General features: G+C 46.1%; 1 protein-coding gene across 1 annotated transcript; it reads left to right on the top strand.

The window, feature by feature from the left end:
* The first annotated feature begins 15,969 nt into the window (after positions 1-15,969).
* On the top strand, positions 15,970-44,719 carry LOC144180406 (uncharacterized). Its single transcript, XM_077708755.1, has 8 exons — positions 15,970-16,148; positions 19,766-19,925; positions 23,335-23,483; positions 26,030-26,212; positions 29,707-29,823; positions 30,872-30,967; positions 42,185-42,323; positions 44,318-44,719. Exons 1-8 carry the CDS (start codon positions 16,056-16,058, stop codon positions 44,440-44,442), a joined length of 1,062 nt encoding a protein of 353 aa, XP_077564881.1. The 5' UTR covers positions 15,970-16,055; the 3' UTR covers positions 44,443-44,719.
* Positions 44,720-61,342: the final 16,623 nt, after the last annotated feature.

The raw sequence follows: 61,342 nt of genomic DNA, 5'->3' as shown, positions 1-61,342 counted from the left end.
CACCATGACCAGGGGCATGGTTGGGGCATGGACCGGCTGCCGTGGAGCATGGTAGCCGGTGCCGTGGAGCCGGTGGGGCATGGACCGGCTGCCGTGGAAGGGCAGCCGGTCCTCCTGTTCCAGGTTGGCCAGCAGGGTCTTCTCGAGGCTCTCGCGGATGTACTCCAGCCCCGGCTGGCTGGTGTACACGCACAGGCAGCCGTGGGGCTGGGGCTCCGTGCGGAACGAGTTGTGCGGCAGGCCCACGTCGCCGTCGATCCTGAAATCCAGCGCGTACTGGGCCTTGTCGTCGAGCCGGAAGCCCTGTGGGTGCGCCTGACGCATAGCCTGCGCCACCTGTTGGGCGCTGGCCCTGGCACCCAGCACCACCAGGTGCAGCAGGCGGCCGTTGGTGCCCAGCACCCCGCCGCCGTTTGTGCCAGCCTCTCGCCGGTGCAGCAGCTGCTCGATGACGCCGTCCATGCAGTCGGGGTGGACGGGGCAGTGCTCCCTCTGGCACCTGAATGCTTGCCGCCGTGCCGGTGAATGTCCCCACCTCAGGCTGGAACAGGGCCTCGAACTTGGTCAGGAGGCCGGGGACGTCTGCCACTGCATGCACTGCTTCCTGGTACTCCGGCAGCCTCACGCCCAACGCCTGGATCCAGTTCCGGCCCAGCAGCGTCGGTGACGGCCCCTTGGTCAAGTAAAGGGGCAGGGTGGCCTCCCTGTCACCAAGGCGGACGCTGACCTGGGCTTGACCCTCGACTTGGGCGAGCTGACCGGAGTAGCTGCGCGCACGACGCCCGACGCCTCGACGGCCACGCCAGGGAAGGTGCGCTTGAAGGCTTTCCCGGCCATGACCGACACACTGGCCCCTGTGTCCAGCTCCATGGAGACGGGGCGCCCGCAGACTTCGACGGTCAGCCAGTATGGTGGCACCGGCAGCTGCACTGTGGCCGCGTGCAACATGTCGAAAATCTGCGGGTCTTCGGCCACGACGTGAAGCCTAGCCGCTGCACCCGAAGCTGCTGCCGCACGCCCCCGCCGCCTACCCTTGCGCCGACTCCCTCGGCCGTGGGCTGGCGCGGAATCTGTGCTCGACGCCGGCTGCTGCTTCCGTCCGTCCGCCGTCGTCCCCCCTCGGCACGCCCGAGCAATGTGCCCAGTTCTTCCGCACGCAAGGCACTCCGCTTGCGCGAACTGGCACTGTGAAGGGGGGTGGTCACCACCGCAGCGAACGCACCTGCCATGCCGTGCCGCCATCTTGTTCACCGCCGCCTCCGCCGACGGTGAGCCGGCCGCACGCGCTAGCTCGCCCGCGTCCTTGGCCGCAGCCTCCATCGCCAGCGCTGCCTTCACGGCGTCGTCCAGCGAGGGGTCGGGAAGCTCCAGGAGTCGCGTCTGCATGGCGGGGTCGTTGATGCCGCAGACGAAACGGTCCCGGAGCAGCGAGTCGAGCTGCTCCCCGAAGGCGCAGCCGCTCGCCAACCCTCGCAGCGCTGCGACGAACTGCCCGAGCGTCTCTCCGTCTCGGCGGCTCCGGTTATTGAAGCGAAAACGCTCCATTAGCGTCGACGGAGCCGGGCTGTATTGCGACCGGGCCAGGGGGACTTCAGGCGCGAGGAGGGCATCAACCGGGCCAAGAGCCTGCAGTGCCCCTTCGTGGACGACGGCGGCGGCCTGGACCCTGTGCGACTGGAGCAGGCGCTGTGCGCGCTGGTGGAGAGCATCGAGCGGCGGGCGGGCCGGCTTGAGCAGGTCGAGCAGGAGAGCGAAGACGCGGGTCCCGCAGCTGGCCAGGAAGATGTCGCGCTGTTTTGCCTCGGGTGTGTCGTTAGCCCGGAAAAACACGCCGACTTGCTCCTCGTAGACCGGCCAGGCGGACCCTTCACCCTCGAACGGCTCGAGCCTCCCGTACAGCGGCATGGCGTAATGGCGGCTGGCTTGAGGGGGCGGTGTCTCGGCGTTCTCGGTGGCGGCGTTCACGGTGGCTTCGGCCGCTCCGCGGGCTTCTTCCTTCGTCGCCAGTGTCACGATCTAGACCCGCGTTCGTGAACACAAGGTTGCCCACCGAGCCTGGTGGGGCCACTGAACTTAGCGGCCAACGAATATCAGGGATGGGTGGCGCCACACACTTGTCACATATGTCACGCAATAAAGACGTGATGGCAGTAAAAACACGAAAACCTGCTGTTGAAACTACAGTTATCTCCAGTGTGGTTTCTACCCTTATCAGCGCCTGAGAAAGTTGGACTTTCATCTCTATGGCATTATGAAAGAATTTGATACCGAAAAGGGACGCTTTAATGTGATCGGCAAACTTCCTAAAGACTTCAAGCGCTTTCCTAACACACTTGTTCAGCAACATTCACCCAAGACGCTTTTCGCCTTACCAAGCCTTATAAGAAAAAAACATTTTTGCCATATACTGAGAATAATGATTTCTAATTTGAAATGTTCCATTCTGAGCCGTGTCTTGTGTGTGAGATGTTATGGGTCCGTCCGTAGGTGCGTCTGAGTCTTGGCGGAGTCTGTCTTTTGTTTTTATCCTTGCCCTTGGAAGATGGCTTGTGTGGAACTACTTTAGCAGAAGCCGGATGATATGTCTCATTAAGTGCATAGAAGAAACTGTGAAGAAGCTGAGATGGCTGTTCTCCTGCGCCTCCTTAATTCCGCTGGACTGCCAACTCCAGGTACTCTCCTCATGCTCGGAACGGTCAGAGCAAGGATGCGCTAAGTACGCAGCCTGTGCGAGTTTCACACAAGGACTCTTCTTACAAAAACTAAAAGCTCTCGTTTATCTTTGTCGTCACAAAGCATCGAAGTAGTTACTCAAATCCAAGATTGCAAATTCCAAAATATTCAGGCAAGCAAAATTCGGAAATACGGGACGGAGAAGGAAATGTGGCTTTCGGCATGGGGAAGTTTAAGCAATAAAAGTTTGTGGCACTCTACACGGTGGTTGAGGGAAGATTTTAAGCGATTTTAAAAATGGGCTTACGGAGCTAAAATTTCGGAGTACTTGTTAATTAAGTTTTGAATTAACTCTTGCAGTTAAGCGCATGACTGTAATGCAGAAACTTCGGAGTATCATGAGTCAACCCGATATCCAGCGCTAGATTTTCGAAAATGTAATTGCCCGCAGAACTATGGGCTGAGCGCTTCAATACTCCGGGCGCGCGTATCTGTCGCTCGGTGGCTGCAGAGCACCTCAAAGGCATGCCCTCGTGTTGACGTTACTCAGAGCTGTACACGTCACACGCACGCCGCACTTTATCACGGCCGGGATAGACCATAGGCGCGCGAGCGCGCATCATGATGCGGGGGCGTACGTGTGACGTGTGACGTCTACACGGGGACATGTCTTTGCAGCGCATTTCATCCGCCGAGCACCAGATGCGCCCGCCCGGAGGACTGAAGCCTCAGCCCATAATTCTGCGGAAAATTACATTTTCGAAAATCAAACGCTCCATATTACTTAACGTCTTCCCTGAAACAGCCTGTACAAGTAGATTAGCACCTATTTAGAAAGACGCTGTTGTTACCATACATTTATTGCCTTCGTACAACATCGACTGCAGAGCAACTACGAGTTCAAGAGAGTTCACCCACTCGGAAGGGTCAGCTCTCGCCGCGCGTGATTGTCCACTATTGTCGGTAAATTTTGGAGCGCGAATGTTTTTTTTGTGTGTGTGTGTGCGTGAATTAACCGGAGTACTGCTTGTTTTGTAGCTCACTGGGGGGAATAAATGAAAGCACGTATTCCTGAAGTTGTTGATTAAAGTGTAAGAACAATACGCACGCCTAAGTTTTTTTTTTCTAATTTTACCTTGTAAAATTACCTTGTAAAATCTAATTTTACCTAACACTTCTGGTACTATCAACTCATTCCACCTCCCATGATAGACCAACCCAACTCTCGGCCCTCAGTCCCCAGCAGCTATTGAGCACCTGACTAGAGTGGTGGTCAGGCCAGCGACACAGCAGAGGGTTCTAAGAATCTCCAGGTCAGGACAGGCCGCCTCTGGAACTCGAGCTTAGCACTGTTCAACGCGCGAACTCTGTCTAGCGAGGGAAGCTTAGCTGTACTATTACAGCAGCTCTCAGACATTAAGTGGAATGTAATACGGCTACGTAAGGTAAGAAGAGCAGGAGAAGGCTTTATAAAATTAAGTATCCCGCATATATTTGAGCTTGTTAGGACCACAGGAAAAGAAATATCATGGAGTGCGATTTTTGATCCACATAGAGATGGCAGCCGACGTAGAGGAATTCTTCAGTATTAACAAAAGGGTCGGAGCTTTTGTGATAAAGCTAAACAACCAATACATGTCAACGGTACCACAAGCCTACGCACCAACAGCAAGCTACGGTGATGAGGCAGTAGAGAGTTTCCACGAAGATGACGACCAAGCAATGAACAAGGGAACCACACAGTTAACGATTGCTATGCGAAACTAACGAAACCGTGGGTGAAAAAAGAATAGTAGAAAGATCAGTGGGAAACTTTGGAATAGGAACTTGCAACAGTCGAGAAGATACACTGGTTCTATTTGAGGAGCCAAATTACCTGGTGCTAATGAACACATTCATCTACAAACTAAAAACTAGGAAGTGGACATGGAAACACTAGACGGTACAACACAAAATAAAATTGACTTCATTTTAGGTGACAACCCAGGTATGGCGCAGGACGTAGAGGCATTGGGCAAGATTCGGAGTAGTGACCATAGAATGGTTAGGTGCAAACTAAGGCTGAATCTCTGAAGGTAAAGAAGGAAACTTGTGAAAACCAAGAAACCTAGCACGAGTCAGTCACAGCCAGGTCGCAAGAATTTATGATAAACCTTGAAAACAAATTCCCGCATTTAAACAAGGAGAACTAAGTCAGGGTCGACCGGCTAAATGACAACCTAACTACGGCAACCACAGAATCGGCAGCAGCTGTGGGAGAAACAGTACGCGGCAAACAAGCTCGAAAACTAAGAAAACCGAGGAACTAATTGCCAAACGTAAAAACATAGAGGTGTCAGTTACGGTGGATCAGATTGAATGTGCCGAGCTTACGAAACTGATTAACAGAAGCAAAACAAACGATATTCGTTCATATAACATGGTAGTGATCGAGGGAACGCGGAAAATAAGGGGAGCTTGAAGCAAAGCTAGCCATCGCAAAGACAGTATTTACGCACTCAGAGGGAAGCAGGGAAGCATTACCCACAACGTGGGAAAGATAACAAAGGTAGCAGAACGATTCCACACAAGGCTGTATGCCAGCAACGTTAGACCAGGGGAAAGTGCTGAGCGCACAAGCTCAACTTGCGATGTCCGACTAGTAACCAATGAGGAAGTAGGAGAAGCTGTCAAAGGCATTAAAATAGGAAAAGCTGCAAGTGGCGAAGGCATAACCGTAGATATTTTGAAGCAGGGAGACGATATTGTACTGGAAAAGTTGGCTGTACTACTTTCAAAACGCTTGAAGACTCAATAAGTTCCCGTAGCCTCGAAAATGCCAACATAATTTTGATTCACAAGAGTGGAGGTACCCAAGAGATTAAGAACTACAGACTTATCCGCGTACTATCAGTTGTATACAAGCTGTTTACCCAAGTAACAGTTACTCGCATAGGTGACAGCCTATATTCCCGACAACCCAGAAGGCAGACTGGGTTCAGGAAAGGGTACTCAGAATCACGTCACATTAATGTAGTCAATTATTACCAGACAAACTCGCGGGCTTAACAAGGTATAGGTTTGGGCGAGTTGGTATATACTTGAATGTTTCATGCGCAAACTACACAAAGAAGAAGAGACAATGCGCAAACTTGCAACTTACTTTATTAGGAAGAAACGCGTTTATACATACACGAAATATTTACGTCACCTTACACAATCTTCCACACGACACTGCTGGGGAACGTGTTCAGGCTGTTCGCTCAAAACAAAGCCTCACTTTGGCTTAAAAATCATACTTCTTTCTCTGTGAGCGTAAGGGAGGGCACACTCACACAGTTATCACCGGCACGTGTGATCTCATGTGCTTAATAATCTCCCGAGATCATTGACTCCTGTGTTTGGCGATAACGCTGCTCTTATCAAACAAAGGGGTACAACCATGTTCACGAGAGTGGGCAGTCCACTTGAGCCGTTACGCACATTGTTGGCGTGCTCACGCAATCGTTCCTTCGTTACGGCAACGCCCATTCTGCCCAAGATACTCCTTGCCAGAATTCAATAGAATGCCATAGACTACGCTCTCACTGCAGTGAACGGACTTGGCCTTGTGCTTGACATCCCATGCACGTTTAACAGTGGTGCGATAGCTCTTCTTGTATAAAGTGACAAGTTTCTGTGGCGCTGAAAAGATAACGTTGACGTCTGCGTTTTCCCCAGTCTTTTTAAGACGGTTGGAAGCACCGTGGTTGTACGTAATGACGGCATATTTTTTTTGCTCTTTACTTCTGTTGCCGTACAACAAAGCCCTGCTTACATTATTTGAGCATGTTGATTTGATTGATTGTAGCGTTTAACGCGCCGACGCAACGGAGGCGATGAGGCGCGCCGTAGTGGAGGGCTCCGGATTAATTTTGACCACCTGGGGATCTTTAACGTGCGCCGAAATCTCGTACACACGGGCGTTTTTGCTTTTCGCCTCCATCAGAAAAGCGGCCGCCGCGGCCGGGAATCGAACCCGCGACCTCGTGCTCAGCACCACAACGCCTTAGCCACTGAGCCACCGCGGCCGGTATTATTTGAGCATGTCATGCACACGTGTTGTCTGCAGATGCTTAAGGAACACTGCTTGCCAAAGCCGGGTTACCTGCACTCCCGGGCTGTCATCCATTTTGAGTAAACAAGATTTTTTGAGGCTGTTAATAAAACATAACTTGGAGACAACTCCCTTTACAAACTTGGAGTGTCCCGACGAGAAACGAAGCAATGGCTTGCATGCCTGAGGCTCGTATTACCAACAGGTACGGCATTGCCTCGTCTTCTTTCTTCAGTCTTCATGTAGTTTGCGCATTGAACGTATAAGTACAAAAATCCACAGAGTACAGTAAACGCCTTTAGATGGAATTTATAGACTACGATAAAGCGTTTGATTAAATAGACACCGGAGCAGTTTTGAAGGCTTTCAAGTTCCAAGAAAGTGAATAGACCTACGTAAATCTCCTATACGACATATGCGATGAATATACGGGCAAAATATTCCTTCACGAGCAAAGCGAAAAGTTCCTTATCCAAACGGCAGTGCGGCAAGGCGATACCAGCTCTCCAAAATTGTTCACACCATGTCTTCAGGTGGTATTCAGGGAGCTTGGCTTGGAACGCATATGGTTGCGGATTTACGGAGTATAATTTAACCATTTGATGTTTGCAGACGACACAGTCTTGCGCAGTCAATCAGCAGAACTACAACAATGATTGAAGAATAACAATCATAAATCTTCACCTTGGAATAAAAATAAATATACATAAATCAAAGGCAACGATGAATAAACATGCTGAATACGCCATCTTCAGCATAGGTAATGAAACTCTCGAGCAAATGGAATAATATGACTGTCTTGGCCGGTAGGTCAGAGCTGATCCCGACCACTAAAATTCGGCACAGAATAGGAATGGGCTAGTATGCATTCGGAAAGCACTCTGAATTATTAAAAACTCTTTCCATCCCTAAAAAGAACGGTATAAAACCAACGCGTGCTGCAGGCGATGACGAGCGGAGCAGAAACTAGGCGCATTGCGAAAAAACTAGAAAGCAAACTAAGGTCGGCCCAGTGGGCCACAGAGCGCCTAATGAAAGGAGCAACACTTTACATGGTCTTCAATGGGGGTGGCAATGGAGAATTGAAAAACTTCGTTGAATCCAGTAATTCGTTACACATAGGTTCGTTACATCCAGGTTTAGCTGTACTTAGGTTTTTCTGCAAATATGGCAAATGTCTTCGTTTTTCTAAATGATCTTTACATGTATGATTCATGACACGAGTTTCAGTAGCCTCGAAAGATATTGCCTGTATATACTCCTTGTTAAAGCACTCTTCCGTGATTCAGGGGCACCACGTCACGATGCATATCTATGATGGATTTTGACCAATTTTAAATTCATGGATAGATACGCTCGATAATCATTCGGTTTGTAAATATTTGCTGCTAATTTTTTATTCCAATGATGTTTAAGTCCATTCGCTGGATTTATTCTTCTGACAATGGTTCCAACAGATGGCTGGGAATATCCTCATGCTTGATGAGCGGGAATGTGCTTGTAACCAGAAGTGCATCAACAATTACATTGTTGTGGGTGTAACAGACAGAATGGGTTTTTAAAGTAAAGGGGCGTGGCCGGACACACTGGTGGATAGCTTCTTTTCCGTTGAGCAAGGAGAATACACCTCAGCCTCTCCTTTCTCCCAGCGCGCGACTCCCCTTGTCATGCAGCTACCTCAGCCACTTCTTCTCCTAGTGGTCTGCACAAGCTGTGCCGTATAACAAGAAAAACTCTGTTTTAGTTCTGTTGCAACGTAACAACTTCCCAGTGGTTGGTGAAAATGGAGCTCGCCTTGGAGCATTGTTGGGCTTGACTGGAGGGGAAGCGTTTCAAGTGGGCAACGTGGCCAATCTGAGTGCAGCTCGAAAGGTCAACGTGGGAGGGTAACTACTTGAGCGATGACGTAGTTGACATCGCTAAAGCGTTTGAGGAACACGAAGAGGCCGGAGTACTTCTACAGAAACTTCTTGGGCTGTCCGCATTCTCGCACCGCCATCCACGGCCACACGAAGTCCCCTGGGGAGTAGGTGATGCCCGGGTGTCTTCGTCATAGCGAGCCTTCATTCCAGACTAGAAGACAGTAGCACGACGGCGAGCTAAGCGACATGCCTCTTCGGCAAGATAGAGAGTTTGGGCGACCGATGAATTGCCGTTGCCGAAGAAAGGGATTATGCGGTCGATAAAGCTGCGCGTAACTCGGGCGTAGACGAGGAAGCAAGGGGCGCACCCTGTAGTTTTGTGCTTCCCGATATTGTATGCGTATGTAATAAAGGACAGAACGGCATCACAGTTTTCATGCGGACATCACGTTTGTGAGGGCGCGGTTTGTGCGCTCTGTTAATGTGTTAGTCTGTGGTTGGTAGGGCGTTGAGTGGCGCAACTCGGTACCACCAAAACTGAGGAGTCTTCAACAACGTCAACGGTAAACTACCACCCACGGTAGCTCATTATAACACGCGGAGCTCCGTGGCGCAAGATAACGCTAAGCCACAGTAGCAGCTTTAGCAGAAACTGCAGCAGTTGTTTCAGAGTGCCTGGAGAGACAGTCAACGCACACAATCAGACACCGATTTCCACTTTCGCTGTTGGAAAATTCGTCGACTAAATCGATGCCGACTTTTTGAAATGGAACTGTAGGCGGACTGAAGTGTTGCAATGCGCCTGAGGAGGATGTCGTACGGTGTTTATGCCGCTGACACTCTGTGCAATTGGCGACGTACTGCTGTGTGTGCTTTCGCAATCTGGGCTATTAAAAACGGCTTTAAAGTCGGTGAAAAGTGCGTGCAAAACCAAGACGAGCAGAAGTTGCATCGTCATGCATGGAACGAAAGATTGCTGGCGGGGGCTCCCAGGAACCACGATAAAAAAGCCTGCTGCATCGGCGCAGTATTTTTTAGATGCGGAGCATCTTATAGTCTGGGCATGTCCGGCGTCGGCGTCCGCACTCACACTGCGCATGCGCAACTCTCCTCCTTTCCTCTCCCCCACAGCTGCGCGATACTCCCACCACTTCTTCTCTCGTACCAGGTGCGTGCACTTCGCTTTCGCTTCTCCCGTGTTCTCGCTTCTGCTTTCGCGGCGCATGCTCGGCGCTTGCGCATCTCTCCTTCTCTCGTCTCTTCCCCTTCAACCTTGAATGTAAATCGGGTAGCGCGCTGCGCGCGTTCAGTTCAGCGCTTGCTGCGGTTGACTCCACTTCACTCCATTCGATTTCAACCTTTTCACCTTCGTCTACGCAGTTAATAAAGAAAATGAAACATCTTCCCGAATGAAAACGCTGAGTAGATGCGGGGCATCGCGGGGTTCACCTACATTTCCCCCAAATTCGACTACGAACACAGCGGAAACACAACGGAACCCCGAGATGCTCCGAATCTACTCAGCGTTCTCTTCGGGAAGATGGCGCTAACTTTTTGTTTGAGACGTCATCGTGTACAACAAACGAGGTGCGCGCAGTAGGCACTTAGGTCGATTTGGAGAAAGGAGTCAGCGAAGGGTTGTTCCGCTGTTCTTGAACGAGGGTAAGAGGGTCGGGTACAGCAGCCGAAACGGTAGCCAAGCAGTCGTCGGAATGATCGTTTACACCAGGAGCTGTCTCTACGGTTATGAATGCATTTTTCATGGCAGCGAGGAAAACGTCACCGCCTTAGTACCTGTTTCATCTGACACTGTTGTAGTGAGCAGTGCATCCAATGTAGCGCAGTAAAGAGAGTTTAGGGTACGTTGCCCACTTACTATCTACTGAACCAGTCGCACTCGACGGGCGGCTTTCCCACGCTGCTTTGGATGCTCGGTGGTCGAGACGACAGACCTATGCGCAACTCTGCTCAAGTAGGGACCATATACAGTAGCTCTAACGCCCACTCCCACGGTTAACGGCTTCTTCCCTTCTCCTTTCAACTGATCGTCATACTTGAATCATCGCTTCCTATATATTTTCAATGCGAAACGTATCGCCCGCTTCCCAATGGGAGTGAGTGGGACGCCTTTTTCGCCCACCTGTCCTAAGGTGGGGCCCGAGCTTAGCCGGAATCACCTGACCGTAACTAAAGTCGACAGCGGCTTGTGCCTGGTTGCCAAGTCAACCGATGTTTGAGATAGCCGAAGTAGCTGCGCTCTGGCCAGCGATAGAAAACGCAGCGTCGCGGCAGAGCAAGTTTCGCCAACGTTGCCGCTTTACACCAGGCGTCGCGTAACCTGACTAAAGCGCTAGGAACGGTAGCAATTGGGGGAGAGCGGCCGCAGTAGCAGGGAAGGCTTGGTTGGCCGCACGGGGCTAATGCGTTTGGCATCGCAAAAATACAGGAAGCGGCGCTTCGATGTAGCATTGATTGTCCTGGCTTCGTGGTAGGGCAACTCACCGTTTCAAATACTGATGTAGTTCCGTCCGGGGGTAAAAATGACCGTGTATCTGCTCGTTTCGCTGCAAACGTCGTCGAAAGAGGACAGTCTTCTGCCGCCTCTGTCGTGTAACACCCTCTTCTTTCTTTCTTCCTATACTTGTCGCACTGTTCCCTTCCCTTCTCGCTACTCTCATAATAAAACAATGGTGGTGTGCTTAATTTAAGCAAATTTTCCCGCGTTCGCACAGCTCCCGCGCCACCTCTCTGTACCTTTTGTTTCTTTTGGGGTGGGACCTCCACGATCTAGAGCTCGAGTTCTTTATTTCTCTTTTAATGCGTAGCATCCTTTGCTGAGAACCCCCCCCCCCCCCCCGCCAGCCAAGACCGTGTAACGCCCTGCATTTTCACAAAAATGCAGATATCGTGGAAGTTACAACTGTAATCGCTATAATAGCGTAAATGGAGATAACTGGTTCCACGAAATTTTGAAAAATCACAAATAAAATAATAATAAAAAGCGAAAAATTGCGTAACGTGTAACGCCCTGCATTTCCGCAATAATGCAGATTTCCCAAAAGTTCCACCTGTAATCGCTATAAAAACACAAATAGAGATAATTGGTTCAACAAAATTTCCAAAAAGTAAAAAATAAGAAAAACATTAAAATTCTATCACGCTTTAACATTTTTCTTCTATTTGATACTGCAAAAACCAGTCCACGTCCTTTTTCAATAAAGGAACGCGGCAAATGTCACTTATGCTATTGTATTTTGGCTGAAACATGACTGTTATATTACTGCTGAAAATTGTTGACATGTATTAAGCACTCCACCAGTTTATAGTTTGGGAAGGTTTTGCCTACATATATTTCTTGTGCAAGCCTTCTATCAACTTTTGCCTGCGTGGCGTATTTGAATGACAGACAGACTGAGTAAAATCTCGGTGTTTGGGTAGCCAAGGACTAAAGTCTTTGATAAACACGTAAGAAGTACTATATTTCACAGATTGCGTCCAGTAGGGCCGGAATTTGCTGCGAGGCCTACTGAAACAATTCCACATGCATCCTGGTTGGCAGAAAATTTTCGTCCAGGCCTAACGACAATTATCGCTTTTTGTTGGAGCGGCTTCTTGGAATGCCACGGTAAGTAAAAGGCGCTCGTTGGCCCCATCGTTTAATGCCGTGTGGCATCGAAAGTGGGTGACACTTGCTTAATATAGAGTCATCTTCTTACTTGTTACAGAGAATCTCCCAGGGGGACTGTCTAAGCGATTGAGCAAATCAGCGCCTGGCATCGCCCAGGCAACCGTCGGAGGCATTCAGTGATAAATGTTCTACTGACCCCGAAATTCGTTAAAGTACTTGATATCAGGTGCTTCTTTGTCAGACAATGAACAGAAACTTTCCACTCTTGCGCGACACTTCGCCGTGACTTGCTTCAGGGTTAATCATCTTCATGGTCAAGTCAATGTCGCTAAAGAGAGCCCGATGCGTGTGTTATCTGCAAGCGGAACGCGGACCGCTAAATGGCTTCTTTTGGCGGCACAGGCAGTGTGCGAACTGCGTAGGTTTCAGCCAGTATTAATTTGTGTGATAAATACGACAAACTTAGTTTTTCTCGTCTTGGGGATAAGAGACTCACTGCGTTTGCCGGCTTGCAACCGCCAACAAAGCACAGCCTTTGCAACTGCTAAAGCTGCTTTTTCTTACCGTCTGCTATTTGCACCTACTGATGCAAGTACCAGACGATAAAATTACATTCTGCACTAGGCTATGTTCAGACTACCGACGCAAAAGCCATATCGTAATCTGTGGACGTAAAAAAAAAACGGCATGTCACGCGGTTCGGTTGGCTGAGACATGAAATGACGTCATTCTGCAAAGTTATTACGACAGTTGCGGCAACAGTCTGAACCCGGCCTTAAAAGCAGTCATTCGGCGAAATGTTACGCTAGCGCAAGCAATCAACGCTGTTGTAGTAGTGCTATTCGTCGGCGCAGACGATATTTCAAACAGCTATATCTAAGTACCACAATCGCGCTGCCAACGCATAAAGAGTGCGTTGGATTGCATAGGCCAAGACATAAGACAATTTTTGTCAGGGAAACAATTACGTTAAAAGCAGGCGAAAATTTATTTTCGTCATGTCATCACTCAAAGCCACAAAATACTCCGCTATGTCATTTTACTTTTGTTTTGTTTTTTCGCCTAAAAGATGCAGGACTGGTCATTGCCGTTCATTAAATTGAACATACAGCAGAACGCCTCACGTAGATCCTAACTTCTCGAGATCAAGCGTCCTAAAGAAACACGGCAGCGTTTCGCAGTTAAAGGTGAAATTTATCAGCTGCCCAACATACCGCTCTAGTCTAAGATTAAGAAACTGTACTGCCGTTCTTCTGAGGTCTTTGCCTCCCATGCTAATGCTGAATTATACCGGTGATTCGCTCCGAGTAACACAGCTCTTTCACAGAATCGCGTAGACACCAGCGACCGATTCGCTAAATATAACTTACTCTACGCCACGCGCCACTGAACTGGAGCACGGCGGCCGCGATAGAGAAAAACTGACGTGCATTGATAAGCGAAAAAACACGCATTATATATCCGGAAAGCAGGCGCTAATCTTGTAGGTGGGGCGCCGATATCTTACGCGCAGAGCTCGCCTAGTCTATATTTTAAGCGACTTTGTTTACGTATTATGAAAATTTCAGTGCATGTTTGCTTGCTTTTTGTTGCGGTCGAGCGTTTTGAGATTGGGAAGCTGCGTGATTAAAGGAGAATATCTTCACACTGCAGCGTGGGCACCTTCAATTCTAAATTACTGAAGCACAACAAAAATGTAGTGCTGATTCTTTAGCCTAATTTATTGTACCAAATCACTTCAATACGGCTTATTACACGTGCAATTTAACATAGGCGAACGTGATTCTAAAATACAAGCAAGCTAATTTACGTGACCCATACAAACGGCGACCAATGTCACCCACCCATATATTTGTATAGTGACAGAGCAGGTATTTAACAATGAAATTTTATACTTTCTAGAACCAACTCTCATTTTTCGCCAGCTCAACATTATTTTGGCGATGATTATTTTGAGAAACCCGATCCCTTTTCACGCTTTCTTTGAGCAACATAGACGATAAAGGTTCAAAAAAAGATTGCCTTCTTTTATTTTTCAAAGGCATTTGAGAAGCTTCATCTCACATTACCATTGTTAGAACTCCCTTGCGTGAAAGAAGACTAAAAAATTGACTCGGCTTGAACTACGCACAGTACATGTCTGATCTCCTAATGGCCATGAGACACTGCTAATGAATCTAATTTGTGATTTGCGGCAAGGTTCTCTCCATAGTCAAGTTAAAATACATCTTATATATCTAAAATATAATAATGACTTACACATCGGTGTTTTTTTTTTTTTTGGCGGACTTTAATGTAGACGACGGGCGCATTCCTCGCAAATTTTAAAGCAGCCACTTAAAATATATACTCAGCGAGACTTCGATAACATTCTTTATGCAAAAATTTAAAAAGGACCTTACTGAGTTGAAATAAATGCAAACTCATACGCGTTTCTCCTCGTACTAAGAACCACCCTGTATAGAAACTAAACGATAATAACTAACCGAGTGCATTATTTGAACTGTTAGTACACCTGTAAAAAATGTTTTTTTTTAACACGAAAGTGTTTTATTCCTGGATACAACAAGATTTGACCGGCGTCATGTCCGTCACGGAAATGACGCCAATACACGAAGAAAGCGGCCTCTAAGGCCGCACCCTTGCACACAGCGTCTTCTTCCGGGGAAACTACCTTCAGCGCTAAAGAGCACGTTACACTTAGGGTTGTTCCTTTTCGGGTTTTATATCTTAACACGAAATTGTTGTATGCCAGGATACGCCAAGATTTCATTGACGTCACATTCGTCACAGAAATGACGCCAATGCACCTTTGTCGAAGCGACCCACCAGCACGACGTCGCTCGCCAAGCACACCCACAAGACCGCCGCCGACCCGCAAATCATGCTCAGCTGCAGATTTCGCTGCACATTTCATTTTCGTGTTTTACCGATTCATATGACAGAGGAATCAACGACCGTTTTTTTTTTTTTTTTCGTTGGTTTGTTTTTTTTTTTAGGGGGGGGGGGGCATTCTTGCCGCTTTTCTCTTCCTAGTCATCAATGCAAAGTTGTTCTAGCCCCTTGCCGCACGATTAGCTTGATTCTGTATATAGCCTTAGAGTATTATAGGCAGTAACATTGCGAGTAAATATGCGTAATTCTTACCCAGATTTTCAGGTCTGTTCGAAAAATATTTTTTATGTCGGGCACAATCAAAATTACGACAGGCGAAAACATTTTTACACGGAAAGGAACCGATGCCTTCAATCTCAGCTGTAAGCTCAACCTAATCCTAGCTCACCCCTGAGCTTCCGTAAAGAGCACCACATGCCCACACCCTTGCCTAAAGTCTCTCCTTATTTACTGAGGTTGACGCCATTCAAGGTCGTACACTAATTAGACTGCGCGCGTATGCAGAGTCCAAGGATTCGACGCGGGAAAATATTACGGAGAATTGTCCCTTCAGTAGAATGACCCAGTAGAACGGGAGCTTTGCGCAAACGTCATATGCGCAATGTTGTACAACCACCTCTAAAAAAAAAGTAAGTGCGAGGTAGAAACAATGCCCTCAATTGCGCCCGTCTCGTAAGTCGCCGTCACCCGTAGCCCGACCCGCTGCCCAGCAACCCAACTTACCTCTGCGTCACTCTCGCACAGTAATCGCGCACGGACTCGAACGTGCCCTCACCCTCCTTCCAATCTGAGCTTCGCCGCACCGCTCCGCATCGAGATAGTTGCGCTTGAAACACCAAGTCGTACAGACTTTCCAGGCTCCTGAGCGCGTATCGAGCTATCGGTAGTGTCAACCGGTGGGTACTTCGACAATTAAGCAAGCATGGCTGAAGGGGACCGAACTCCGCTAATCCCTAAAAAGAATAACTGGCGAGAAACGAGTATAGACCTTCGGGACAACTTCATCTTCGGAAAGGTAACGTTGCTTCTGTTTCTAAACGTGCGGTAGCATCTCCTGCTGGAGAGGTAGCAAAGTATGGCTTTCGTTTGCACCTCTATAACGTCAAATGTCTGACAACTCTTAGCAAACGCCTGTGCATCTGGGCCGCCCTAATAGTTAAGGAACTGTTCATAATTCTCCTTAACAAATTGCGTAGAGCCGACAGTATTCCTACCGCCTGGCTTCGTATTTCTCTTGCATCCTTTTTATAAATTCCCCAGACTTCTGTTAACATAATTCATTCAGACAAGTGCTTCGCGGGTGGCATAAATGATTATAAAAATTTTTATTCCTCTTTTTTCGCCATCGGACGCAGCCACAAAAGATAACGCTACTTAAAACGCTCGAAGAGGCGTACAAATCGGACAGAAACAAGAGGACGAACCTTTTGTGCGGTTACGTAGCTGCCTGCGGTGATTAAGACGCCGCGATTATCTCCCGTGTCAGCGTGCCGGTTTTCAAAAGGTAGCGCTGGAAGAGAGTCGCTGGTTGCATTGCGCTCGCAGGCGACAGCGGCGACCGAATCTGCCGCTGTTGAGGTGGACGAAGCTGCGCGCGCGGAAGCGTGCCTTGTTGCGCGCTGTAATTGGCAGCATAAATTTGTAGGTCGCTGCGGTTTTCCATAGCATGTCACTGCGATATAATTTACTGTAATCCGACAACAAAATTGCCTTGGACAATGTAGAAAGGATAATCACAGGAATTTTGGTTATTCGAAAAAAAAGATCTCCCTTCCAACATTGTTTTTTTTTTAATTTTGGGTTTCTGTTAAGTTACTGCTGCCATTCAGTTCAGCACTGTTCTGAAAAAAAGGAAAATACAAAATACCCGTGTGGTGGAAATTTTATGTATAAAGAACGCCGTAAAAATATAGATACAATCGTTGTCATCTAGTACAGCGGGCCTCATAGGCCGCATATCCTGCTGTCGCTATAAAACCGACGCTGTTATTTTTAACGAGCACCTTATACTAGTTAAGAAAATGTGGCAGCATTGAATTAAACCCGCATTGAATTAAAAAATGGCTTCACCTCATCACCTTAATGTCTTGCAAAAAAGCGCCTACAGGGCTCCAAAATTATCAATGGCTAGCGTAGTCGTCATGACCGATGACCATACTCGTTATCGGTCATTTTGGTACAAAATCTTATGACGGCTGTACTCGCAACGGGAGCGAAAGGGTTAATGCGACCGCAGAATATGCCCCCTATGAGGACCGCTGTAATAGCAGACAACCATTCTATCTATTTTTTTTGGCGTTCTCTAATACAGAATTTCCCTTTCTTCAAGACAGACCAGGTCTGAGTGGCAGCAATAACTTGGAAATAATACAAAATTACAAACAATGTCCGAAGAGAGTTTTTTTTTTTTTTTTTTTGAACAACAAAAAAGTCTGTCAATGTGCTTTCTATATTGTCCAGGGCAATTTTGTTGCCGGCTTACAATGAATTCTATCGCAAGGACATGCTGTCCCAGACCACAGTGGTCTATAATTCCATGCCACATTTTACAGCGCGCAACAAGGCACGTTTTCAAGCGCACGTAGCTTCGTCCAGCTCAACAGCGGGAGATTCGGTCGCCCCTCATTCCGGCGAGCGGCAACGCAGCCAGCGCCCCTCTATTATACCGCATCGCTGCCTTTAGAAAACCGTCGCGTCCAGCATGACACGCCAGAAGAGCTGCGATTAAACATATCAATTAGGGTGGCGGGGGCAGTGCGAACACACTCTTAGACCGGCCCTCCTTGGTTCCCGTCGGCGCCCATACGCGGCACAGCGATGCAGTTCGGCCACCGCTTCCGTGCTTCGTTCGCTTCTGCGCGGACCTGTCCATGATATTACTGTCAGATTCTTGAATCCTCCAAGCAACACTCGTGGTGCAGGGACTGTAGTGCAACGACTGGAATCAAACTCTGTCGTCTGATATTTCCCAACTAACCTATGTGTCATGTATATCACATTCGGGGTTCTTGCATTACGCCTTCATCGAAGACGTCGCTGCCGCAATCCCGATGAGTTGATGGCCAGGAGCACAACGCCCAAAGCATTTAGCTATGGGGGAGACAAGATCTCTCGTCCGCTCCACAAGGATCTAATCGTAAGCAAGGATTTGCTTTTAAGGCACGACGGCCACAAGTGCCCTATTGTGCGAGAAAGTGGCATTGTTGTCTGTAAAGAAAATGGCTACCGCTCCGTCTGGTAAAAAGGAATTGGAAAATAAAACTGGACACATTGGAATGCGTATGGGAACTGAACTCGAGTCACCCGAGTAGGAGCCGAGTCTCTTACCAACGCTCTACATCAGCACGCAGCAGAACAATACTCAGCGTAGTGCGTTTAGCGCTGACGGAATATCGTGTGAACGGTGAACGACAATGCACGCGATCGGAGCAGGTGCACCCCAGACCCGCAGAACTTTGATTCTGAGGAAGCTGATGCATCAAGTGTCGCCAGTACTGTTCAAACTGCATATAACGAAGTGAACGAAATTTTTTTTTTGTCGTTACATGCATGTTTTCGTTACACGCAGGTTTCAAGTTAAATATCCCGTGAATGAATCAGAAACGAAACCAAAAGGCTACACATCACTGACACTGAGCTCACTTGTCAAGGATTTATTTCACACTACAAAACTGCGTGATCTGCACCGGCTGCTACTACACGGCCCCCGTATTCTCGAATGTAGCTTAAGTATCACTTTTGCAATTTGACACTTTTTGCTGCCTTATCGCAGGGCGCCATTTGGCTAACTCGACGCTCTTTTCCGCACTCTAAACTGTTGCGGAGATGCTAGCTAGGGCACTTCACCGATAGGTGGCGTTCTCGACGGCTGACACAACATCTAAAATAGCGAGCTTGCTTTGAAATAACAGAACTTCCCGTTTTCTACAGCAAACTCATCACCGACGAACTCACACCAGAGGTAGCAGGGAAGACGCGCGACTATACGCCGACAAGCTGGACAAGCACCGAACCGGCACCACACACACTCGTGGAAACGCAGGGCAGTTAGCGGCGCGGGCTAAATTCACTAAATTAGTGCATTTCTCCAGACGATTTTTTTAGAAAAAAGTGCAAGAAACATTAACTCATCAGCGTAGCGAATTCGTTACGTCAAGGTTAACCGTTGCAACGCCTTCGTTACGTAGAGCTCGGAAATACATGGGCTTCAATGGACATGGCAAAAGGGAATTCAGAAACATCGTTCAATCCAGGAATTCGTTACATACAGGTTCGTTGCATCCATGTTTGACTGTATAGCAGTTGAAGTAACCCGCGTCAAACGACGAAGATCCGCAAGGGAATAAAGATATGTAAAAAAGATGTTTTTATAACCACAGCGCTAGATATGCCACTTGCGCAGTGCTAGCGCTGAAACACGGCAAATACCCGCGACCCCGCAGTCGCATCCAAGAGAAAGGCCCCAGCGCATGTCATATATTAGGAAACGGGAGTGTTTCCGAGGGCTATAGCGCTTTTGCCTCGCACATCACCTGCCATTTTGTGTTCGCAGTTCATGACTTTGGTGTGCTTTGCATGAACCCTAGTTCACGAGTGCTCGTTGTGTCATCGAGATTTACCCTGATCTTGCAGTATAAACACCCGTGTTCCCTGCTGGACGAAGAAATGGTGTTCCTCTCTTTTTCATTGGTGAACCTGCTTGTCTCCATGGCCTTCACCATTCACCGGCTGGCTACCCTGCGAAAGGACACGGACGATTACACGTTTACTATCATGCTGTTCTTCAACACACGTGAGTGCATTGCAATAAAAAACTGTGGTTGGTTCCTCTGTCATAGGAATCGGTAAAACACGAAAGTAAAATGTGCAGCGAAATCTGCAGCTGAGCATGATTTGCGGGTCGGCGGCTGTCTTGTGGGTGTGCTTGGCGAGCGACGTCCTGCTGGCGAGTCGCTTGGGCAAAGGTGTACTGGCGTAATTTCCGTGACGGATATGACTTCAGGGAAATTTTGGTGTATAGCGGCATAAAACACTTCCGTGTTAAAATCTAAAATTCGAAAACGACAACCCTAAGAAATACGTACTCTTTAGTACTAAAGGTTGCTTCCCCGCCAGAAGACCCTCTGTGGAGGGGTGCCCCTTTACAGGCCGCTTCCTTCGTTGTACTGGCGTCACTTCCGTGACAGATATGCCGTCAGGAAAATCTTCGTGTATCCAGGAACAAAACACTCTCGTGTTCCTATTTCTAAAAAGGCGTGGGTGGGGCCATGGTATGTTCAGCAGCTGATTATGGCAACGCAAATTGACGCACGTCACCCCAAAAAATATTTTGTTTTCCCTTACACCTCGTCAACTTTTATAACTATTCATCCATGTAAAGGGCATTTGAAGCAGTCGCGGCAACCCTGAAATGACATCGCCCGGGGGGATGATATTTTACTAGCTCGTTCAATCGTGACGCGTACCTTCTACGGCTTCTTATTTCACCTAACGGTTTTTACATCAGCCTCTATGGGCGAAGGAAAAAACATTTAAGATACGTTTAAGGCCTTTCTTTTCGCTCAACCACATTCCTACTCGGCAATACACTCCTGCTGCTTTGGTAGTCTTGGAGCACAAAATTATGACTTTGTAGAGTAACTAAGGATGAACCAGTGCACAGGTTTTTCCTGGAATAAGTCCACGGGTCTCTAAAGATTTTTTTCAGAATATATGTAAAAGATTCCGGGTGTTGTCAAAGAAGCAGGCGACTTACACATGCGAACATTCCTGCTGTAATGCTCCCAGCAGATGTTTTAGCAGGTTTTAAATGGTTAGCATTAGTTACATACTCCATATATATTTATGCACATAGTGCGTGAAGCTGCTAACGCACCAGATTGGCTGCTGCGCGAAGTTTGCTCCACTTAATATGCTTGTCCTTCAAGACATTTATTGATTGATTGTGGGGTTTAGCGCGCCGACGCTGCGAAAAATTTTTGAAAAACTAAAACAACAAGAAAAAATATAAAAAATTACGGAAAATGGCGAACCGTGTAATGCTCTAAATTTACAGACTGCATTTTTGGTGCTTGTAACAACTCTAATCGTTATAATAGCGTAAATAAAGATAACTGATCGTACAGGAATAAAAAAATTAGGCGGTAAAGAACTCACACTCCAGGCAACTGGCATACGAATGCTACGCATTATTAGAGAATTCTATGAGTTTCTGCACATTTTTCTCCTACAAAGCGTCAATACTGATCACGGGTCCCATGAAAGAACATTTTGCTTAGTGGTCCGGAGCTAGGAAAAGCACGAGTTCGGAAAATTTCGGAAAAGTTTGGAAAAGTTCGAAGACTTCGGAAAAGCAAGACTGATTTGACCGAAACAAATCACCCTGCTCGGTACCTGGTAGCGCTGTATTCGATTGCTCCTATACACCCGCTGCCTCACTTGCTTCTGGCTTATCGTTACGCAAACAGCGGTGCAGCTGATGTTTGCGTAACGATAACGTAACGTAACGCCTAATCGTAATTTCACTATCCATTTCTCAGCACTTGAGGCCTCTTTCAGAGTCAAATCGATGCTGAAATGGCTATGAAAAGCTCAGGCTTTCGTTTGAAACCAACTCGCTGATTGCCTTAAAAGTGTCCCTTCAAAGAAAGAATGTCTGACCGTTCTTCGTGAAGGTCACACCCGCGTTCATTTAGTTAGGAACGCTCGTTGGGTTGTTTTTTACGATAGTAAGCAAAAAAGCGGCCGCGCAAAAAAAAATGGCGCGTTCGAAATGACGCAGAAAGGCTCCAGCCGCGCAAGAAAAAAAATTACCTGTTCGAAATGAAGCAAAACAGCTCTAGCGTACGAAATTAAAGCAAGCACAAAAAGCGCACAAAAACTGGCGCAGTTTCAGGCATGGGGCGCGCGAGCACTGCGATGGCGGGAAATTTGAATTGTCTGCAGTTTTACCTGCCTGCAATGTACCTGCAGTTTTATTTGCTCTAAACAACGGGGATTGTATGAGAAGTGCCAGTGCTTCAGCAGTTTCTAACGGTTATGACTATATAAACCGCTGGTTTTTCGAAGCGTCTGTTTGGGCCCGTTACACCGCTATGGCGTTGGGCTATGTTTGGGTCCGTTACGCCGCTACGCCACCTGATTGCGGCGGTGGTTCGACAGCGTGACAGCGAACGAGCTGCGACGACAAAGCGTGGCCGAAAAGTGTTCTGCACTTAAAAGCCGCGATAACGGTAGTCCATAAATTAGGAGGAGGGAACTTTCCCCTTTCTCTGCGGTCAATGAATTTTGCTCATCAGAGTGACTCAAAAATGCAACAAAAGAAGACAACACTTTTGTAGCTCATTCCTTCTTTAATAACGGTCCGGTGGAGTCCCCGCAGCACTGTGGCCGCAGCGGACCGAGTTCCTTTGGACGTTGTTGTCGTCAGCAGTTCAAAACATCAGCCACGAAAATTTTGCCGGAGCAACGCCTTCAAGGTGAAGTGCAAGGCAACACACATCTCACCGAGGCACTGAGACCGGGAGGGCTTGTGTACCTCCTCTCGCCTACCACGAAATCACCCAGTACTATCCAACATACTTTCCCCAGCAGACAGTCTTTCTTAAGTCCTCACTCCTCTTTCACCGAAAGCCAAGAAATCACACTCAGGCAGATTCGAGGAGGCACTTTTGCCCACACAGTCGGTATGCAGTTACTCGATCCCACACAATTCTCAACGATATATAAATTTTAAGAGAAAACTATATCTCCGAAAGACAGAATATTCGACTGCGCAGAAAAATCGGACATGCCCCCCCCCCCCCCCCCCCCTCAACCCGTCCCCTTCATCTGAGCGGTGGGAGATACCGCTTACCGCTGTCCAGCTGTCGACCTGAGGACCAGCCCTTGCTTGCGAAGAGGGCTACAGCAGCCCGGAAAGAACAGAGGCTCCTGGACAAAGGAACCACTCTCACATTGCTGTTTATTAATTAAAGTTCTCCCTTCCCCTCTCTCTCTCTCTCTCTCTCTCTCTCTCTCTATCTATCTCTCTTTCTCTCTATCTCTCTGATCGGTGCGTGCTGCTGGGACTCCCCTACACACATTTTAGTTCGCCAAAGCCGCGAGTTTGAATGGCATGGCTTCATTTTAACATTGTATTTGCAGGCTCCAATCGGTCTGGAAATCTGTTAACAAGACTCTTGGTTTTTTTTTTCTTCAAGTTGTCAGTGTCTACTACGTCATCTCTGGCGTCCTGAGAGAGCGGTGGCCTGAACTCGTGGTGCTCATCGCCAGCTGTGTCATCCTTCTCGTTTACCTGATTGACAACGTGAAGTACGCCACTACAATCCCGGGCAAGATGGAGAAAGTGGTGCGGATAAATAAGTACTACGCCAACTAACGCCGTAAATGAATTTGTGCTATACTGTGTGGACGATAGACAACACAAATGCTTGGGGTGATATGCTCCTTCGTTACTTCTCGCTGTCTATGAGGAAACCGAAATTCCTGCTTCATTTATATTGCTCATTTAGTCCAAACTCAAATGAGATATTTAATAGTATTGTTCTTTTTTCTGTGCACTCCTTTTATGTAAATGAACGATTGAAGTGTAAACAAAAAATTCGTATCGTGGAATAGTTACGCAGTTATTGTTTCCGTTTTTTTAAATTAAATTGGCTTCAATGGGCATGCGTCATACCTTCATTAATCGACACTTTGGCTTACTCTATCAATAAATATGTACATTAAAAATACAAATATATATATATATATATATATATATATATATATATATATATATATATATATATATATATATATATATATATATATATATATATATATAGTAAGGAAATGAGGGGCTCGTTGGGGAACTACAGAAAGATAAGTCGGCAGTCTATAACGCCAAAGGAGGCATAGGGGTGTGGTTAGGCTCTTTTTTTTTAGTACGGTTAATAAAGTTAATATTGTTCTAAAATATACGGAAGAAAGAAAGAAAGAGAAACACGCGCCCAGAGTGGGGACCGAACCCACGCCTTTCGATTAGATCTCGAATGCCTTACCAATTCGGCTATCTGGGCGACTGTGTTCTCCTTCACTTTCTGGGCTATTTATATTTACTAGAAGTGTATCTGACGCTTGAGGGTGGTAGCCAGCGCCACTCAGACTACACGGGGAGAAGGGGACCTTCTTTTCAACCCCCGGGGCGTGACTAGAACGTCTACAGCCTGTCATGAGCGGGTAACTGGCGGGAAGCCCTCTTATGCTACCTAGGCATCAAGGCTGCCAGAATCGAGACCCTCGCTAGGCTTTCGCAGAATAATATAGTAAGGAAATGAGGGGCTCGTTGGGGAAATACAGAAAGATAAGTCGGCAGTCTATAACGGCAAAGGAGGCATTGGGGTGTGGTTACGTATATTTACGTATACGTATATTATACGTATACGTATACGTATACGTATTATACGTATACGTATACCGAACCAAGGCGTGGGTTCGGTCCCCACTCTGGGCGCGTGTTTTTCTTTCTTTCTTTCTGATGTAATTAATAACAGAAAAATAATGTAAAGTCACTAACGGTAAAAAAATAGTCTAATCATTCCCCTATGCCTTCTTTGGCGTTGTAGACTGCCGGCATTTCTTTCTGTGTGTGTATATATATATATATATATATATATATATATATATATATATATATATATATATATATATATATATATATATATATATATATATATATATATATATATAAGTCTAAGGAGAAACAGTAACTGACGGCAGCGCAATCTTACCATGAACACTATGCAGTCGCGTGAGCAGACGTTCGTAATTGGTTGGCGCGTTTCTAGACGTGGTCTTTTAATATCCCTGTATCATGCCAAGTAATCACATTCAATAGAAATCGGGCTCTCCCTCCCCTAATCAACTGTACAACGTCACCACAACAGAATAAGGATGCATTCTCTCAGTTCGTTCATTGCTAATTTTGAAATGATCCTGCGCGGAACCCTGCTTCACGGGGTAGTGGTAGTTTGACATTCAACTCCTACAAGAAAACAGTGCGGAATTGTGCATGCTGCCACCTTTTACTTTGGGTGTTTACTTTGGCCGACAACGCATTAGACCGTTTCAAAAGTACTGCATAATTGTGATCAAAACGATATTGTTAGGCCTAATTAGTCCCAATTCTCATTTAGTAGAGGCAGTACTATAACCTTATTGCAGATGGTACAACATTGCGCCTGGTGCAATACGTAAATTGGATTGGTTACGTAAGACGAATTCGTTACTTCAGCAGAGCAAGTGGCCTGGGCCAGAGCTAACTGTTGGAGAGCACTTTGCACAACACTCACAACAAAACCCTTAAAAACTTTTGTTAGTAGTCAGGAAGCATTTTGACGCATTGACATACTTGTGATGCGCAGCACAGTCCTAATCGCATATTACTAATCACAAGTTTATTAATAATGTGTCGCAGAATGAAAACTGATGCACATCTGAATAAAAATCATTGTGGTTTATGGACATATATAAAGAAATATTTCAGATCATGCGAACTTGCCTCCTAATCGACAATTCTACCTTAAATATTTTACATTCTTCACAAAACATTAAAAATTCATTTAAGCTCCCCAGCCTTGTGAAGCATTAGAAATCGAAAAGGAGACCTTGATAGTTCTCGACTAAGTCGATAAAATTCTCAGCTTGCCTGGGACAGTTACCTAGCATGCCTTGGCCAGGACAACTTCAATCTACTACATTTCATTATTTACCTAATAAAATTTCTCTTGTCAGTCCGCTTCCTCAGCTCCTTCATTGAACTGATACTTTGTGCGATCTGTTTTGCGTGACGTGTCATTTTTGCATGTGCATGTCATTGGTGCATGTCATTGCGTGACATGCACCTGTACGCAGGTGCATGTAAGTTTTGGCGGAGTATTTCTCGTCTTCGTCCTTCTCGTGGGTGGGTGGCTTGCGTTGAACTACTTGACAAGAAGCCGGATGGTATGTCTCATCGACTGCAGAGAAAAAATGGTGAAGAAGCTGCGATTGCAATTTGTCTGCTCCTCTCTAGTTGCATTGGACGGACAACTACAGGTACATTGTTCATTTTGGAACTATCTCAGCAATCCAACGCTACATGCACAATATCCATGCAGTGACCATTACTAGGACTGCAGTACTGATAAAAACCTTTTATTTCTGCTCCTTTTGTAAAACTAGAATGTACCTGGGGTGAAGGCTAGATCAGCAGCCGAAAACGGCGAATGCAAATTTGTGGTGGACACATAACAACGAACCTTCGATTTCTGTAAAGTAAAATTTCAGTACGATATTACACGACAAGGTACGATATTAGAACGCTGATAAAGTACAATGCAACGCACAGAAAACTATCCTTAGTAAAGTACAACAAAATATTACCGCCTAACTCTTTGCATTATACACCTTTATTGGTCAGTAATAGTATAACTAGCTTTTCTAATTCAAAGCACCCTTCCAGAGTGTTTGACCGAATATTGTTTTTTTACAGGCATAGGGTGTGCAAACAGAATTTTGAGATGTTCCTCGCATGCACACGCGCACGCACATGTTGTTAGGTTGCATACATTCTTATACCTATGACTGATACATCAAACGCGCAAAATATTTTCCGAAACCAGCTAATCACAGGGCGTTCCGAGTGTATACTTGCGTTTCTTACGGCACTTTTCACTTCCACAATTTCTGTGCTGCCATGTATACCAGGAATACAAATTGCTGTATACACGATTAAGTACGCAGGCTCCCGGAAACTTCTTAATAGTATAGCATACTTAAGATAGTGCTTCAATTCTTATGTTTAATGCTAATATCATAAGCCGAGTCTATAAAGAATCTATTGTTCAAAACCTACTCCACACTCTTTGAATCACCTACACAAAATCAAAGGCCTTCAGTATGCCATAGCAATTTGCGCCTTCGATAAAATCTGCAAAACTAAAAATAGGTGTCGGCAATTCCAAACTATGTGGGTAATCATATTCTGAAACACCTTAATTCCACTCATTTCACACGTTTATAGAGGATTAAGGTGTAAAAGGCGCTTACTTCGTGTTCGTACAATGGATGAAAATGTGCAGTTCTGGGCCATACACTCAAGAGGTCAAGGACAAAAATTTTAGAGCAAAATTTTATGACAGTTCATTCTACAGCTTCTAATAAAGCCGTAAGCTGAGAGTGCGTATATGGTTGCTTTTTGTCACGAGGGCCGCATTCAGCCGCATCTCAGCGGAACAGCGTCAGGGCCACCCCAACACCACCGCCCCGTCCCTTTCTAAATAGGAGCGATCGGGCCGAGATAAGATCAGTAGCAGCCAGTAGGGCGAAAGCATCATACCTATCGATGTGCGTCTATGTCTATTTCTTGATTCGCGAAAGTTTTAAATAGGGACAAAGCGCACAAAACAGAAAGCGAACAGGGTCAAGTGATTCTCCGCGAAAACCGAAGCAGATGCCAACAGGTTTACCCAAATAGGCATTCGGATTTTCACTGCTCAATAAACGTGAGCACACTTCACGTGAGCACTCCAAACTTCAGCGAATATAGTTAGTGTGGAAAAAGTTCCCAAGATTTACGGACGAAAGAACGTTGATTAGATGACCGTATAAGTGCGCCGTAAGTCACTCTGAGCAACGCAAAGCGAGAAGTTGTCAGGATAGGTTAGGACATGCATTGTGAATGAACCATGGAGCGTACATTGTATAGAGGTGGCGCATTCTTTCTACAGAGTGTCCTTGTTTTAACAGCGCAGGTGTTAATCAAAATCGTTATTTTTCTGTCCGCAGTTTAAAATGTCAAGAAAATGCCGAGCGCTCGTGTGTGCGGGCCCCGTAGCGACCGTTCAGTGTCCCCTCCGTACAATTGTCAAGCCAAGCATACCCACTAAGGGAGATTGGCCAAGATTGTTAAAAAAAACTCCAACATTCCCCGTAATCGTGGCAACGCTCTGTCGAAACGAGAAAGACACTTCATAGCGTACGCCCTTCCAAGGTGATGTACAGTGATTATCACTTCTAAAAAAATGAAGGGATCTCACACATATAGCAACAATGATGTAGCGGCAGCGGAGAAGGAGCAAATCAGCTGGAATCGTGTACTTAAACGGTCGTGTTGGTAGTGAAGGCTGCGTACAACTTCACCTTCAAGCCTTACGCGCTAGTGTGCGCTTCCTTCTTTTTTACTGTGGCCTCACCGAATAGGGAATTGCAGAAGTACATTTTGCCGGCAAGTGTCTGACACCGCGTGCGCGTGGCCGTGTCTGAATCATTATGTGTGTGTCGCCATGTGTGCGCATCTGTGTATACATGGGCACCGCCGTGTGTCCACCGCCACTAGTAAGGTGGATGCAGTGCTTGGCAAAGATCAGAAAATAAAAGTGGTCTGAAGTTTAGTGAATTTTGCGGATTCCCGTGTTCCATCTGCCTCTTAGATGGAAATGGTCACCATTCGACCCCAGTCCACGCTCATTTCAAAAAATCTAGGCTTCACGTGCAAGTTTTGGGGTGACGTTAATACCTAGAAGGCACACACAAAATTCTAGCGACGTTGGGGCACAAGTGCAGAACCTGAACACAGAGATAGCTATCGTTGCTGCTCAGTCCCGTGAGCTGAAAAACGGTGTTAATGTGGGCTTGTTCGTATGTACATAAAGTTGGATAATAGCACCCAGTCTCGTCTCGCCTCTTCTTGTCCCGCCCTAGCGCAGTCACTGAACTTTAAGCTCAGTCCCTTCCTCATTCACCGACTGCAAAAGACACAATAGAAGACAAGTATTAAGTAAATATTGCAATGCAAGTACCAGAATATTATAATGTCACCTGTGCCATTTCAGTACCCTAATAAGAACACCGAACACAGTGCAATACTCAGGTTATGTTTTCTTCTCAATTGAAGCTAAAACTAACAATCTACAACATTAAATCTTGTCCTTGCAGATTCATTGTATCCCCATAGCTGTACATCCATAGTTGCCACGGTAGCTGCTGTCTTGGGCTGATCATTTCTAGAGCTTTGTAATCAGAATTTTCTTAATTAATTTTGGATAATTCCCCGCCGACGCTACAGCTACTCATGAGAAGCGTCTCAGTGGCGGGATCCGGGTTAATTTTGAAATCTGAGGTCTTCATAACGTGCACAGAAGTCTTGGCACAAGGGCGTTTTAGATTTGCACCTCCGCCCGAAAAATGGCCGCCATGGTCCGCATTGAACTCATGTCCGTGGTCTCAGCAGCACAGCGCTCTTAGCTAGTCACTGATCCAATGCTGCGGGGGAGAATTTTTTTTTGTGAATTATAGAATTAATACTTGTGTCAATGCACAGTGCTTTATCGCTAGAGATAATGCGTTCTGCCTTTAAGAACCACCACGAACAGGCCCTGCAATGGAGCCCCCTCCACCCGGGAGCAAAAAAAAGTTGAGCCGCAGCCCTCCTTGCACCGGTTACTTTGGATGTTTTGCACATTGTATCCAGAATACGCTGAAACTTGTTACGAATAACGGACCTGCACCCCACCATCCTTCAACAATTTTTGTTTTGTTATTTTTTACAGGTAACTTTCCTGATCTCTATCCTTGAGAACGGGACTGCAGCGACGCCGTGGGAGATAGGGGTGATTTCCGGGGGCGTCATAATAGCCATCATCAGGTTTTGCTTCGGCTACCAAGGCGTGAGCAAAGTTCACATGTTTTCCTTTGCTTCTCTACAATTCTCAGCAACCGAACTGGGACTTGAAGTACTTTCAAAAACTAAAACGGGACAACAAGAAAAAACCCTTGCTCCAAGTTTTACTGAATCAAGAAGACTAATGATTTCATTTCATATTACGTTCTTTTCAAATTAGAACTAATTTCACAGTGCAGCCTAAGGCAACATTTACTGCACGCGTTACGTACGCAGCTTCACGTTTGGCTGTCATTCGCAAGGCTTACTACATCCTTTTCCAACATGTTTTTCACCCTATGGCGTTAGATTTGCATTTTTTGTTAACATAACAGGTGTTACTTGAGCAAAAGAAAATATGTGCCCACTCTGAAACCTGAGTGCGTAGGTACCCAGTGCACGTACTTTGAAACCTAGCACAGATGTACTCTCACTTTATATATTGCTAATAAACTCCAATATTTCAATAAGTTAATCATTTAAATTTAGAATCAGTTAAGAAGCACTATGAGGCTCGACCAAAAAAATATGTGCACGTACTTTAAAGCTTGTGCGCATGACCTGAAGCCTAACATAGCGATATACACCCAAATAATGACAAATACCCAGAAGGTGTATTGTACAACAAAATATCAACAGAAGTTTGTGAAGAGTATTTCCGCACACGTAGAATAGAATCAAGGTTCATTTGACCCGGTTAATGACGCAAATGAACCGTTATCCTTGCCTTTCTGCTTAAAACGAACCTGCATTCGATTGTCCTATAATTTTTTGCGGCATCTCGTGTTTTCTCAAACCCAACTTTTTGACCAGTAATTTGTTAGCCGAGCAAGGAGAAGGTGGAAGATACGGGGAACCTTCCCGAGTTTTACAAACGTACCTGCTACACTTAGTAATTTTGGTGGAACAATCATTTGCCATGTCGTCATTACTGCACGTAACTATAGAATGCACACACCTTTATGGTTTGCTGATTCCTACCTTGTGAATACGTCGTCAAGACTTTTGTATTCGGCAGTTGCAAAGTTTTTGTGATGATTGTTTGTTGGTTGCAGATTTTTAAAGAAAGTAAATATTTTATTTGGACATTCTTCTTTCTATGTATTCCCAATGGGGCCTACATGGCCTGCAAATTGAACAAGCTCGTACACGTAAGTACTGTTTGCTCATCTTCTCACAGAGTGTTGAAGGCTGAAACAAAGAGTTGCAATAGGGATATTTCGGGCTCATTCCCTCTATCGCCCGTGTGCCGCCGCTTCTTTTTGCCTCGAATTTCATTGGCAACAAAAAATGTGATGAGAACTATGAGTTCTCTGGCTTTATAACCAGCTAGCAGCTACCATAGCCTATAAGTATCTATTTGAGCTGAACCAGTGTTTCGTATTGTTTCAACCGGTTTGTTAATACCATTCCTAATGCTTTCCCACACGTGTTTACCCACGGCACTCTTAAGTGATGTCCAGCTAGCAAGCTATAACCTCGTCTATACCTGATCAGCCACAGGTCGGCCAAACTGTACGCCACTCACTCGAGCTACAAAAATACAAAAAAATACTTTCGTATTTTTCTCATGCACACACTCGCGCTCCCCCTCACTACTCACCCTCACTACTTGCACTCACCCGCGGTCCTGCTCACAGCTCACCTCACCACTCGCCCTCACCATCCATCTTCACCACCCGCACTCTCTCGTAGAGACAGAGAGACCGGCAGAGCCAAATTTTTAACACTAAAGTATTTTATTTCGGCATATACGAAGATTTCCCTGACGTCATATCCGCCACGGAAATGACGTCAGTAAACGAAGCAAGCGGCCTGTGAAGGGTGCACCCCTTCAACAGGGGTGTTCTTGTGGGAAGCAACCTTTAGTGCTAAAGAGTACGTTATACTTTGGGTTGTTCGTGTTCGGGTTTTATATTGTGACACAAAAGTGTTATATGCCGGGATACACCAAGATTTAACCGACGTCATATCCGTCATGGAAATGACAGCAGCACACTTTTGCCGAAGCGACCCGCCAGAAGGACGTCGCTCGCCAAGCACTCCCACAAGACAGCCGCCGACCCGCAAGTAATGCTCAGCTGTAGATTTCGATGCACATTTCACTTCCGTTTTTTACCGATTTTTATGACAGAGGAATCAGCCACAGTTTTTGGGTTAGACAGACACAAACACACAGATAAACAACAAAATATTTGTGTTCAAACACAAGTGGGGCTATGAAGGCAAAATTCAACCTCGTTAATTTTCAAAGAACCGGCATTTGGTAACTCGCTAAGCTACATCCCAGCCACGAAAAACCTTTTTAAAGAAGATAAACTACTCTAACGTGTTATGTGCAGGAGTGACGTAATATGGACCAGCCCTAAAACAGTTGCTAGCGTGCTAAGCGCACCTTAGCATTCTTGTGTGCACTGGGATCAAAGTATTAACGAAACTAGAGGCCCAACTACAATCGGCTAGGCATGTTTTTGGCAGTGGGTTAGTTCGCTAGCCGCGAATCGCACAAACAATATTAAGTGACGTCATACAGACTAATTGCCAGAGAGTCTTCCATGGGAATCAGCTTGAATATGAATGAACACAAAGGAACATTGCCACGTTGCTAACCACGTTTGAGACTGCCACTGTGACGGCTACTTGCACCAAATCGCGGTTATCGGAAAGAAGAAAAGCAGAATCCGACAATAGAAATGCAGAAGCTTTGATGATGGACGAAGCTGTAGATAGCTGCGTCAGTGTGCCATCTGTGGCCCTGTCACGAATCGAAAAAGAGTTTCCGCGCAGCGATCTTCTCTAATCCTATCACCGACCGTCGTGAACAAATTTTATATTTTTGTATGTATATATTTGTGTTTCCTTCAGTAAATTATCAGTTGTTAGTCAGCAGTGTGTCATGTATCTTTTCGCTTGAGAGCGGTCTGGCTCAAGTAGTGTGAGCCGGGGCCTACAACGCACTCGGTACCTCAATTGTAAGCTGCCTACACGACTCTTGAATATTCAAGGAGTCTTATTCCTCCCTGCCTCCTATTCCCATTTCCTCCCTCTCGCCAACTGGCCTTCCCTTCCCAATAAAGGACTTTATTACTGCTTCTTCTTCTATTGTGGTCGTTTATATTCAAGCTTATTCCCATTGAATATGTACCAACTAGCGCGGACCAGAACCACTCTGCCAGAAATTCGATGTGAAGTCTGAATTGGTCCATTTGTTTTCCCTAGTTTTTTTAGTTTCCGTTAAAACTGGTATCAGTGATGTCAGCACAAAGCAGTCTTTTTAATGAACCAGTCTTGTATTTTGTTTTCATGAGCCTTTATGTAAGCCCAGGACAAATAAAGATGATCGTGTTTAAAAGCCCTTGTGTAGGAGCGCTTGCGTTCGCGAAACGGTTCTGCTGCGGAAGATGCAGCCTCCGAACGAAGGCCGGCAAAGCCACTGAATGTTAGGACATCAGTGACGAAGTCCTCACGAGGCACTTCAAAAGCCCAATTACGCATTGTCCCAACGTCACCGGTGTTATCGCTGACAGTTCACGAGGTGTTTATGTTTCATATATTCGTATATATAGTAGTTTCGACGAGAGTTTGTGAAAACTGTTTTCGATCATAATAACAGGTTTTCAAATCACAAAAATACAGAGTTCTACAGCCGTTACAAAAACTTACGAAGTGATATCACTGATTTTTTCTCATAAATGGGAGGGTAATTCAAACACACAATCATGGATCCCGATGCGCGACAAGCTGCGCAAAGAGCCGCAAGAAAAACCTTGCTATTTTTCTCACGTGTTTGCCACAGCTATTGCGGCTATTATGCATTTCCCATGAGCGGATGATACACTGTTTCCATTCAAGGGGAAATGACGGTTCGAACCCCCCGCTAGCACACAAGTTCCGCGCGAAACTCCTTGTATCATCGTCATCGTCAGTAAACGCAGAAGTCCCAAGACATGTCCTCTAAGTTGCTGGCCATCTGCGGTCTCCTCCATCACCTCTGTGACTGACACAAAAATAAACCTTACCCGCAATGCAGCCCCAGACCAGGACAGTTTTTGGTGTGGTCAAGTTGCCCACGATCACCTGGTTTGGAAATGGTAAACCTGCCCAATTGTCACCTTTCCGTGGCAACAAAGAGCAGGAAAGCACTGCAATCCAGCGGCCAGCGAATACCGACAGAAACTGCGCAACGCCACCTACGGGTACTAGTCGTCGTTTAGACCACAGGAAACGACCTGGACCACGTCTCTGTCACTGCTGCACCCGCAAAACCCGCCCACCCAGCGAGTAAAGTATTTCCAACAATGTACACGACGTTTCCACGCAGGCAACCACCCGTTATACCCGTTATAACGCAGTGGCCCTGCAGCTGAACCACCGTCTTCAATCGAAGGGAGCTGGCTGTCTAGGCAGACGTGACAAATCTTCTTCGCACGGCAAGGGGCGCACTAGCACCGGCGTCGGGCAGAATACGCAGCTCCACCATGTCTTGGTATCGCCAGCGTTGTCTCTTGCCGCTCGCGAGCGCTTGTACTTAGTATTGCAAGCATTGCAAGCCATTACAGTTACCGATCACGGCAACCATCTTCTCGTCGGGTCGAAAACCCAAAGGACGGACAGCTCTTCATCCGCGTTTCAGAAAATCGCAAATACTGTAGTGGAGGACGCCGGAATAAAAAAAAATCAAAGCTGTCGTGCACGATGGTTACCGCTATAGAAGCGCCGCTAAACAGCTTCTGTGGCTGACGAATGATGTAATTAAACCATGTTAATTACGTTTAGTGGTTAACCCGCACCGATAGCTCAGCGACTGAGGCGTTGTGCTGCTCAACACAAGGACGCCGATTTGGTCCCAGCCGCTGTGGGCATTTCCTGATGATGGCAAAAAACGAGACCGTCCATTTGTCGAGATCCGGCGAAAGTTATCTTTCCGGCAGAGCGTTTTCTGCTGAACAATTCTGCAAACGGAACACGACAAGCAATGCACGCGAACTAGCACTATGCGGCTTCTTTGTGAAAGCTGACTTGACTGCGTGCAATTTCTAAAAGAAAAATTGTGATAACGAATCGGTGAATAAATCAGAACATTCAGTTACAACAAAACTCGAAATCCGCGGAATGTAAGAATAGAATAACACTTTTCATTTTATTATTTTTACATAGATTTCAGTGCAAGAACGTATCAGCGCATGGGAATTTATGCCTCCGAAGTTTCACTGCAGGGCGATTTCTGTACAAAAAAAGATCCTGGCGGGCCAATGATTGACCGAAAAAAAAGGAACAGTTGAAATCAATTGCAGGTTGTTAATATTCCTATTATTGTTTTTATTGCACACAATAGGAATTATAATCACCATCAGCCTGTCTACGGCCACTGCCGGGCGAAGACCTCTCCTATAGATCTCCAATTAGGCTAGTCCTGTGCTAACTGCGACCAATTTATCCCCGCAAACTTCTTGATCTCGTCTGCCCATCTAACCTTCTGCCGCCCCCTGCCGCGCTTGCCTTCTCTAGGGATCTACTTTGCTACCCTTAATGACCAACGGTTATTTTGCTTTCGCATTACATGCCCTGCCCACGCCCATTTCTTATTCTTAATTTCTACTAATATGTCCTTAACCCGCCTTTTTTCTTGGCCCACTCCACTCTCTTCTTAGTAATAGTACATAGCAATGCACAAACTCAGTACCTTGGGAACGATTTTTCCTGTGTGTATTAAGGATGGTTCGTCAATTTCGTTTCATTTATTTCTTTAAGATCTCTAAGAACTTTTTTTTCTTGAGAATGTCACTGTGTTCTATCACGGTTATCTTAGGCATAATTATTATTGCACACATTTTTGAGCCATTTATCCAGTATAAGTTTATCAAGATTCGTCCCTCGATCTTCTTTATTTAATTTAGTTTTCTTCCACGTCAGTACATTATATTCTTTCAACTTTTTTGCAGAAAAGCCACGTATTTTTTGCAAAAGTATAGAATTTGAACTTCAGTGATATCCAGGAGCCGTGATTAGTACCAGCCGAAAACACTCACGAGTATCCGGTACCCCTCATGAGCGCCCCTCACCGCTCACGAGTGGTGAGTGGAGCTCATACTCGGGAGTGGTGAGTACGCTCGCACACGCGAGTGGTGAGCGGCGCTAGCAGCGCTCACGCTAACTCGCACTCGCCAACCCGAAATTCCTCGTGAGTGGTGAGTGGGAGGTGTGTGAGTGCACTCGTGAGTGAGCCTACCCACCTATGCATTCAGCTATCTTTCCCTGGTATTCTGAGTCCTTCCTCCACTCGAGATTCCAGTGGAGGAGTTCTTTGAAATAGTTCACCATGCGTGAGCATTGCAGAATCCTCACCTCAGCAGAGTGGAGGGCGCAAATGGAGTGGCTGAGGGACTCACAACATGGCCCTTTATCTCCTAGAGCACAGTTATCACTGTTACTGGAAGTTTTCACTGTCATACTGAGTCTTGCGATCCACTCCTTGAAGAACGCCTGTCCTCGCACCACCCTCTGACATTACCCATGCGTGCATCATTCGCATCGGCAAACTCCTTTCATCCTACCGTGCCCCCTTGGGGTCATTTTCCCTTAACGCAAATCTTCATTCCTGAGCACTTTTAGTCACTTTTACGGCAACTCCAAAACATCCTAGGATGTGTCTACGGTAAAGTTTAGCGGAGTGCAATGGCGGCGCACCGCTTTTCGCAGCCCTCTGTAGTGACCGTCCCTGAAGTGGAACGTCCACTGCCCTAACGCTGGCATACATCGCTAAGCAATGCTACTTTTCTTAGGATTGGAAACATACCCACACAACGCTTATTTTGAACCGGAATAAACCCAGACCCAAGACTCTTTAAGGCTCTTATCGCTCCGTCGTGCCGAGGAAAACTTCGCCAGAAGATGTATCTGAACCGTTACAGTTACACTTGGACGATGGCAAGTTCTTTCCTGGCGCGATGTTTGCTTTCCGATCGCAACTGTCTGCACAGGATATTCTGCTACAACTAAAGGGTGCAACCAGACCGTCAGGCAAAGCCGTATATCCATCACAACTTGCATCTTCTCCAACGAACAAGCTCCTGGGCGACGTGAGAGAGAGATAGAGAGAGAGAGAGAGAGAGAGAGAAATTAAACTTTATTGCAATTCGTCATTACCAGGACGCGGTGACCCTTAGTTCCACCTTTCCGGTTACCAAGGCAGCCCGTTCCGTCAGACTGTCCTGCATAGGCGACGCGAAGCGTTCTTTAAAAATCAACCGCTCCAGGTTAACATCACGGGGAACGCCGCAGGAAAAATGGCGACTGTTCGGCAAATACACCAGTTGTCCCGCATGCAGACTCAAGCAGACCAGTGCGCAGAGGAACGTGAAAGCGGTATTTTCCTTTTCCGAAGAGCGTTCAAAGTTTTGAGAAGCAACATCCTCTCGTACAAAAGCGGAAAACTAGCTGAAGCAGCATCAACCACAGAAACAAGTTCAGTGCTGCGCCGAAGATGTGGTGTACGTAATCCCTCCACCACGTGGTTACAAATACGTATACGGCAGGCATCGCGATGAATAAACGTGTGCTTGCGCGAGCATTTGAACAACACTGGGAAACTCAGCGCACATTCCCGGAACTGCGCTTGCACGCCTGGCCTTGATGAGACTGTATAATAGCAAAGCATGAAACAAGCTCGCAAGGGAAATTATTGAGCTTTTTGAAATGTCTCGACCTGTCGCCGCATGCGGAAGCATACTGTCTTTTGTTTTCTCCTCCAAAGAAATTGCTTATCCATGCCTTTGGTCAATGCACACGTCAAATAATTGTAAATTCCCGCACCTTTTCTCTATCTCCATTTTTGTGCTTTTGGCAGCAGCGGTTACTCAATTGTTGTCGTTTGTTTCATGTTGTAACCCGCCGCGGTGGCTCAGTGGCTAAGGCGGGGCGCTGCTGAGCACGAGGACGCGGGTTCGATTCCCGGCCGCGGCGGCTGCTTTTCTGGTGGAGGCGAAAAGCAAAAACGCCCGTGTGTTCGAGATTTCGGCGCACGTTAATGATCCTCAGGTGGTCAAACTTAATCCGGAGCCCTCCACTACGCGCCTCATCGCCTGCGTTGCGTCGGTGCGTTAACCTGCAATCAATCAATTTTTCATACTGTTGTATTTTTAACCTCAGGGCACGAGCTGTGCCGCAAATGTTGTCATGCGCTCGCACGAAAGCAAATTTGACGCGCCGTAACGTCTAGTTTTTTACTGATGTGTGCATGGTTTCTATATGTACAGTAGCCGACCGATTATTCGGACCTGGAGGGGGACGAAAAATAGTCCGAATTAAAGAGCAGTCCGAAAAATCCGCGAATCGCAAAAAGGAACTTTATTTCTTTTAAATAGGACTTAACGCAATCATTGTGATGGTACGCACAGTGCACACGCGATGGGGTGAACCCCGTGAACCACAATCCCTACAATGGCTGCCAATCAAAATCATGCGCCCCTCCGTCTAACGACGAGGAAGATTAAACGCGAAGCTTTCTCGTGGCGGATCCTTTGGTTGTCGTCTGAGTTTGGACAAAATTTTGATCATGTCGAAATGCAGCAATCGGGTACACTCGGACTTCCTAACGCGAGTGAAGCAAGAACGATCCCCTCCATTGAAGCGTTTTATACTTTCACTTCACCAACGATCATTCATCATCATCGGCAGAAAAGGTTGACTTTCCCGCAGGGCGTTTTAGCCTTGCAGACACCCAGAAAACCGAAGCTTCGCTTTCAAAAGAGCAACGTGCATGACGCGCGACACAGGAGAAACCTGATGGCGATGTGGCTTATAAGTCAGCGTCAGCTGGTGCCTAAAATAAGTGATGCCAAAAGAACTGGCCGCGTATGACCCGTTTCCGGCTTCAGAGATTGTTTTCCGACTAATGCAAAATTATGGCCTCCAAGATCAAAGTTTGCTACCACGGCGGGAGTCAAGCTAATCCCCAACCAATCCGAAGCTAGACGGGTGGCTTAAGATTCAAAATGGCGTCGTCCTGGAGTCGCGCCATGGCTCTGTCACGGAAAATTTTTCCGGGAAATCGAACTTTTCGCTTTATTTTGTCCGAAATATTCGTTGTTTATAATGTTAACCCTATGGGACGACTATCGGTTCCTCGCGAAAGTCCGGAAATTCTAGAAAATCAGAATTTTTGGAGTCCGAAATAACGGTTGCCTTCTGTGTGTATGTATGTATGTATGCATGTATAAATGTATGTATGTATGTGCGTGTATGTATGTATGTATGTATGTATGCATGCATGTATGTATGTATGTAGTATGTATGTATGTATGTATGTATGTATGTATGTATGTATGTATGTATGTATGTATGTATGTATGTATGTATGTATGTGTGTATGTATGTGTTTTTGCCCAGAAACCTTCGTCTTTTTTCTTTTGGATCATTTGCTCTTTTTGTTGTACAAACTTCAAAAACGTTGTTTTGTTCGGGCTCCCGAAGTTGTTATAAGAAAGGAACAGATTTCTTGTTTCATGTGCATTCCCCCTTAAACTCAATTACACCAAGGAGTAACAAACGTACGGCTAAACCAGCTCAAAAAACAAATGCAGCTAATTCACTTTCCCAACAGACAACGTTAGGGAAAGTAAGAAATTTAATTAAATTGGGCAAGAATGGCAGCATTCTGTCAACAGGTATACGTTCTTCTCAAGTTTTCCAATTAATAAGTAAAATACGTTTGTTCATCCGTGTTTCCGCCGCGAGGCAAGTGGCTCAATCGAGTGACCAACAGACAGACAGACAGACAGACAGACAGACAGACAGACAGACATCAAACGTTTCTTCGCCTGTGGTCAAAAACCAGCTGCCGCGGTGGCTCAGTGGCTAAGGCGTTGTGTAGCTGAGCCCAAGGAAGCGGGTGAGATCCCGGCCGAGGTGGCTGCTTTTCCGATGGAGGCGAAAAGCGGAAACGCCTGAGTGCCTGGATTTCAGGGCATGTTAAAAGGGCCCTGCAGCGCTTACCATCGACTACTAGGAACGTATTTTGGGGTAAAGTGTATTGTACCAGCAATCTCCTCCAGCAAGAATTATGAAAATCCGTTCGCTATCACCAAAACTACGCGCGATCAGAAATCGCGCATAATCGTTCCCTCTCAACTCGACCGCGGACAACGCGAGGAAAGCTGCGCGCCCTCTCCCGGAGAAGAAGGGGGGGGGGGGGGGGGGGGGGCGGCTCGCAGCGTTCTCTTCCGCGGCCTTCAATATACCACAGGCCGGGGAGTTTTCTGCTTTTCTCTGCAACGTTGAGGGTCTATTAGCGGTCAGGTGCCACAAAAAAGCAGGCATGGCTGCCTGCTCGCAAGCGCGCGCTCGAGCTGGTAGGCCGTTTTTTAAGCAATAAACGTTTGTTGTCGAGTGGTCTGGTTGAGAGGGAAGTATCAATCTCATCACTCAAATTGCGCACGCTCTCAAAACGCAAAAAATTCCCCGCATTTCCCCGAGGGGAAGAATGTGAAAGTGCGAATGCACGAGTTGAATTTGCGCGGTTCGGTAATGTTCGCGAAAGAGAGGTCACACACACACACACAACTACAAAGAAAGAAAGATGCATTTATTCACAGACACCTATTTGTGTTGTCGTTGTACTTGATTGCTAGAGCGGATCTCAGCTTTGAAATTTCGTGTCAGTACTCCTTTGAGCAGGTGCATTAGCCCTTCTCACGCCCGATTCTTGGCCAATCCCCCACGTGGGTATGTGCCATGTCAGCGGCCAGGCAGCGCGTGCCCATCTCCCCCCGTTGTCAAGGAAGACGAGGAGATTCCCGGCCAATCCCCCACGTGGGTATGTGCCATGTCAGCGGCCAGGCTGCGCGCGCCCATCTCCACGTGCGCGGACATCGCCGGTGGACGCAGGTTCAGGGTCGCTTAAGAAGTGCATTGCACTTAAAAAGAAACAGCAAAACTGTGCGTACAGGTTCAGGCATAGAAGAGGTTCTTACTCAGCCACAACTACGTCGGATCTTCACAGAAATGCGAGAAATAAGCCGCGAAGTTGACCAGTGTCAGCCAATAGGACAGCCATTTCCTCAATGACGTCCTTAAGGCCATGCCAGGGGTGCATAATGAGAACTGAAGAGAGCGCGGTTGGTTTTTTCGTGTCTTTCACAGCGATTTGCGCGCTAACCACTTCACGTGCACGTGTAATATTTGGTTCAGGTATTCCTGGCAGTGTAAGCTAAACGTCGCGCAGGTTTACTTGCACTGCTCAAAGAGTGTTGCAGGGTCCCTTTAAAGATCCCCAGGCGGCCAAAGATAATCCGGAGCCCTCCAATACGGCGTGCCCCATAGCCCGGGTGTAGAATCCACAATCCCCACACAGTTACACTCCACTAAGAATCAGTCTTTGCGTAGCCAAGAAAAAAAGGCAATTTTCTTTACAAGAGATTTTTAATGCTACGGGGTTTAACGAGCCAAAATGTGAACTTTTTATAAACCTCAATCCAGGAAAAATATGGGATTGTTTAGAACGCTTATGTTCTACACGATTGAGATTTTTTTTACTTCGTGGTGGCACGCACAGCAGGAAAAAGGAGAACACATGAAAGGACACGGTCAGAGTGCACACAGTGGCGTCGCATTTCGCGTGTATCGGCGATTATGGTTAACCTTTTCGGCCCTGGTGGCGTCAATAGACGCCATCACATTGTAGTTCCTCTAGCGCCTAGAGAAAGAAGCTAAAACTGCTTGTTTGTTTTGGGAAATTGTACTTCAATGATGCCTATTGCGTTAGATGTCCCTGCGGTTGCGTTTTAGTGTAGGTACTCGCTACAAAAAAGAAAAAGATCCGGTGAAATCAAAATTGCGACACTGAGGCTGAAAAAAAAAATGGCGGTCTCAGTTTTATTCCCAAGCTTGTAAATCTGTTAATACGTCCACTAGGACGCTGAATTTTTGTTTGTAGGTTCATGTATGCACAGTAATACTGAAGCCATTCTCGTCCGAGCTACACACCACTTCTGAAGCATGCCGTAGTGCGACTTTTTAAATTACTTAAAATTGCCCAAAGGTCCTTGATATGCCAATTTGAGTAGCTGGTACAATCTCTTTCGTATCTAGTCACAATTAGAAACACAGCCCCCGGGACCAAGAATCGTACCCTCGAACTCTTACGAGGCCGCACAGCCACTTAACAATCAGGGCAGCATGCCATCCTATCCCTTCTTTAACTAGAGCCCAAACGTTTCTTTGTACAATGGCAGGAAAATGACAACTACCCGCGTTTAACAATATCTCACGTGTCACATAGGCTACCCGTGTGTCTGTAGAGTGTTATGCAAACGAAATGCGCCGTAAAGCGCTAAGAACTGTTAAAATGTCAGCCTTCTCTTCATTGACAGCTTGCCCCGTACGAAAAATGGACTACTTTATACCACGCCTCCGTGGTATGTATTTCCTTTACATTGATACTGTGGCTGATCCTGTTGCTCGCCATGTACATGTTAGCGAAGACCTTTGGTGAAAACATAGCGGACTCAAGTAAGTAATGACATTTTTTTTTTTGCCTTTGCAATGTACACAGACTGGCCTCTACAGTGCGATGCGAACTGTTCGTTAATTGATTTGAGGGCAAACTTTTACAACGCAGCTACGAACTGTGCTCACGGATAACGGCAAAGCTCTCTATCTAGACTCCGAGTTAGCAATATGAGCACGTGCCCTCCAAACTTACTTAGAAAAAAAGCCATTCAATTTGCAGCGAGAGATGTCCACAATGTGTGCTTTTATAGCCGCTACTTTTTCTCAGCTTGTGCCTGTGGCGGTGTGGCCTCTGGCCTGTGTACTACGTCGCCGGCGTCACGGCCCATTCGCGGCCCAGCACAGAGCAGAAAAGCAAAATAAAACGCCTTCCACACTTTCAAAGTTTCGAGGGTTGAACCTAGGCCGCTCTCTTTCTACACTCTAAGGTCGTCTTCACCACAGCGCCCCGGAGTGTCCAATTGAAGTGGTAAAATTCGGCGAAGGGTGAAGACCAACGTATTTTACTACAAAAGTGCATGGGCGTTGAAACAGCATGCAAGGCGCGGATGGCGTTCTGCGTTGCCCAATGTCCATGCGCAGATGCACTTTTTCATTTGAATGGAATGCTCGGCCACGTCACTCATCCAATTTTCACACTAGGCCACTTCGAATGGTCATTCAGGAGCATTGTGTTGAAGACGCCGTATGGGGATTTCTGAAAGTGCAGAAGCAGGGGGCGGGAGTTCCTTTATTACAAGAAATTCGAGAAAAAAAAAAAAAACCTCACTGAACAGCTAGGAGTAAACAAATAAGAGCGTACTGGTACCACATACTCCTAAGCGTACACAAACCTATAAATAACATACCCTATCTATAAACAAACATTTTCCATGTCGCTAAAGATCGCGCAGGGCAAGGAGTCTGTCAAAAACCCTCACCATTCAGAAGGTGAAACCATAGCGGAGTATGCACTCTGAACGGTCGAATCTGTATAGATAAAGCTATAGGGGTTCGTGCATTGTCACCTGGTTAAGGCCTAGGAGGAAGAAGAAAACTTCATTTTGGCTTGAACGTTTCCCATAACTAAACATTAGAGTGCCAGAAAAGCATGCTTTTGCTGCTCCCGACCCATGCTCCTGCACATGTTAAACACGATAACTACCTCGACGAAGGTCGCACCAAAATGGCTAAACTATTACCTCTACATGTTGTGCCTGGTTAGGCCTTTTGGAATTGTTAGGGGGCAAGTTCTAAAATGCTTCTCGCTCTTTCAGTGGCGTTTTACGGCAACATCCTTAATATTGATTTCATGTATTTGTGTAGGTAACATGTGTCAGCAAAAGCCAATTAGATTTGTCAATCGGTCGAACATATATCGGTATCTGTACAAACGCAGAATGTATTCCGAAATACATATTGTCACCAAAGGCACTGGTTAGGGCGAAACCCTATAACTACTTTTGATTGGTTTTTATAGCCAACATGTATCAGTATAAACCCCACTCTATTTCGGCCGGCGAACGAGAAAAGCACAAATTTGCAAACACACAACTGCCCCTTTTTCATCCCTGAGGGGTGCAGCTTCAGAAAATCTAGTCTTGTGAGCCGTTACGACATGATATAGTTGTACTCCCGAAATTTCAAGTATCTAGGTTCAAGAGTTTCGACCGGCCATTGATGAGTCAGCCAGCCAGTCAGCCGGTCGCGCACTTTTCTTGATAACCGTATATTGGCGAATGAATCGTTTTATAGGGCAAAAACTTCACACGAAAGTCGGTTTTCGCGGTCTATTTATTTTCTAAAATACTTTAAGCTTTTTTTTTCTAATCTATGAAAACCCCACTTTCGTGTTTGCGCACACAATTGGCATTTTTTGGTGTTTTACTCGTATCTCAATAGGAGAAATACTTCCGACTAGATCCAAGCGCTTATTCCGACTCAACACTAAGAAATCTCATTTCGAATCAAACATACCCATTTTATCCATTTTTTTCTGTGCTTTAAAATTTCAGTCAACTGTGATGACAATGATGACAAAGACGGCGCTGCCTTGCTTTCACCAATTAATGAGAGTGAAGGAAGAAACGAAATGGATGCTACTGGAGAAGTCGCTAGAAGATCACCACCTTCACCGTAAAGATCGCCTGCGGTTCAAGTTGCAAAGCTTCCAACTCCAGCTAACCATCCCTTGATGCACGCCTCGGAAAAGCGCCTGCTTCTACATCCAATGGACACAACAGAGCATGCCTCGCCGTGTATTCCAAGACCAGGCAGAGACTCCATAGGCGTGAGACCACCCTTCAGATCCCGCTATGTTATACCAGAGTCCTTCTGGTTACACAAAGTTGTGAATAAAAGCTTTCAGAGAAAGACAAAAACGGTCTCTATTATGAATGCTTCGACCTCACACATCCATCTGAACTCCCGCAAGCCTTGGCAGTTCAACGTTAGAATTATTGACGAAATACTGCGTTGTCCTGACAGCGCAGAATGCCGGACTCCCTGCTGAATATAGTTTGAGTACTGTTTGAACAAGGGAAACGGCGCCCTGAAGACAACTGCGCTACATATTACCACTCTTTGTGTTTGCTGAAATGTTTACCTTTTCCTGCGTAGTACTGAGGCTGTCTTTACGGTGTAATTGGTATACCATTCTATGGCTTCAAAATCCATTTATCTCAGCATTTTTCTATGTGCATGATAAGCATTTGTCAAAGCTTAATTATCACGGCAACATTGAGATAATATATAAATAAGTAAATAAATAAGAATTTGTTTATTATCAAGCAGTACATCCAGAGGTAAAATGGGCCTGCGATGCGATGCGATGAGATTTTTAGGGAGGGAGGGGGAGAAGAGGGGGAGAAAAGGGCCGGAAACTGTCTGGCATGGGGTGCCGACACCTTATCAGGCCCAAAATGGGCCTGCCAAAGCCAAACAGGTGCGCTTGTGCGGCCTCGCCCGGGAGCAGCGGTCGTCACTACTGTCAAAATTACTCGTTGATAGTGCTGAGTACAGAGGGGAAAAAACGGAAAAAGGAAACAAAACAAAAAAGGACAGACAACACAAGCAAAAAAGACAAACAGAAAAACAAAGACAGGCACAAACAAAAATACAATAAACCTAGGTTATAACTACATGGTCAGCATTTTTCTCATCCCCAAGAAACAATTAGAAATCAAAGAACTAACCAAACGGTCACCCCTTACACATCGAAACCTCAGCAACATTCTATTACTGGAATGGCAGCGCGCAAATGTTTCCGCGTATTTTAAGAGACCATTTCGTCAGGCAATTCATTCAAAATAGCAACTACTGGCGGTGAGATGTTTAGGTGGCGCCCCCTGGCTCTGACGTCGGCTTAGGGAGTCGCGCCGGTGTCGTCTGCTACACTCCGCTTCTGAGAGGCAGCAGTGGCAGTGCTCGAAATCGCCCGCTTTGATGCTGCAGTGCAATAAAAAGCGTATTTTTAGTAATTAAGTCATTTTTGCCAGCTTATGACGCATCTCAATATTTTCAAGCTGTATTCCCCCCAAGTTTGCAAGACACGAGAAGAGAAAGAATAACTTTCTTCAGAGCATCGGTCAGAAGCTCGTGTTCAACCCGTCCTTTCTAGCTTATTCGCGAGGTTCAGCGCACAGATATGTATTCAAAATGCGTTGGCTTCCGTACAGTATTTTTCAAATGCTCTTATGACGACTCAAATGTCTAGTGCTACGTGCACGCGTATCGCAGAGCAGTAAATAAAGCCAATGTCTTCTATTTTTGTTGTTGTTGTTGTTGACTTGTATCAGATGATTTTTTTTTCTCTGCCCAGCGCATCATTTTAATATGAACTAAATAATTAATAACCGTCACAACCGCCTTATTAGTATGTTCTGGGATGTTTGAAAGGCTCACAAAGATTGTGAGGATACTTTCTTCAGGCTGTATGCATGGCATACATTCCCTTCTTCACAAACTGGCTTCCGTTATGGCTACTTGCAAGAAAGTGCATATCCGCAGCGTGCGAATTTAACCAATCCGTGCGAAGGAAGCACGCCATTCACGCGAGGCTGCGCCTAAACAGGCCCAAAACAACCGTACTACAAAGCCGGGTTGCGCCGATGCGCCCGCAGGCATGAGCGCGCGGGGAACGCTGGGTAAATTCGCCGCGCTATCTACACAGTGCTCCGTGAAAGAAAACCGCCCTCCACCTCCGCAGCCACGTTGGGTGTTTCGTGTCTCGCACGCTACGAAAGAACCGTTGGCTGGTAGAGGTAGAAAGCTTTGCTTTAAAAGCGCATCAATCGTAACCTGATACACCTGAAACGCAACCTTAAACGCTCTCGAAAACGTAGCGACAAGAAACAACTTCAAAAACTAGCGCGCAATTTTAAAAATAAAGTGCGTGCTTAAAGATACCAGTTCTTTTCATGCCCATTGACTTTTTTCATGTCAGAACAACCAAGAAAATTCGGGCAATATTAATCCAAAGATAAAAGTGGCATCACAAAGATAAAAAAATCTGGCATAAGCATTGACCGTCCTTTTACCATTGCCAATAAATTCAGCGCGTTCTCTCAGCCGGTTTTTACTGTGAGCGCATTGCACGCACACTTGCAACCTGACACGCTTCGTAACCCGATGCCCGAAATAAATTTAAGAAAAACGGCATTCTTAGACTTTTTCATAACTTATACAAATAAAGTAATCAGGTCCGGATCAAATAGCTAATGCGTTTCTCAACAGATACGCAATGTGGGTAGCAGAGTACTTATATGTAATATATAAAACATCGCTAGAAACCTGTGTGATACCCAATGACGGGCGCGCTGCAAGGATATCTTCTGATTCACAAGTCCGGATCCCCTTTAGAATTAAATAAATGCAGTCCAGTTTCTTTCACGTCCACAACTTGTAAACTGCCTGAACATATTTTATTTACAGCTATTATGACACATCAAGAGAATAATCATTTACTTCAGGCAAATCAAGATGGTTTTAGGACTGGTTTATCCACAACAACACAGCTGAGATAACGGATGGTTTTGTAAATGCACTGAATATGAGGGGTCAAATTGATACAGTGTTTCTGGGCTTTTCCAAAGTCTTTGATGGAGTTCCACATGCTGACTTAGTAACCAAACTGCTCTCTATGTACATTTAACGCAATATTGTCCGTTGGATAGCATGTTACTTGTCCTCACGAAACCAACACGTGGCTGTTCGTGACTGCTTTTCTAATACCTTGGATGTGCACTCAGGCATGCCACGAGGGTCAGTGCTGGGTCCTTTAATCTTTTTAGATTATATAAGTTATGTCTGTTTATCTATCCAATCGCCTGCGAAGACCCGGCTGTTTGCGAACGATTGTGTTGTTTATGCTAATGAAATTCAACACTCTGATCAAGTAAGACACAGTGATGTGTTGCACTCAATTAGTGTAGGGTGTGAAACATCAGGCTTTAAGCTTAATACTTTGAAGACGGCGGCTATTACATTTACCAACAAAAAAGAACCCTTGGAATTTCTTTATACTATTAATAATGCCTATACACATAAAACCTACCGAGTGAAGTATTTGGGTGTTATATTCGCAAGAAATTTAAGTTGGAACCCCATATAGAAAACGTTTGCAGCAACGCGCTAAAAAATATGGCATTTTTCTAACGGAAATTGCGTCGTATCTCATCGACCATAAAGTTAACAGCGTACAAACTCTCGTCGGACCAAAATTAGAATATGTGGATCTGGGATGCTATTCCAGAAGGCCCGAGATAGCTCGGTCCCGAGTTTCCAGCTGCTCGAGTTAACAAAGTAGTGATAGTACAGCATCCGATAAACCTCAAGCGATACCGCCGCAATCACGCGGAGCACGCTTAGCATTATCAGCGCGCCCCGTTGATGCCGCCCACGTTGAAAAAGCACAGCTTGCACGAACATCCGCGTGCAGCGCCGTCTAGGATCGAGTTGCAACATGCACTCGGTTATGCAAAGTAGATAACCCAGCTATTCCTTTTAAAACTCCGGCCTGGCCCCAGCCTTCTTCTAAAGCTCCGCCCTGTGAAGCGGCGCGGGGCGGCACCGATTTTCTCGGTGTTCTGTTCTTCCACTGAAATCTCTTTGCTACGTGGTTTGAGGGCGGCTCCAGTGCAGCTCAGCACAAGCCAAAAACAAGTAAGCGAACAAGTTCACTGTAGCGAAAGGAACGCACCCTTCTCCCGACTGTCAGACTGACCGGCTTTGTTTACGTGCGGACGGCGGGTGTAGTATCGGACATCGCCGCTATTTGGCGTGTCATGAGCGTATTTCAACATTCTACGAGTGCGTTTTAGACGTTGAAGGTGTGTCATCTGTCGTCGATTGTGTTTTTGCTGTGTATGAATACGGCTGCCGTGGGAAAACCTAGTCGTCTTCGCCGCTCCTATCGTCCGGACTAGAGTGAGCACTTCGTTCGGACCGAAACCCCCCGCTACTGTGGCAGCATTTGACTGGCGGTGGCCTGGGGACGTCATTCGTTCATTCTTTTCTGCTAAGCTTTGCTACCGGAGCATCTAATGCAAGTGACTGCGTGGCTGCGACGCTACCCCATCGGCGATGGGGACGCCATGGCCGCCATAGCTGGCTGGGGCTTCGGTCGCTACACCGCGCCCACGAATGGGCTGGGTGTGTGTGATTGACACGAGAACTCTTTTAGCTGACCGTCTCTGACGGTCAGCTAACGGGTGTCACAAGGCTGTGCAGCCGGGTGTCACATGGTCGGGTGTCACATGGCTGTGCAGCCTTGTGACACCCGACCCCCTTTGCAACGACTTTGAGGCGGCTTTCACTCCATAACTGCCGAGGAGCAACTGTTGCGTGCTCTGCGGTTTTACGCGACGGACACCTTCCACGGAAGCGTTGGTAGCGACCGCACCAGCGACCGCCCTCAATCGACAGTCAGCCGGTGTGTGTGCTATAGGATTACTGCAGACAAGTTTTTCGCCTTTTTTAAGGTGGTTAGCCGAACATGGCGTCCGCAAGTTCTACCATGCGTTTATCCGTCTGCAGCCACAGCGTACGCTTCAGTCGCGACCAGGGTCTCGAGCGCTCGACCGCAAGAAGGTTTGCATTGAGTGTCCGTACGTACTTCCGTTATCGTCTGTTAGCAAAACTCTCCGATGTAGCGTTGCATGACCATGCGATTCATTTATCGTCAGCGCGGCAGACGGTTTTCTTGAGGCGTTTCGTGTCACAGCATTCTTGCGAAAACTTTACTCGCAGGATAGTATATAATCAACGCCGTGTGTCTATTATCGGAGGCAATCTTTAGGCATTTCAACGGGTTCTGTCCAGCGTCTTTTTCGTCTGGCTGGAAGCGCATCATGAAAACCATGTGAAGGGAGGAATGAGACTGAAAGAAACACCGTGACGCCAGAAGAAAAGTGTAGTTATAGAGTCCATAAAAAAACCAACGACTGTGGAGAGCTTTGTCGAACAAGAGCTGTGAAGAGCAAAGTGAAATAAAGGAAACAAATTTGAAAAGCTGTGGCTCTAGCTATTCCTTTTTTCGTAACACATGGCCAATTGGGTGACTTACCCGCAATTGGGAGCTTTGAGAAGCGAATGGGCTCCGTTTTGAAAATTCACAAAACTTCACAAAATTCACAAAATTCACAATTGGAAAATAAAAGTTGTAGAATAATGCGTGACACGTGAACGTGATGGCACATGAGAATGACCCGTGCAATTACAGGGAGGCTGTGTGCTGTGTGCCAGTATTCTTGCTTGCGAGTTCTCTACGAAATGAAAGAGAAAAACTTATGCAAACGCGGTATAGCAGAAAAGACGCCCGTCGAATGCCAAAATTTATGCCCAAAGACAGAAAATAAAAGCGAGGAAAAATACGCAAGTGCAATATATCAATTAAGAATTACGCGAGTACAATTATCAGTTGCTAATAAGTATCGCAAGTACGATGTGTCAGTGGTTATTAAGAATCGCCAAGCTTTCGCCTTCAAATCACGTAAGAAGGCTGAAGTGGTTCTAGGAAATTTCGTATCTGAAAGCGGACGGAGGGTTTCGATAGCACCGAGCAGCAAGCACTTTGAATGTGGCGCGTTTCCATCACTCGCTGTCTTTTTTTGCCAGTCGGCCTTAGTCACGTGATTGCATTGTCTGCCACCCACGGCAGAAATGGGCAGAAACGGCTGCTTAGGACGACAAATTTAATACAGAAAGCTGAAAGAACAACTAAAATAAACATAAATAAACATTGTAGTGAAATACAGATAATTAAAATAAAAGCGCGATAAAGAGATGAAGTTGGATTTGCTTGTCCCCAGTCGCCACCGGTGCAGCAGTAGAACGAGAGATAGCAGTGAAAAACGCGCCACGCCCTAATCGCGCCTCCTTGGAATGCGCTGCTCTGGAACGATTACGTCACCCCAATAATCAGCAAACAACGTGAATTGCATTTTTAAAGCGCTTGAACTCCGCCTCGACATATTATCATTACGTTACGTGGCCGTCGCTAGAGCTCGTTTCCGAAAGTGCTTCGGGAAACACTACGGGAAACGTTGTTCCCGAAGTGCTTTGGCTTAATTTCGGGCCTTCTGGAATAGCACCCCTGATCTGGAGCCCGCGCCAAAAATACCTAATCAATAAAATACACAGAGTGCAAAATTTTGCCTTCCAGTTTATATACTCCACATACCCTCGTTTTGCCAGCGTCTCCGTTCTTCGCGAAAGGGCAAAACTGAAAAAACTAGCTCATCGCAGAAGTGTATCTCGCATTACGTTTTTGTATCAGCTGTATCACGATCCCTACAAAATACCTCGTGAGAGTTCATTAACTGAGCATCCCATGCGGTCTGATCGTACAAACCACAACCATTTAGCAATATGAATATATATCAATATTCTCTTTTTCCCCGTGCATTTCACTATGAAATAAATTTCCCAAAGAAGTAGTTAACGCTAATACAACAGAATCGTCCGTTTAGCTTCCAAGCAACGTTTTCTTTGGCCTCTAAAATTTGTTTTTTTGTGCCTCAATGAAAGCAGCTGCTTCTTGCGTGCGCTTTGCATTTTATGTAAAGTATGTAATTTTCTTTACGTACTGTTGTGTTCTATGTAAATATTTTGTTACTGCTACATTACTGTCGTGTTCCGAATTCCGAAGCACTTTGTGTTGATTCTATCAAATATATGTTAGCGGTAGTTGTAATTAACCTCGCTGTACTAAATATTTACCCACTCCTGCTTGCTCCCGAATAAGGCCTGCAGTATTTGTAAATAGATAATAAAATAAAAAGAGAATGGAATGTTAAAGAAGGCACAACAGGACCTCATTTTCATCGCCCTAAGTGTAAAAGCTCCGAAATTCTTAAAATGATTCTGCATTCAACAGTCACTAAAAAGCATGCTTCACAGTACAGTCAAACTCGATTATAACGAACCCGGATAGAGCGAATTATGCTATATATCCAACAAAAAGAAATCAGTTATGAAAATACATGCGAGGCATATTCCTTATGACGAAGTTCACATCGGATATATCGAACTCGGTGAACCTAGAATTGCCGGCGAGGTGCAGGGTCTCACAGCGGTAATTGAGATGTTCATTGGCCGAGGTTGAGGCGTTCAGCCTCACATGGAGCGACGTGACGAACCGACACTTTTTGTAACAGAAGCAGAGTGGAAAGCCGGCCCAGTCGATAATGGTTCATGACTGCAAATCCGCACAACAAAACGGGGCCATAGAATTCCTTCGGGGATTGCCTGAGTGTCATAGATGGCCAGGTTGCCGTCAGTGTGAGCTCCTCTGACGCAGAAACAGTCGCCGATGTTATGGCAGCTGGTGCTGCTGAAAGCTCCAAAAAAGCAGTAGATGTCGCGAGTGAAAGCCGTCCAATGGCTAATGAAGCACTTTCGGCAGTTCATATGCTCAGACATTATTCCTTCGGTATTTACGGACACGGAATCAAATGCTGTGCTATTTGGCGTCGCCAAAATAAAAGTGAAAACAAGAATCACCTTTTTTTGCGAAGTAGGCACTTGAGGCGGAAAGTAGCCTTATTGCTTTGAATGAATGGATTGTTTTGTGTGTGGTAACGACATACTTTATTGTGTCGCTTTCCGATTGCGGGGATGGGGAGGGGGGGGGGGGTCCCACATATATTGTGAACTCATAACAATGAACTCGTTATTGGCGGGTTTCGCTATATCGAACTATTGAATGTACCTAACTAATTCTGGCGCATATTAAAGTTCGCTATAACCGGGTTTGACTGCACATCTTTAAGATGAGGCAGGGGCCACAGAAGCTTGAGGCCAGTCTTCAAATCACAATACACATTGCTTACAGGCATAGCTGAGCAAAAAACTTCATAAGGAAAAAAACATCAAGGTCTGCCCTTAGAGTACTTCAACTTTGCATTCATCTCTAAAGACCGCAAAGCCTCGACAGTTTATGCGGTTTACCTGGCTTATTCTTGAATGGTCCATATTACTGACTCTACTTTGCGTGAAGTTATAACGTGTGGAACATTGTCCAAATAGAACTGAAATATTACTGCTCGTTGTTTTCGATTGTATGTTTATCTTTATCTGTATGCTTTCGAAATGGACTTTATTTCCCATATTCGCCAAGGCTTTCTTTTTTGAGCTTAAGTGATGTGCCATGCAACGGAGTTGAAATGCTGAAATACTTCTCTTTGTACACTTTTGCGTGTACATGTTTCAGGAATTTCCACACAAAACGTAAGCCTGTAGGGCTGACTGTAGCTGCCCACGTCCAAGCTCTGTCCTATACGCAGCATAGTTTAAATCTTGAAATCTTAGTAAATATTGCTAATACTGAATATTGTAAAGGCATATGAATGGATAAAAACCACTTTATCCCGTTTTTTAACGCATCCACTTCCTTAATAACTCGTCTTCATATACCGCGGAAAATGGTCCCCATTCAAAACGTGACATCTCCTTGGTTCCTTCATTCCAAAACACTTTACGCAAAAGCTACAAGCCATGCGATCCCCGAATAGATTGTTAAAAACAGACTCTTGAGATTATATAGCGCCAGCATTTGCAGCCAAACTCCCACTATAAAAAAAAATTGGCCGCGTATCTGCTCCTTTCGTTGCAAATGTCGACAAAATACGACAGTCTTTGACGACATTTGCCAAGCAAATGCCTCCCTTCGCTTTCCCGCTCACCTCTCCTGTTGTACCTCTTGCGTCGCGCTCCTCCCAAGGAAAACACGCTAAAAATGTTTGTTCAAGCCTATTTAAATTTACCGCGTTCCACTGCTCCAGGCCGGGTGCCTCGATGCCATACGGCACAGACGCGCGTGAATTGAAACGCCCTACTTAAATGTTTATAGTACCGCGTTTCCCTACCCCACGTGCGTTCCAAGCAGAACGTGGAACCTATCTAGTGGGACCTTTTGTAAACGTTGCCACTTGATTTCTTAAAATGCCGACAGAAGCTATATGGCGCGGGCGACAGAAGTATTTAATCTCGCACTAAATCAAACATGTATGATTTTTTTATAAAGGAACGCTGCAAATATCACTTCTGTATTACTTTGTTGTCTTATATTTGCGTAATGTCTTGTTGTTCTTCACCAATATTGACAAGTATGAACATTACACCGGACTTAGACGGGCACATTTAGCTGTGACCATGTAAGAGTACTGCGCAGGCCTTCTTTTACTTTGGCCGGGTGGCTGAATCGAGTCACAGACAGACAGACAGACGGACAGAAGGACAGACAGACAGACAGACAGACAGACAGACAGACAGACAGACAAACAGACCAAAATTTCTTCGTTAAAGTAGCCAAAGAAAGACTATCGTCTTTAGTAATTCATGACTTCGTTGTACATCCCGATAGTACAACTAAGGTGCTACGACCGTGTGGTGGCAAGGTGGCAAAGATGGGAAACCGCGGCCACAAAATATTCACCGCAAGTATCGGAAACGTGCTAGCAAGGTTCGCGATCTGTATATACACACGGTGCACCGCAACAGCCTGCATACAGCCAGTCGCAATGTATTGTGAACTATCCCAATACATTTCATGCGCTTATTTAAAAGCGGCACCTCAGCATGTTACGGCGCCCACCGCAAGTGGGGGTAGGCGTTACGTTACCTGAACACTGTGCAAGCTCGGCGCTGAGGTGCACACGACCACGCAATCTTTTCTGAGGATGAAGCCTTGGAAGTCTAGGCATAAAGCTTGTCCGTTGCAAGGTACACAGAACCGGTAGCGTCAAAGAGCAGCAACGGAGGAGGTGTCTGAGAAAGGACGACGGAGCGTGGGCAGGGACAGAGAGTGAGAGAAACAGAGAGATCCTTAATGAAACTGGCGATGTCTGCCGAATCAGGATGTCTGGCTTCCTACGCCAGGTGAATGCGGTGGCGACATGATATTATAAATAAGTGGTGATGAGGTGCAAATATGCTTTTAGTTAATTACAGGGTCTGATCAAGACTGGTTTTTTTCGGTAAGCCATTAAAGCTAGATTTTGTAGCACAAGAGGCACGTTTCGAACAAATCCGAGGACCTAATACGTCCCTGGGTTCTAACCCTACAGAAGCAGGCCGGGACAAAGACGCCGCAAGGGACACTCTTTGTGCAATAAATCACGCACGTTCACCCACCAGATGCTACAAATTGCGTACGTCGCACCATAGACAGTGTCGAAGTGGATTGATTGTGCTTGAAGCGAAAGTATCGCGTGTAGGCGACATTCAACCGGATACGGTGGCGCAGTGCTTCATCAGCTTGGATAATCAAGCCGGCATCTTGAAGTTATGATGTGGGGCCGACAGAATAGAGGGGCGCGTAATGGTGGGACCTGCCTGCCCAGGTCGATCGCCGCCAGCTGCATTACCCGCTGGATGCAAGCAATGAAGCATCTTTACTGTAGAATGGTATCGCTATCTTGGGTGCCCATTCGTCATGTGCGACAGATGCTGCAATGTCCGTTTTCAGGTTACTAGTTAGTCCACAATGGACACGGGGCCGCTGTAGGACAATCAAATGGTAGGGAAACAGCATTGCCGTAACAGGGTTTTTGAGACAGAGAGAAAAAACTTGAGACCCCGGGTTTAAGATGAAGGGGTGGCCTCATAAGCAGTGTGTATCATTGCACATAAACAGTGTGAAATGATGCACACTGATGCAATGATGCACACCCATATAAACATTTGAGACACATAAACAGTACGTATCATTGCGTAAGCCTAGACCTAAGACAGTTTCTGTATTTGCGCAAAAATTACATTGGGAGCCGGTTAAGATTTTTTTCCTCATGTCATCACTAGAAGCAAGAATATATAATACTGCTAAGTCATCTCACTTCCGTTTTCTTTCTTTTTTTTTTTTTGAAAAGATTTTTTTCGCCCCTGGTTGGGGAAGTAATAGCGGTCGCGATTCCTTCCGTGGTTGCGCTGCGGAATGAGGATAGCAGCAGCGGCGCCGCTCCTTTTACCGTACCAGATGCCTGTGGCTCAACCTCCGCAAACAGCTTCTGAATTTATGTGACCGTCCTAGGGAGCACAGTCTCCCCTCGTGTTCCGTGGCGTCGATGTAACATAAAGGTCTGGAAATTAGCCCATACTATTCAGACAATACTACTGCTGTTTTGTCAAACACCACCATAAATCGGGCACATGCGCTAAGCGATTGAACATTTATGTGCTCTGTGTCCTCCGAGAGAAAAGTCTCTTGAATTTTTTTTGTTATTGAATTTTAGCCGGGAGTGAGGGTAAGTAGGATGAACTCCATTCGAATTACATTTTAATTGCTTCATTTTTCTGTGGCCGGTGGAGCCGCGTGATCGGGCATTTTGCACGAGTATGTTGCCCTCAGTGTACATGTTGCTGCTATGTCTATACCCCTGACAGTGGAAGCGACGTCGTGCATTTGGGATTTATTCTTCGATGTTGCACTAGTTAAAAAGATCCCCTAACATTTTCTAGTATTGTGCTTCGATCACTTTTGGAGGGGGTGTGTTTCGTTCTGACTTCTTTTTCAACTAGCAGCATTGTGATGCGCCTAGAAGCGTTCACGCCTTCCTACGCAAGCCTTCATGCGGACCTCAGTCGGTATAATTTACTGACGTTTTAGATATCACACCTTGGCAGCGGTTGTGAGTTCTGTGAATTTTTACTGTAGCTTCAACGTCACCTGGCTGTGTAACCCTATAAGAAGATAACTAGATGTTTCGTCGCTTTTCACTTTGGTAAGCATGAGTTCTTACGCACGAGTTTTGATAGTTTATTTAAATGGCACTTCCAGGTAGCACTTGCAAGAAAGCACAAGAAGGCCAGTTCAATTTCCGTCCGCTACGGCCGCTTTCCTGGTGGCGGCGAAAAGCGAAAACGCCCGTGTGTTTGAGATTTCGGAGCACGTTAAAGATCCCAGGCGGTAAAGTTAATCCGGAGCACTCCACTATGGCGCGCCTCATCAGCTCTGCAGTGTCGGCGCCTTAAAGGGACACTGAAGTGAATTTGTCAAGCTCCCGTTTTTGCTTGCACTGCGTAGACTGGCTCAAATTAGCACACTTTTCATCGTTTATCCGGTTGACAAATCGGTAATTATTTTACAAAGCGCGAAAGAAGAAAAACTACCATGCGCGGTTTGCGGCGGCCGCACTAACTAAGGCTGTGACGTTGGGAGGAGAGGGCACCGTGATTGGACGATGCCCAAGGTTAGCAATCGAACAAGTTTCGGTTTCGGTTCTGTAAAACGCAACCAATGGCGTTGTTGGATGGTCATTCTCAATAGCTCAGTAACCATCGTACCGCGCTTCTGCCATGTTGTCGGCTGTAAAATGCATAAGATAAGCCTCTCAGGATGGCTTGGAATCGTAGCATTCACTAGCCGAGGCCTACGCAGTGCATGCACGCCCTCCGCGTCCCCGCAGACGCTCAAATGCCATGCGCTTTTCCCCTATATTTGGAGCTTGCCTCACTCATGCCTGTATCGTAAAAAGCGTGTTCGCACCAGGCCAAGGGTCTGTTGCTTCTGGCCTGTGCCCACTGCCCGCAAGCAGTCGGTGCTTATGGCAACAGCACGCCAACGAGAACTCGCTAGCGCGCCAGTGCCAGCCTGCGCGCGTTCTGTGAACTAGTTCGTGGAGCAATGAACGTTGCGGCCCAGAAAAATGTGAACTCAGTATAGAAAACATCGGCGGAAAACGTAAAAGTTAACTTATAAAAAAAAACGTTACCGCGGGGAATCGAACTTGTGACTTGCAAAACACTTGCTCTGATATACCTAGCGCTCCGAACAACTACGCCACGGGGGCGCGCTGCCGACTTGGATATATAAGGTATGTAATATATAACCAGTTTACACATTTATTTAATTTTACCATTCCAAGCACTTGCGGGTGACTATTTGTTGTTTAGCGCTCGTGCAGTAGGCATCCCCCAAGTTTCCACAATATCTCACGTCTAGCAATAGCATTTCTTAGACGGAAAAGCGTTCGCAGATGCGTAGTCGTGCTGCTGGCCGCTGTGCTTCTTCGCCCAGCGCAAAAAGTGCTTCCCGTACCCTAGTTTTACGCTGTACGGTAAAAAATATCAGTTGATTTTATTTCCCTAGTACCTATATTGACTTCGCTGACTCTTCTCCCGCCTTCAAGAGGCCTTATATTTTTCTACTGGCGTACCAGTCAGCGAAGCGTCGCATGTACGCTTGTGCAGCGCTTGTGTGAAGCGACCTTGACTTGGAGCTAGATACAGTGTACAAACTAACCAAGTAAAGAAAGGCACATTCTTCCATTCACAAACGTGTCCTGGCTTCGTTTCAACTGAGCGAACGAATTGCGACGACCCGTCGGCGGCCGGCGGACGAAACGCTGGGCCGACTGACTCTGTCTGAAGGCCGGGGAGCCGTGCAGTAGCGCAGCCAATTGCGAGCTCGGCTCCTCCCGACGTCACACGAAAACGCCACGGAAAATGGAAATGGGCGAGCGTAAAGAGAGGAGGACAGCATTTTCGAATTAATTTATCTGCTAAATAAAATCGCGTAAACGCGCCCAGAGTGGTCGAAACATGGCCTGGGGACTCCGGACTACAATTCGCGCTAGTAATCTCGCAATGTTTACATATCACTTCAGTGTCCCTTTAAACCCCCAAAATCAATCCCGACTTGCAAGTAGGAACGCGGATTTCCTGGTTATAAGGTTGATTTGTCTGTCTGAGGAATGGTCGAAACGCAAGAGAAGTTGCCTGGGTTTGGAAAATCAAGGGGGAACATAGACTTGAAAATACGTTGGTTGGGGCCCGTTGCGGGTACCGTTGTTTCGAGAGGGTGCTTCGAGAACGCCATGCGATAATAGAGTTAATGAGGGTCTGCTCAACAGTCGACTGAGCTTAGTTGCTAATACTCACTCTCAGCAACGTTACAAAACTTCCTGCCTACTTTACAGAGCCAGAAACCATCAGCCGACGCTTCACCGAGACGTCGGCAACTGCTGTTATGGACGTCTGCATTTTCCTTTGACTTTGCCGTAGTTGGATACAACATGGGGTGCCCGGAATCCGTCGTGGCACCGCTCACCGCTACGGATATTGCGCGAAAGCGTGCCCCTCTGTGTGTGTGCGCACGTATGTGTAGAGGGGAGTGGTGAAATAAACACCTGAAATTGCCTTATCACGTGCTCTAGTGCCGACGTTACGACGCCCACCGAGACAATTTCACCTGCAACGCGACGGGCACTAAGGGCTTCCGTGCCCGATGTTGATTTTAGTTTCTCCTCAACCACCCATCCTAAATGTCGTGGAGAGTTAAACGGACATATTGGCGAACCGGATAAAAACCATGCAGAATCCACAGCGGTGCACACATTTGGAGAAATTGGCGATACTCGCCCATACAGACTCGTCTCATCACCCTAGGCAAACACCTATCAACGCGCGTATTTATAGTCGGTTGAGCAAGTAAGTGCGTCCCACCATTCGGAGATACCGCGACGAAGGCCTACACATAATTTTTTTCTGAGGAAAATGGCATATCGCACTCGTTTTGGTGCTTGATATCAAGTACTTGTTCGCCACGCAGCGAAAGGAATAGATCCACTCATGTGACGCTTTATCGTCGACTGCAGCAGAGGGTAATCTGCTTCTCGGCCTGTTGAATGCCGTCGAGTTCGCTGACGAGATCTTCGGACTCAAATGTTATCTCCAAACTGAACTTGAACGGGTGCACCGCTTCGACGTGTGCCATACGCAGACCACCACTGCCAAGAATTGAGCGCTCGTCACGCGCACTACGCAACGCGGCGTCCTGTACTACATACCGAAAAACCGCAGAGCGGTGGTCGCAACCTAGAAAAGTGACGCGCATTGACAAGCGATTAACACTCGCGCTCAACCCCATAGGTCCCGCTCAACGACACTAGGAGCGACGATATTTCCAAACATTTTTCTACTTGCAGGTTTTAACGCTCCAAGGCACCACCTAGGCTTTGAAGCGCGCCGTAGCAGAGGACTACGGATTAATTCTGATAACTTCAGGATCCTTAACCATTCACAACACGGGTATTGTTGGTTTTCGCTACCTCCAAATAAACAGCCGCCAAAGACGGGGTTGAATCCGCGTCATTGAGTTCAGCAGCCCAACGCCTCAGCTACTGAGCCACCCTGGCCAGTGCAATGGTATTTTTGGAGCCAGGATATTTTTTTACCCACAGCTCGCGTATCTGTTTTATTGCGTAGTTGCCTTTGTATTCCAGAAATGTTTGAATGCAACCTTCCGCTGTTTTGTTTTATCGAGCCTTTTGGAATTGAACTTTAGCGATCTAAAATGTACTCTCTTTTTCGACTAGTTAAATATACATATAAGAGACCACTTCGACACGTCATCTGCCGGTGCAGTTGAACATAGACAAAGTAATTCCACTATATAAGTCAGGTGCATATACTATCCGCTCAAATGTCAACCAATTCCCCCAACCTGCACATTTAAAGCGCTTTGGAGCCCATACTTTACGCTCCAATTTCAAATTTACAACTTTCCAGGGCCCAACTCATATTTAAATTCTTATCAGCATGATATTTGCCCATCGTTCTTGTGTAACCCAATTACTTTTTTGTAACCCAATTACTTTCTCGTACAACATTGCGCTTTTCAATTGCGTAGCATTCTTGGCGAATGGTGTTTTTTAATGCATAGTATTTTTTGCCGGGTACCTCCACAGCCAGGACCATGTAACACCCAAATGCAGATTTCGCAGAAGTTCCACCTTTAATTGTTATAATATCGTCAGTGGAGATATTTGGTCGAACAGAATTTTGAGAAACCAGAAAATATGAAAAATATTTAAAATATATGGAAAACGGTGAACCGTGTAACCCCCTGCATTTCCACAATAATGCAGATTTTGCGACAGTTCAACTTCAGTCGTTATATTAGCGTAAATGGAGACATTGGTCGAACAGAATTTTTAAAAACCAGAAAATAAGAAACACAAAAGAACACGGAAAATTGCAAACCGTCTAGCGCCCTGCATTTCCACAAAACTGCATATATCGCGAAAGTTCAACATTTAGTCGTAATAATAGCGTAAATGGGGATAATTGGTCAAAGAGGATTTTGGAAAACTAAAAAATAAAAAATATACCGCAAATAACGAAAACGGGAGCCTTGCAACGCCCTTTACAAAAATGCAGATCTGGTGAAAGTAGCTCCTGCAACCTTTATAATAGAGCAAATGGAGATAAGTGGTTCGACATAATTTCGCAAAACAATATAATTTAGCTGCAAAGAACTCACTGTAGACAAGCGGCATAACAATGCTACGCGTAGACAATTCTCTGAATTTCCGCAGATTTTCTTTTATCGCGGACGTTTGACGAGTTTCAGTTTCAGCTTATTGACGAGTTTCAGTTTCAATTTGTTGTTTCAGTTGAAATGGTAAAGCGCATAAATAACTCTAAAAGGTTATCACAGAACGTATATCATATTGCTGATGTTTAAACTTTGAACAATAAATTTCGACTTAAAAATGTCACCGCGGCCTAAATGTTTCTGGTTAACCGCACATAGTATATAT

This window comes from Haemaphysalis longicornis, unplaced genomic scaffold, assembly GCF_048455015.1.
Source record: "Haemaphysalis longicornis isolate Haplotype H1 unplaced genomic scaffold, Haemaphysalis longicornis Haplotype H1 scaffold_4, whole genome shotgun sequence".
Classification (NCBI taxonomy): Eukaryota; Metazoa; Arthropoda; class Arachnida; order Ixodida; family Ixodidae; genus Haemaphysalis; species Haemaphysalis longicornis.
The sequence above is the reverse complement of the archived record's forward strand: the minus strand, read 5'-3'. Positions and strand labels throughout refer to the sequence as shown.

Excerpts from the sequence above, each read along its gene's own strand:
- LOC144180406 (XM_077708755.1), top strand. The coding sequence starts at position 16,056 with ATGGCTGAAGGGGACCGAACTCCGCTAATCCCTAAAAAGAATAACTGG. Across the intron at positions 23,484-26,029 it reads CGGGCAAGATGGAGAAAGTG|GTGCATGTAAGTTTTGGCGG; the intron begins GTGCGGATAAAT and ends ACCTGTACGCAG. Across the intron at positions 42,324-44,317 it reads TGAAAACATAGCGGACTCAA|TCAACTGTGATGACAATGAT; the intron begins GTAAGTAATGAC and ends TTAAAATTTCAG.